Consider the following 60,433-nt stretch of genomic DNA (forward strand, 5'->3'; position numbering starts at 1 on the left):
ACGCTTTATACAACAATTTCTTGCGATCAGGGGCGCAGCTGCCTATACGCCAGCACGCCATGGCGTGCACATCTTTTAGTCCAAAAAAAAAAAATTACTGCGCATTTTTATAAAATTTATTATTAAAAAAATGATTATATCGTCATATAAAAAATTAAATTCCTAAAAGGTTCCGTACTTTGCAGTACATTAGATTCTATTAATTCAGCGCTATATCCAACAACATTTTATTCATATTGCTAACCATGCCGGTAGCAAGCGCAACTGCAGAGAGGTCCTTCAGCGTTAATTTTGCGGCGACTGAAAACGTACGTCCGTTCCACTATGAGAAATGACAGATTGTCATGGCTTGGACTTCTCCATATTCACAGAGATTTTAAAATTGATATAGAAAAAGCAATGGAACTATTTGTTAATGCTAAATCCAGAAAAATGGATTTTGGAGAATTTTAGGTAAAGGCTAAACGATAAGACACGAAACATGATGCCGCACGTTTTGGGGAAATTAAATTTGCTGGATTGAAATTGTTTTGTTTTATTTTCATTATTTAAAAATTAGACAAAAAATGTAACTAAAAATACCTTTTTAAAGTAATCACAAAAATTCAGACAATGCACTTGATTTTATATTTAAAAAAAAAAAACATAAATATTTTTAGCTCTACTGGTCAGAGACCAGAAGAACTTATGCGATAGTAATGCGTCCGGCGTCCGTCCGTCTGTCCGTCTGTCTGTCTGTAAACAATTTTTCAAAATGCTACTCCTCCTACAGTTTTGATCTGATTTCATTACAACTTGGCATATTTAAGTAGACTACACTAAGATACATAATTCTGTGTATCGGTTTTTGATTTCGACGAACGGTGTTGGCGTTGTTACTAAAAATAGAAATTTCTGTGAAATTCTTTCAAAATGCTACTCCTCGTACAGTTTTGGTATGATTTCAATATAACTTGGCACATAAGTAGACTTCACTAAGGTACATAATTCTTAATATCCGTTTTTGACTTCAATGAACATTATTACCTTAGTTAATAAAAATAGCAATTTCTGTTACTCGCAAAATGCTACTTCAAATACAGTTTTAGTCTGATTATAATATAATGTGGCATGCAAGTAGACTACACTAAGAACATAAAGAGACTTATTCAGGGGCGCAGCTGCCTATACGCCAGCACGCCATGGCGTGCACATCTTTTAGTCCAAAAAAAAAAAATTACTGCGCATTTTTATAAAATTTATTATTAAAAAAATGATTATATCGTCATATAAAAAATTAAATTCCTAAAAGGTTCCGTACTTTGCAGTACATTAGATTCTATTAATTCAGCGCTATATCCAACAACATTTTATTCATATTGCTAACCATGCCGGTAGCAAGCGCAACTGCAGAGAGGTCCTTCAGCGTTAATTTTGCGGCGACTGAAAACGTACGTCCGTTCCACTATGAGAAATGACAGATTGTCATGGCTTGGACTTCTCCATATTCACAGAGATTTTAAAATTGATATAGAAAAAGCAATGGAACTATTTGTTAATGCTAAATCCAGAAAAATGGATTTTGGAGAATTTTAGGTAAAGGCTAAACGATAAGACACGAAACATGATGCCGCACGTTTTGGGGAAATTAAATTTGCTGGATTGAAATTGTTTTGTTTTATTTTCATTATTTAAAAATTAGACAAAAAATGTAACTAAAAATACCTTTTTAAAGTAATCACAAAAATTCAGACAATGCACTTGATTTTATATTTAAAAAAAAAAAACATAAATATTTTTAGCTCTACTGGTCAGAGACCAGAAGAACTTATGCGATAGTAATGCGTCCGGCGTCCGTCCGTCTGTCCGTCTGTCTGTCTGTAAACAATTTTTCAAAATGCTACTCCTCCTACAGTTTTGATCTGATTTCATTACAACTTGGCATATTTAAGTAGACTACACTAAGATACATAATTCTGTGTATCGGTTTTTGATTTCGACGAACGGTGTTGGCGTTGTTACTAAAAATAGAAATTTCTGTGAAATTCTTTCAAAATGCTACTCCTCGTACAGTTTTGGTATGATTTCAATATAACTTGGCACATAAGTAGACTTCACTAAGGTACATAATTCTTAATATCCGTTTTTGACTTCAATGAACATTATTACCTTAGTTAATAAAAATAGCAATTTCTGTTACTCGCAAAATGCTACTTCAAATACAGTTTTAGTCTGATTATAATATAATGTGGCATGCAAGTAGACTACACTAAGAACATAAAGAGACTTATTCAAGGCTCATTATTCTCTTTTTTGCTAGTGTAAAGTTTCAATTCCCAACTGCTTAAGTACTTTCCTCTTCCTTTGCTATAAGTACAAACCAGTAGAGCTTCAGTCTCGACAGAGACTTCTGGTTTAAATATTAATAGATCTATTATTTTTTGGTGTCATAAATCAAAATATCGCGAAGTTGACTTCATCTCGTAGCATACGTTATATATCTAAAAATACCGTAAATTTTGTTCAGTCTAAACGTGAAAACCCAGGAGCTTCCTGGGGCTTCGCCCCCTGGGCCCCAACCAGGGCTTCGCCATGGACCCACTGGGGGCCTCAAGGCGGCCCCCAGACCCCCTGCCTTTTTTGGCGTGCACATCATTTTCGTCTAGCTACGCCCCTGTTATTCAAGGCTCATTATTCTCTTTTTTGCTAGTGTAAAGTTTCAATTCCCAACTGCTTAAGTACTTTCCTCTTCCTTTGCTATAAGTACAAACCAGTAGAGCTTCAGTCTCGACAGAGACTTCTGGTTTAAATATTAATAGATCTATTATTTTTTGGTGTCATAAATCAAAATATCGCGAAGTTGACTTCATCTCGTAGCATACGTTATATATCTAAAAATACCGTAAATTTTGTTCAGTCTAAACGTGAAAACCCAGGAGCTTCCTGGGGCTTCGCCCCCTGGGCCCCAACCAGGGCTTCGCCATGGACCCACTGGGGGCCTCAAGGCGGCCCCCAGACCCCCTGCCTTTTTTGGCGTGCACATCATTTTCGTCTAGCTACGCCCCTGGCGATAAATTATTTTAATATAGAACCTAGACTTTTTGATATAGAACCGCATTATAACTTCTTATATGATTGGTCCCAGCGATCTAAATCATTGTTAAAAATCACTTTGATTCTAAAAACAAATACTCTGAAGTTTGATTTAAACATATTTTATTGAAACATAATCAATGGGATCAGATACAAGCTACACCAACTTAGAATGTCCTCTCCAACACAAAGAAAAAACAAATTAATATACATGTGATGAACAACAAACAAATCTACAATACAAAAAAGAATAAAAGGGTGCAGAGGGATAAGAAAGGAGGGGAATAGGAGTGCAAGGAAAGATTGATTGATTGATTGATTGATTGTATACAGTTTAACGTCCCTCTCCAGAATATTTCACTGATATGGAGACGTCACCATTGCCGGTGAAGGGCTGCAAATCTGGGCCCATGCTCGGCACTTAGGGCCATTGAGCAGGGAGGGATCTTTATCGCGCCACACCTGCTGTGACACGGGGCTTCGGTTTATACGGTCTCATCCGAAGGACCGCCCCATTTATTTGCCTTTTACGACAAGAAAGGGGGTACTGAGGACCTATTCTAACCCGGATGAAAGATGAGAGAAGAAGTTAATATATTAGAAAAAATGCTGGTTTCTTCACTGACAGTATTTATGTAAAGTCTTTAAAGACCATGTTTCCAAAGAAAACTGATGGAATCCCTATGGGCATTACCTGCTATCCTTTATTAGCCGACTTTTTTATTAAATATTCCTAGTAAGTTGAATCCATCCGAAATCTTCTAAATGAGAAACAAACACTGGCCGTTGCCATGAACTCGACTTTTACATATTTTGACGGTGATTACCCCCATTGAAGTTCAAAAAAGAACACCACAAAGTCTAGATCTGCCACACATCTGATTCAAAGGTACACGTAGACAGCCCCCCCCCCCCGATTTTCACCCCGGGGTTTTTTGGGCATTGTTTTTTAAAACAACATTGACATAGTTCAAATTGCTTCTCTCGAGATATCATGTGGAAACCAATCGACTTGTCACATGAAATTTTAACATTTTTTTAATTTATTGGATTCCTGTGCAACAGGAAAGGAAAATATTTTCCCGAAATTGAGCTTTGATTTGCTAAAAAATAACTTGAAAATTGGCCAGAGCAGACATTTGGTACAAAATAGTACATTTTTAAACACGTTTTTCTAAAAAATTAATTCAAAGAAACGAATATATACACTTTTTTTTAAAAAAATGGAGAGAAGACTCAGAGACCACGAAAAACGAACTTTTCCCCCAAAAATTCAAATGTGTGAATGTGGTGCTTCTTTGTCCTTTTAAAATCATCTGTGTATGTTTAGCGGTGATAGCTCAGTAGGGCATAGGCGTAGTCACAGGGGGGGCAGCGGGGGCACTAGCCCCCCCACTTTCAGATCTGGGGGGGCAAGAGTATGTCTGTGCCCCCCCACTTTTTAATGAAGAACAAAATCACAGCTATTTTTCCTCAACATTACCTTTACTATAGGAAATATTCATTGAATTGCCTCCCCCCCTTTTGACCCTTGTATAGTTATATCGAAGAAATGTGGAAAAAAATTGGATTTGAAAGTAACTTGCCTTTGAAAAAGTTGGCTTTTACCCCCCCCCCCCCCCCCCCACTTGCCCCTGAAACTCCCACGAAATAGGATTTTCGAGTTTCCATTTTTTTTTTTTTTTTTTTTTTTTTTTTTTTTTTTTTTTTTTTGCTTGTCAAAGAATTTCTGGAGTTGAGCCCCCCCACTTTTAAGTTTGTGACTACGCCTCTGTAGGGTGCGCTATATGTTCAGTGCACTGAACTCGAAAAGTCTTCTGGTTTGAGCCTGGCATCGGGGGTTAATTTTTTTTTCATGAAACCATTTATTATGTCAGTTTCGTTTTATGTACTGAATGATATATTAAAATTTTGAGTTAAATTAATTTTGGTTCTCGAGCGAAATCAATTCTAATCTTCTATTCTAAATAATGTACATCATGTACACGTATCATGCATCTATATTCATTAAATATTTTAGGTGTTTATTTTTTTGTGAAACATTACTATGTTATAGTACCCCTAGGAAAAACGGACAAAAATGTTACAATATCACACTTTCAAATTAATTGAAAAAAAACCATGGACGTCTTTGTAAACTCTGACAAGCTATGTACAGCCAACCAAATCATGGACATTTATAAACCATAAATGTTTCGTACAAATGATTCCTGCAGATCACACGCCAAATGCGCCCATCTTCTTTGATACCTCAGGATAAAATTTCTATAAATAATTTTCCCTCACTTTAATTTTCCGAAAATAATGAGTCCCTTCGTTTGCCTCTTTCATGCAGCTGGAGACAAAAGAAGAACTGCTGCTGAAGACGAAAGACATTAATTTGTAGACCTGCACCGGCAAGTGGTGGCGTCTCCATATGTAGAAAATTCTCGAGAGTAACGTTGAGCAACAAACATACAAACCATTTACAATCATAGTTACTTCCATTCATATACCGGCAGCAATTTGAAAAATTTAAAAGTGAATTTGAAATAAGAGATACCACTGAGTCTGGCTCATCTTTTTCTTACTTGGATATTTTACTAGAAAAAGACATTTATGGTAACCTAACAACAAAATTAAGTTTGTGATAAACGTTATCACTTCTACTTTTTATCACCAACTTTCCTTACTTATGTATCAATGTTAACTATTGAAAAACAAGTTGATGAAACAAGAATATAAATAGTCTCGTGCGGGCGGTCGCATGCAATGAGTGAAATATAAATCCCTAACTTTTATATTTTGTATTTAATGCTTTGATTCTCAGAATATATTAGTAACGTATACAGGAATATATGGTATTCATGCACATACATGCAAGTGTACGCGTGTGCAATGCTAAAGTGACCAATATACTTGATTAGGCCGTAAATTACATATTTTAATAAATGTTTTGAAACGCGAAACATAATATATACTAGATGTAACAGCATAGACAAGAAAATACGGTACCATTACCTAGATGCATATGCACACGCATGCAATGCATTAAACGACCAATTTTAAAAGGAATAACTGTCTCATTTTTTTTTGTTTCATGATGTGATCAATTCATCGAGTGGCTTGCGTGATAATTTGGCGCTTAATTATGCATAAAATTATCACGCAAGCCAATCCATCATCACGAAACTAAAAAATCTGACAGTTATTCCTTATTTTTACATTCTCTTGATTCCGTAAATCCACATGCTACAAGCCCGCTTCTGTGTCTATTTGCCCCGCCTTGCATGTGATATGACATTGTAAACATGCATGCACAAGCATGCAAGTATACTTGATAACTTTTTTACTTATATATATTTTCTACCGGAATATTGATTAATTTTGACATAATCAGCGCATTTATAATTATATATATTGATTTTGACATGCTAGGTACCGGGATCGATACCCGGATTCTCCACCACTTATTATAACCGGGTCAACCTCATTCCGGACTCCAGCCTATGATGACTGTTTATCACACCTCAACCATCGAAGTTTGAGGAGGCAGAGTCCCGAATGACATTGGGCCGATCATAATTTTGTTCATTTACACCCGGGATCTTGTTTATTTCTGTGAGAGGACACACCAAGTGGAATAACTCTTCTAATCCTTGAGCTGGGTCGGAATAACTCAATTCAGCTTTTGAATTTTATTAGATCATTCTTTTGTGTTTTGATAGGCAATTCCTTTTACCCAGAGGACCTTTCCTGACCAGAGCGGCTCACAGGCTGTAGTTCACAACCTGTATAAAATGAAGCAGAGACATACACAGTCCAGCTCTTGTCTTTTATTTAACGAAACAATCCGTTTATTTTATAACTACAATAAATAATTTTACACACAATACTAAATATTATAATAAGGATTACTGTGTTACAATATAAACTATCTAAACCTGAAAATAAAATTAACCATCTGAAAACTTAATAATTTTACAAAATCGCGCAAGTCTACCAAATAATCTTCCCTGTATAAAATGAAGCAGAGACAAACATGACAGACACAATCCAGCTCTTGTCTGGCGTATGTCCTTCGTCCGCTCATTTTATACCTCAACTCTTACTCCGATTTTCATCTCCATATTTGGATCGCCTTCAAAATTTCCAATAATTACTTTAACTTCAAATTTGAATTTTTAACTATCATTACTCTGTCCTCCAACACTCTTAGTTTACTTATGCGTTTTAAAAATTACTTTCTGTCTCTTGCAAATTCTTTTAATTTCACTTGGTGTATTTAATTTAACCAACTGACCCCTGGCTACTCAAATGTTATTGGTCACTCCTTCCTCCTAACCAAATACATCTTTTCATAAACAAGAAAAACTGCATTCCAATGATTCATTTCTTGGAACCGTCCGGGTTAAAGTTCAATTCTTAGTGGTTCGCATCTTTAATTGCTTTTATCTTTTAGAGCCCGCATGTGCTATCTCTGTAAGCGGAATGGTGCAAATCCATCAAATATGTTACATTCTTATTTTTACTGCAATTTTTGTTATGATAGTAATCAGCACATGCGCACAAGTACATGTGCATGACTGAGTGCATGGACAATGAGTGTCAATTTTCTTTCTTAGTCCAAATTTTATATGCATAATTTTTGAATGAAATGTCTTGAAGCTAAAAATAAAATTAAAACACAGCTGATCATATAGCTTTAAAGTCAAGACGCATTTGCATGCCCTAATGTCCGGTTCGTGGTGTGTGAAATAACGAATAAACTAGATATTAGTCCAACTTTAATGATGTTGTTTGATAAATTAAATCTTTAAAAAAGGAAGTATATTTATAATCTTGGGAACATGAGATGGTACTTGTGTATATACAGTGCGCTTTGCTGTATTTGGTAGAATCAAAATTCTCAATAACTTTCCTGTTTTCTGACGAAAAATAAACAATTTGAATAAAAATTTTATTGTAAAAGGTTCTACAAAGTGTTTTACATACAAAATACAAAAGTTCCTGAGCACGCATACGTATGAGTGATGCAAATGGCTTTTTAAAGAATATCTAACGAGTTATTGACCCAATTTTCTGACTTTTTGACAGAGCAGGAAGAAATGTTGAATAGTAATACATGTAAGTATATTTTTTCCTATATTGTATGAATTTCTAAATTCAATTTAATTTTATGTATGCATGTACCTGTACTCCTACATGAATGTTAGCCACTGTGCATTTTGTTATACGAAGGGTGATCAAAAAGTTCGCGAACTAATTGATTAACTTTCGTAAAAGAAATTATATATGGTTTCAGTGTTGAAAATTTTTAAACCCGTTAAAAGATTGTGAAAGCAGACATTCGACTTGAGAATGAGCCTTATTTCAACATTATTAATTGATCTATTGCAAATTTGTGAAATACTACTTATAAAGACAACATTTCTGTTACTTGTATTATTAACACTGGAAAGTTTGAGTAAAATGTTATGTACAAATAGAATATACATGTGCATAGAGCCGGAATGGAAAATTCACATGTGAATTTCCTAGACTTTTAAGTTTTCTTAAGCGATAACGTACGTATAATTCAATTTTTACAAAAAATCAACAGAATTTTTCAAATGGGTCGTAGAATAATCAAGATGTGTTTGTGAAACACTGCTGCCCCCGTATAGCAACATAGCAAAGATTACATTTTTCTTAAATGGAAAATTAATATATGTACCAAAGTAGGGTATTCTCACTGGAAATACAAATTTTGTGAAATATGAAAGTAGGCGAAGGTAAAAGTTTTTTTCATAAGTACGGAAATCTTCAAGGTCAAGATAATTAGTATCCATTGAAAAGCCATGCCATAAAAAATACATATGTAAAGTAAGGAAACCCTAGCCCCAACCTTTCAGAAGTTATGGCCAAGGATAAAACTTATAATAAATAGGTCAAACTCCAAGGTCAAGATCAAAGGTCTTGCTATCAACTGAAAGGTCTAGTCCAAAGAATTGAATATGTAAAGTATGAAAGCACTAGCTCTATCCCTTTAAAAGTAATGGTCAAGGTTTAATTTTTTAAAGTAGGTCAAACGCCAAGCTCAAAAGGTCAAAGTTCTCGGTATCCTATGAAGGGTCTTCTCACAAGGATTACATGTACATACTTAGTAAGTGAAGTGTGAGTTCACTAGCCCTTAGCAAAATTAAATTTTTTCATAAGTACCCCCCCCCCCCCCCCGAACTTCAAGGTCTAAAAGTCAAGGTAATTGGTATTCACTGAAAGGTCTTGCCACATAAATTACAAAAACTCCAAGGTCAAGGTCTAAAATTCAAGGTAATTGGTATCCAATGAAAGGTCTTGCCACATAAATTACATATGTAGAGTATGGAAGTTATAGTCAAGGTTAAAAAGAAATTTAAAAGTAGTTCAAACTCCAAGGTCAGGGTCAAAGGTTCAAAGGCCTTGCTATCAAATGAAAGGTCCTGTCACAAGGATAAATATGCAAAGTATGAAAGCACCTGCTTGACCCTTTGAAAGTAATGGTCAAGGTTTACTTTTTAAAAGTAGGTCAAACTCCAAGATCAAGATTAAAGAGTCAATATTCTTGGTATTTTATGAAGGGTCTTCTCACAAGGGTTACATTATGAAGTATGAGAGCTCTATCCCTTACTGTTCAAAAGTTATGACCAATATTGAAGTCTTTTCATAACTACGGAAATCTTCAAGGACAAGGTCAAAAGGTTAAGGTTGTTGGTATCCAATGAAAGTAGTTTTAACAAAGAAAAAATGTATGAAGTACAAATGTTCCGGTATATGTACTGTTCAAAAGATATGGCTAAAGTAAAAGTTTGGAAGTTTTGTGTAAAAGTGGGTCAGACTCCAGGGTCAAAAGGTCAAATTTGGTGTTACCCATAGAAAGGTCTTGTCACATTAAATACACATGTGAAATATGAAAGTCATAGCTCCACTAAATCAAAAGTTATGGGCAAGGTTAAAGTTTTTGTGGACAAACAGACAGACAGACAGAGAGACAGACAGACGGACGGACACGACAAAAACTACATATCTCCAAAACTTCGTTTGTTAAGGGGATCAAACTCCAAGGTCATTTTGATATCATTTTTTTAATATATAAATTACAATATTTCACTGGTAAAAATGTAATATCAAATAGAATTCTCTGAATTTTTTTCACATATATATATGAAAAAAAAAACATGCCACATCTTATTTTTTTCTTACAAAGATAATTATTTTCAATATATTAATATTCTTCTTTTTTTTCTCCTGTACCCTTTAAAAAATGAGTTAAAATAGAATTCATGCGTGCTTTGTACTGCGCACAAAGATCTGCAACGTTTTGCTCATGTGTGAATCACGTGATCTAGGCGGTCACAAGACATTCTCTGTACATAGCGTTCTGTTACTGAAGCTAACGATTAAATTCCATCACAACCCAAGGACTTTGTTTTGGGAGCGTCGTTTAGGATTCAATGTGGATAAACACAGGAATCTGAATTTTTTGTCGTCAAAAAATATAATAATCCGGAAAATAATTTTCCTACCCTCAACTAAAAAACACGTGTATTTTTTTAGTGGAGGGTAGAAAAATGATTTTTCGGATTCTTTTTTTTTTTTTTTTTGAAAATAAAAACTTCAGACTCCCGTGGGATACATAATGGGTGCCTTCAATTTATCATATCTGATATGTTTAACATATTTTAAAATAATTTTTAATTTTGAAATATTTTTAATTATGAAAGATAATTTTTAAATAATAATGTTATTGTTTAGATATTCAACCATTTTTCTAAGTATAAGTTGACGATCATCCATAATTATAACAAATTGCTTAACAAAGGACACATTTCGATCTTCCCCATCATCTCAAGCCACGGTCCGGAGTCTGCATTAACCTCTCTCCTACCAGAATGTGAGAGGGTCGTACATTTTGGCCCTGGTTTGCGACGATGAATCTTCCCCAGCTTGGTTTCACTAGTCAACAGAATAAACATTTTTTAACATCTCCCTTCCTTCGCAATGGATAAACTTCTGGGAAGTCCTTAGTCTTCATAAACCGTGTGCAAATTATCATATCCTACTACAATTGATTAATTTTTCAGATATACTCGTACGTTTAAGTTTACAGCCGTTCGTTGCTCGAGCACGTCTGAGTCAACCATTTTTGTCACAAGTGGTCTAAATATTTACGTCACTTTCACATTGTTACGTCACAAACATCAAGCAAATGATCAGTCTGATTAAAATCAAACCTTCACTGGCTCCTTTTTATTGTTACGGGGTTCTTTTGGTTTCTTATTCCTTGGAAATAAAAGATGTATTTTTTATGCAATTTATTGTAAGTCTATTATTTATCAAACATGGGGTTTTTTGGCCTTCGGATTTGAAAAAAAAACCGTACACTTATTTTAAAAAAATCTGGTTCTAGTATTTCAGTAAATTTTCCATTTTTAGCCTAATAGCAATAACTTTTTTTATTTGGCTGTTGAATTCTAACATTACGTGCTCTGTACACTAGGAAGTAAAATTGAAGTAATTTTAAAAGCGCACTAAGAATAGTTTTGAAGTAGGCCTTTAAAGTTATTTGTGTTATAAAAGGGAAAGTGTAGTATTAATCCTGTGTCAGAACAAAATTGTCGGAAGAAAAACAAAACAATGTGTGCAAAACATTAAAACGACGTAAGTGCTTATACGATAATATTTTTTTAATGTAAATTTCATAAACTGTTTTGTTTTAAAAAGTTCTGGCTATGAACGCATAGAATATAGACTTATATTCTAGTAAGCGTCATTTTGTATAATTTGAATGAATGCATGAGAAATGCAAAAATAAAAAAAAATGTATTTTTATAAGGGTTAGCACTAGGAGTAACAATTTCAGATACGTTCTCGCAAAAATAAGGAATCTATTACAAATCATCGAATAGGACTTTTAACTGCAAAACAGGTTATCTTAAAATTGGTTTTCCCCCTCGAGAATAACGTCTATTACGAGTTAAAAAATAGTTACAAACTGCGTTGCAGTTGTGAGGGTAAGTATTATTCTAAATTACGGAATAAAAAATAAACTTGTCTAAAGTTATATTAAAATTTAAACTTATTTTTAAACTAATGCATGAAAAACAATAAGTGCTTTTACCTACAAAAAAAAAGGCAGGCTTTCAAAATTTAGTTAATTCTTATATTTCTAAGTCTAGATTAGTTTAATCATATATATACGGCTTTTAAGGTTTTGTTCAAGAAAAAAACAATCTTAGATCTACAGAAAACTGTTATTATTTAATGGAATAACGTGACTAAGAAGTTCATGTATTTTTTAAAGTTGTAGGGCATGTGTTGATCATTCAACTCACTTAAACTTCCGGGAAAGAGAAACGTGGGAATGAATAGAACTTTTTTTAATTCATTAACACTAGGCAATGAAAGGAAAAAAATGAAATCCACCTTATTTTTTGCTTTTTTATGCTTTCTTTACAATTTTGTTTCTGAATCACTTAATTATCTTCAATCCTCTACCTTAAAGCTGAACACGACTCGTAAATAGGCATACGCCAGTTTTGATATTATATCATATACTTGGTTTGTTCCCGTTTTGCACACATTTGAATTTCAGGAATAGAGAAAATGTGTGCAAAATGGGAATTTGTCCAGGTAAGATGATTACTTAATTAGTATAGTCTATAGAACTTACGACTAAGACCAAAAACTTTCAGATTATTGTACAATTTTGTAAAATTAATAATTTTCTTTGAAATTGTCAATTTAAAAATATCTTAGCACAGTCTTTTAAAAAAGTTTAAAGTAATTTTCAATATAATGTTAATTAAAAAGTTATATAAATAATTAAACTTGGTCTTAAGTCGTAAGTCCTTTTGTAAAACTGGCCTCTGTCCTTTATATAGGGGTCTGCAGGTAAAGGAAATGGCGGACACATTTCTTTAAAAATTTACGAATCGTGTTCAGCTTTAAGTAATGCTGATTAAATGCTTTATAATGGGAAAAATTATATAAATATAGCTCTTTCATTTTAGTTCATCAAGTTCAAAATGCTGCAAGCTACTGGTCATTCAACAAAAAATTCCACAAAGATGGTCTATTTCAGCAAGTTATCAATGATATTGATTCTTAAATTATCTATTGTTGTGCACTCTGTACCGGAATCAGCATACCAAGTAAACACATTGTTTTCTGTGTCTATTGATAATTTTCCTCTGAGGAATATTGAGTTTGACGATCAAAGCGGCTCATTCCTTGTTAGTGGGAAAAATGTCCTTTATAAATTCGATACGGGAAAGTCTAGTCCGACAGTGACAAAAGTAACTGGCCCAAACTATACTTGCTTTTCCGAATCGGAACTGAACAAAAAGTACTGTGGAGACGATGAGAATATAGTTATGATTGCGACTTCTGATAGTCTTATAACGTGTGGTACTCTCTATGGTGGAATATGTGTAAAGAGGGAAAAATCGACTTTAAATGAGGAGTATTTAAGCTATGTATATCTTGTGTCTAATACAACAGTATCTGCTCTGGGAAAATTAGTTAACATTACGTTGCGAAATGAGAAACAACAAAAACAGTTGCTTTTATTTGCAAAAGCTCAAACCGACCTACCACCATATTCACCAGTTGATCTAGACCGAGTCCTTATATATACTGTTTCTACAAACCTAAAAGGAGGTTATTCTTACAGTAGTAATAATCTGAGAAGTGCCAACATTTTTGACTTGTTATTGAAATGGGATTTTAAAAGTAACACAACCGTTTCCCACAGAGCAATATTTGAAAATGACAAATTTGTCTTCCTTTTGTCCAACCAAAATTTAGAGGGTAAATTAGCCAAATTGTGTAAAACGATTGATGAAAGGAAACCTAAAAAGGTATATGAAAACATTCCAATTTACTGCAAAGATGACAATGAAAATTTTACAAGAGCTGTCTATGGAAAGTTTGTCATTTTATCAAGACAGCGTTATCTCGTCACTGCATTCTCAAATTCTGCAGAAAATTATGCTCTCTGTATATTTTCGGAGTCTGAGCTTTACGATGCCTTCTTAAGGTCAAGGCGACACAGATTTGGATGCCCAAAACACGATCTTAAACCCGCTGATATGATTTTTGGCACAACTTTAAATTTGGGTGGGTGTGTAAACATGTCTTTGGGACAAAATGAGGTAATTTTTGATTTTTGTGTTCTTTTTTTATATAATTTGAATATCTGCTTTTCATTTTCTATAAATTAGCATTAAGGAGAACACTAGCATTTGAGATCAAAATACATGTACTAAACTAACAGAGAAACAACAACAACAAACACTTCTGAATAAGCATTTCTTGAAAGATAAGGAAGCTCTAAACACTGCATATTAAAGAGCTACACTTATAGGGTATTTTTATACAGTTAGAGCGATCTGTCCCTAGAAGAAAGGTTTTAAATTTCGTAATTTACATATAATGGCATTATTTGTAATGAATCAAAATATTTCTTACATTATATAAGATGAAGAATAAGTAATTGAATTCATTCTTTTCAAAAATTTTCCCATTGTTAGTAAACAGCAGTGATTTCTGCTCACGAAATGCCTATTGTCTTTTAACATTTTGGAAATAAGGCAAGTACTCTGTTATAAGTAAATGAAAAAAAGTCTAAATATGCACACCTTTATATGATATATTTTTTTCTCCAAGTACAAAAAGCAGTTTTTGTTAGTGTTTATAGAGTTTCCTTATTATATATGACGTCTTCTTAGAACTGTCTTGCTTCAATACTATATATTTAAGGAATCACTGTCTAGTTAGTATAGTGTGCAAGAGCATCAACGATAGTGGGAAACATGGAATAATTTGCATAACGGGCGAAGACAGTGATTAATTATATTTTCATTTCATTATGAAATGAAATTGAAGATTTAGACTTTAAAAATGTAGACATATCATTTAAATAACACGAGGACTCGCATACCAGTCTCAATAGTCGCCGCTCACTGACGTCAAACACAAAGGTAGCCGTACGAGATTTACATGCATATTTGGCCCCCTTAGCTTCAGACACAGAGACAGATGCGCGCGAGATTTGCATGGATATTAGGCCTTCTTAATTCCTGACCTATTGACCTGCCTAATTTACATTCCGGTAGAATTATCAAGAAATAAACTCCGCTAACTTTCACAGAATTATCATAGAAAAATTAATTAATCATGAAAATATTCAGGCATGCCTCTCTTTTTCCTTCCAATATATTCAGAAATCTTTTAAGTTTTCATGTTTTTTTTTGTTTTTTGTTTGTTTGTTTGTTTTTTTTTGCAGTCTTCCTAAATAAAATTCTATTATATTTTAAAATCTATAGTAGAAATTTCTTCGAAATTCTCATTATAAATTATAATTTTCTTCCAATAAATAACTTCATTACAGTTATTTACAGATATACTTGGTTCCTATTTTCATGAATTTTGAGATGAAAAAAGTATTAAAATTGTTTTTTTTTCTATGTACAGGAACCTTTACCTGGCATATATGATGCCATCAACATGGGGGAATTTTGTAATGATGTAGCGAATGGGATACCGCAATTTGGGACAATAATTGGATTATTACGGAATAGATTAATCCACTCTTCCGTTTCCCTACTCTGCGCGTCCAGTGCGTCTTTGACGTCATAGTGGATCTCTTAGTTCAGTAAGATCATACACGGTAAAAACGGGTAGTATAAAATCATAAAAACGGGCCATAATATGTACATGGTAGGGTATTTTGTAAATTTCAGAACGCAAAAAATATTTTTACATGGTTGTTGACGGAAAAGTTCTGTGGGTTTGTCTTATTTCGCTTATTTCAGGAATGTGTGACGTCATAGTTGGGTTTTCCCATACTCGAGAAATGTGAACATGACACGTTTTTCTCATGATCATGACTCGTTTAACTTTGCCCCGTGCACTATTGAGCTCAGCTTCACCAATCGATATTTTTACAGTTAATCAATACAATGACGACCTTGAACTTCGACGTAAATTTTCAAATATTGAATGATAGGATTTTTTGCAAATTAATTTTTTTTATGGTTTAAGTTGTCCTAAAAAAGTCGTAAATTTCCGTCTCCAGATGTGGTGTTACAAAAGAATCTTGCTTTTTCGAATTTTTAATCCTATTCGTACTCTAAAATATTTTAAAAGACACATTTCCGCTGGTATATTTTTTATCTATGGTGAAAAATTTCAATTATCGACCGAGTAATGGACCAAGAAACACGGAGAATAAAAACTCCGCTCACACACTGTGGGGTATAGTATTTGTCACTCAATATCTCAGAAATAAGTCTAGAAACCTATTGATATGTCTGCTGTATAGTATGTAGGACATACTAAATATGATATATACAAAATATGACAAAAATTAAATGACAGGTATTTTTTCAGCTACAAGGTCCTTCATCCCCTTAAACAATAAAATGTTTTCTTTGTTTGTTATTACTGGGATTAACGGAAGCAGCTGTTGCAGAAAAAAAATACACCGTAATAACAAACAAAGAAAGAAATGTTATTGTTTATATTTATATCTGTTCAAATAATCATTAAATCTAGGATTAAAAAGATTAATTATTGTATTAATGATGCAAACATCTTTACACGTTTCATTGATGGAACAGCCACTGATCAAAAAATCTGTACAGCCGACATGCCGATTGTAGTTCATGCAGTGATTAACGCAATGAGTTTTCTTAAGAAATAAAGGAGGAAATATTCAGCGGATGTAAATATAAGATAGTGTTGGATAGCACATTTTATACAAAGCCTGTATTGAAAAAGCTTTGTTGTGCAAATTGGTGTCGTCAGGCAATCATATTACAGGAAGTTAAAATTTGCACCATACCCTCCCCATAAAAGAACAAAATTTTAGGGGTTGAAAAGCACAATCTATAACCTGGGATATAGTTTTGCTATTTGTGGAAAAAAAAATTATGGGATACATTTTAAAAGGAGTTTTTCTTTTCAGACATATTTGGACGAGGCACTTCAAGTCCACTACATAGAAGACATAAAGATTGACAATACCAGGATAAAATCTATATCTAATGTGAATGGAATACCTATAGTGCTGACAGAAAATAAGGTTAGTTTCAGATTGAGCATGATTGCAACACATTAATATCAGACGATATGTGTCGTCTTAACAGCAAATTATTAATTGATAACTGTTTCTTTATTATGTTGAAAATCCAATGAAATGCCTCATTTTTTGGTTATTAGCATGTTCATTTTGAAAGGAAACTTACTTTTGAATAAAATTCAAAATATTATTGCCCTCAATTTATTTTTATATTTTATACTATGAATTTTATCATCATTGTTTTAAGGATATGAAATTAATTGTCATCAGAATTTGACATACAATTATTAGTAAAGATATTCATTCCCAGTATAGTAACTTCATAAAAATACTTATACAAACAGGAGAATCATTTATTACCTGTTTCCTAAAAACAGGCATTTCATTTAGATGAATTTCTAGACTTGTGCAGAATTTGCATCACATATCTGAAATTTCTAAATCTTTGCATTATTTCTTTCGTTGATTTTCTTATCAACCGCCTAAGTTAACTGTAATGAAATTGATTTTTCTTGTAAAAATAAGCACGTTAAGCAAATTAAACATCATCAACTATATTTGTTATTGTAGATCGTCAACATAACTTCAGCAGGGTGTGAAAAGTTTGTTGGAAGCTGTAAGGATTGTATGCGAGCTAAATCTGCTCAATGTGGATGGTGTATATCAACAGAAAGGTATAATATATATATATATATATATATATATATATATATATATATATATATATATATATATATATATATATATATATATATATATATATATATATATATATATATATATATATATATATATATATATATAGATAGATAGATAGATAGATAGATAGATACAAGATATTTAAAAATGCATCCCGAATTGAATTGGTTAACCTCTTAAATACGCCATACCATGCACTTCATCACATAAAATCACTGATGGTATCTGTAGAAAATATAACAAGGCTCCATGAAATGTTTTTTTATTATTAACATGTGATAGAAATGAATAGATTTCTAATGTTTGCTTCATATATCGTAAATAAAGGTAAGGAAAAAAAGATGCTCGATTATTAAATTTGATGCATGACAGATAATTTGGTTAACGATGTGTCAGACAGATTGTTGTTTGTATCTTTATTTTTTTTTAATGAAGTGATTTCTATATTCCATTTTTACTATGACGTGTAATTGTAGCGTTTGAAACAATATGTTCCGATGACTTCTTTTTAAATATTTTAAATATATTGATAGATATATTTAATACTAATTCAATACACAGAATAACAATTAAAACAGTTCACATATTTCTTTTTAAATCTTCGGTTAACAAAAATATTTACATCATAATCGGTCTCTTGCCTAGGGATGAAAAATCTCACAAAAAAACAAACAAAAACAAAAAGAGTCAAATAGAAGCTGTGTTTGAAATGACAAAAGTTTACTTTACTTTACAAGAAAGGAGATAAAGATAAACTGTATCCGTATAAAACTACATGTAAATCCGAATTATATTTTCAATTATCGTGAAATACAATGAAATATTTATTCAAAGGTCAATGTCAGTGCATTTCAAACGATGGATGGTTTTAATATATGTATATACTATTGAATGTGAAGAATTTATTTTTATTTTTGTGAATTGTTGGATTCCTTTACATGACCTTTGTATAAACATACTGGCTACTTTATATATTAAGTATGATTGCAAAAAAAAAAAAATAAATAAATAAAAAAAAATAAATAATTTCTTTTTTTAAAAATAGAAAAAATCTAAATTAAATTAAAGAGTTCAATATATTTTTAGTTGCAGTGAAAGAATGGCGTGTAAAAATTACCCAAATTTTTGGCTTCCTTCTTTAAAGAACCAATGTTTGGCGATTGACTTAAATAGAAGTGCAATTGAAGTTGATTTATATCAAGTAAGACATTTTTAATTTTATACTTGTTAGATTTTAAGCATTTATGTCAAAATTGGAATATAGATAACGTAATAAAGGTTTTCTTATCATTCTTAAAAAAACAAATTAATATGTTTGTTCTTATATTTTTATATGTATGTAAAAATGGATGTTAATTAAGGTTTTCTGCCTGTCAGTCCACTGGGTTTCCGTTCATTGTCTTCGCAGTAGTTGCACATACTGAATGAAGCATATGGAGATAACGGAAAGTATTCAACATCAAAAGTTCATAAAACAATACAAAATAAGAGCAGAGGAAACAATTGCATAATTATATCATAATAACATTATATGTATATAATATACAATATATATAATATATCTTTTAGCTATTGTTACAGAAGAATACATTTTATTTCAATTTAGAGCCCATAACAGACAAGTTTGAGATTATTAGATTGATTCGTTATGTATGTTCTATTTAAAATTTACTTTTCATTCAGGGAAGTACATGTAGCATCGTTTTTGAAAAATCAACTCACCTCAATAAGCTTGAAAAGCGAAAAAAAAGGAAAGAAAAAAGAGAAAGTATTCAAACTCGGAAAAATACTTTTCGTATTTTTTTTTGGAGGGGGTCTAAATTCTTCGGTATAATCTTTTTTTTACTCACACATACTTCTGTCTGGGAAAGGTTGGGGACCCCCTCCATTGACTTACCCTGATTTTACATGTACGTGCCTGCAATTGAATACTTTTGAGTGATAAAGATATAAAACTTTTTTTAAAGATTTATGAGTTTAATATATAATGTGGGGGGGGGGGTGCTTTGAGATGGAAGGGGTCTGTAGAAATCGCAAATGCTAAATCGCCGATTAATGAAAGAATTATATCATTAAGCGGATTAGCATGTACACTATAATTGCAATGATTTGTGACATAAAGCGTTTCATAACAATGCTAAATGGTATTTGTAGCGGTTGCAACAGGGCTTCCGGGGGACAGGGGGAGGGGGTGTGTTGAATTCTCCCAGGAATATTTTGACGCCCGAATGGCTCTTAGTTTACTTCATCTCACCAACGGCAGCAGGGTAGTGGGTATGTGTGCGCATGACACGAGTGTTGTTTGGTTTCCGGCATTTTTGCGCCACGAGGATGTTCCTCGGACAGGAGTACAAAACTGGGAAATCTCTGTATGTGGTTGTAAACGACAGCGACGTCACTAAAGAGTTATGATTCCGGAGATTCTTAATTGTTCAAAAATATTTACAATAAAATTTGAATACCCATACTTCATGCACATGGTAACTTCTCGGGTCTAACTTAACGACAATGAGAACTTAGTAGATATTCCAAGATTGATATCACTGACAAAATTCATACAATATACATTATGTGGACAAATCATGATTCTATCGCCTTAATTTGCTTGATGCGTTCATTACAAATTCTTTCCAATCTTATTTGATCAATATTTGAAAGATATGAATCTAACTACGAGTATTTACATGTAATATTCAATAAAAGAGTTATACAACCATGTGCCCTAGTCTCTGCATGGGGGGACTTTTGAAAAGATGTGATTGTTTTTGCTTTACATATATTGTTTATGGTATTGTTTACGAATCTCTGTGTACCTTTACTTCGTGAAATTGTTATCTTATTGAAATGATTATAATTTGTTAGAGATAAAATTGTTTCGTGTTAATTAATACTGCATATGAACATGTATATTAAGAATATTTTTTGTGTTCGTTATTGTTATAGAGAATTTTAATTCATAAATATATAAATATAATAAAGAAAATAAACTCTTCACAGATATTTTTTCCAAAACGTTTTATGCAATTATCGATTTAGCAAAGACTTATGTATCGTAAAAAAAAAAATCAAAATCGCTATTTTAAAAGTACAGGAATTAAATCTAAAAGATGGTTTATTTAGTTAACACATACAAGAAAAGAAATATAGAAAAAAAAACTTAATATATATCTGAAAATTAACATATTTTGAAACATATAAATTTTGAAAGTTGCCGATAAAAAAATGATAACGTTATGTTTACATCGCGATGTCATGCCGTCAAGCACGACTTTTGCGGAATATCATGCCATTTTTAAGAGGCTCCTGACTAAAAACTAAAAGAGGTATTGGAGAAATTTAACCTGTTTTGGAAAATATGCATTATAGACATCTTTAGAAAAATCCCTTATTAGATTCAATCACAGGGCCTATTATAAACCATAACGACTCTTCTTCTTTGTTATACAGATTTATCATAAGAATATCTAAGTCATGTTCTGTTTTTTGTTACGATCGAGCAATACGAGGGACGTTCAATAAATAATGTCATCGGGGCTCGGAAAGAAGCAAAAGACGCTTTTTAATGATTTAGTCTTCATGATTTTACTTATTAATCTCTTTTGATTAAAATAGATGTCCGTTAAAGTTTTTATTTAATTTCTGATTGTATTTAGAACACATTTTTGGGTATGACCCTTAGTATACTGGAAAATAGCAGATCCAATGATTTCCTAGACTTGTTTTTTTTCTTTCTGAAAGGTGGTTTTTCAAGTTTGGAAATAGAAACAAGTCAAAAAGGTAAAAGATCTAGCGAATATTGTTAATGTGAAAAAATATCAACTTTCTTTTTATCCCCAGAACTCCTTTACTCTTCAGGGGTGCAGGGTTTGGACGCTGTCATGAAGAAATTTACTGTAGTGGATTCCTGATTCTAGGTCCTTCCTCTAATAAACCTTTCAATTTTTTTGCAAAAAGATTGCTTTCTAGACTCCTCCAAAAATTAAACTGTCTCCCCAGATACGAAGTTGAACAACAGTACGACTAATATTTAAGAAAGTTGCATATAATGAGAGAAAGTCTAGCTTAATGTCATATGATTTCCATGTTGTATGTCATCGAGCTAATGACATTATTTATTCAACGTCCCTCGTATCTGACAGAATTATGCAAAAATATTACTCCCTCTTAAAAAACACAAATAATATCATAGTAACTTGTAACTATTGCATAAGAAAATATAGCCATTTCATTATGTTGAAAATATTTTTTTAATGTAAGCCTCATCTTGTAAAAAGGGTTGTCGCCTTCTTATCTTCAATCAAATTTTTCCTTCAGAAATCGAACGTGACTGTGAATTTTATCCCTTCAATTACATCTACAAGAGATATGAAGTGTCTCATGGAAGAAATGTATCTTCTGTCATTTCAAGAGAAAGACATTTTGAAATGTTTGATTGATTTTAGTGTGATTAACCCAGGTGAGCCTTGAAAAATAGATAACGGTTATCAAAATGATAAAATGAAATATGATGCGATTATAAATTTGATTAAATATTGCTATTAAAAATGAAATTATAATAAATATATTTTTATTGTAGTTGATACTGGAGAAAAACAAATAAAAATTTCATTGGGGGAAAATATTATTGCCGTTACTAATATTTTGCTTTATCGATGCTCAGATAGGAAAAGGTATGTTTTATAATTCTTAAGCAAAAGGCTAGTTTTTGTGAATTTGTTCATTTCTTCAGAAAATTCAGAAAATGCCGCAAGACGGTTGTGGATAGATGGGGATATTCTATGGTATTTTTTTCTGTTAAGTCTTTTGAAAAAGCACCCTTGATTTTCATGTATTGTTTAGTTGAAAAAATCACTGGATTTTTTGAATAATTGGAAACCAAATTTTCTTATACATGAAACATAGGTATCTCGATGATTTTTGAAATGTATCTTCTTCGCACATAATTACTATAGTACTGCGTTAAACATAATTTATGGAGATAGCGAACAGTATTCAAGAACAGAGGTCCATAAAACAATACAAAATAGGAGCAGAGCAAACACGGACATCCAAAGTATCAGAGATGGGAACAGGTGCCATGGAGGAGTGAGCATCCCCAGCACACTAAATACAGGAATACACCTTGAATTTAACTTTAAAGAAATACATTAGTTCAGAAGGGGTGTATAAGACTGACTATATCTGGGATTAAATTAAGTTTAATGGTTGTTTTTGAGTTACAGCTGCTGGGATTGTACGAAAAATAAGAATACTAGATGTTATTGGTGTCCTTCTGATGCAAGGTGTTCAAATACTACAGCCAAATGTAGTAATATGGTAAAATAAGGCGAATTTTATTCAGATTTTCATTTTACGTATAATGCAATATAGGTATTATACCTGCATACAGGTAATTTTTTTCTGTTTTTAAGGTTGGTGTATCTAGAATAGAGGTAAGAATATATCATGCTTTTCATAATAAATTAAGCTTTAAACAATGTACACATTTTTTATTTAAAAGTTAAAGTATGGATAAAATGTCAAAAATAATTTCTTGAGCGAGAAAATTATTGTTTTAACTTATTTTAAATGGATAATAAATTGATGATGATTTCATAAGATTTCTTTTTACCTTATGAAGTCGTGCCCAGTGATCCTTAACAGTACACAGCAGATTCCATCTGGAAGCATCCTCAACATTTCTTTTCAAGGAAATGCTTTACAGGTAAAAATCCTCGAATTTTCTCATTATTTCACATTTTCAAATTTTAAGAACTGGAAAAAAAGGTTTTTAAAATACATTAATACTTGCTTTAGTTTTTCATACTAATTACATAATCCTATTACTCTTGGTATAGTTTCTCATAACAAATACTTAAGGTATGAAAATATATTTTATGATTTCTAATTTTCCTTAGAGTGATTTAGCATACCAGTGCTTAATCGACGAGAAAACCTTCAAATCATCATGGGACATTATAAGTAATTCACTCATTTGTGAGAATATACAGGTATTGAAATCTACACCTTCTTTCATTTGCATGTAAATTTTGAGTTCGATATTACAAAAATTATTTGTTTTAATTTTTAGAATTTTCAATAAGGGTGTTATATTAAAGAACACTTTGAAAATATCTCGTTTATTACCCCTTGAAAAAGATTCAATGTGTTAAATTAGATTAAATACTCTTCAGAGGGACTTTAGATAACAAACAAACAACCAAAAGAAAAAAAATCAAATTAATAGTTGATTGTAAATGTTTTATCCCATTCGATATTTTTTCTCTCGTATAGAGACGTCGCCATATACGATATTTCTAATTTAGACCTTAAAGAGGGTCACTTAGCAGAAGAATCTTTATCAGGTAAATACCTGCCGTTCCTAGGGACTGTTGCTTGACAATTCTCCTTCGAAAGGTTCGCAACTTTCACATTAGTGGGCTGATTATTTAGCGAAGAAACATAATATCTATTTTTATTGACCCAGGTCAGTCGAGGCCGGATATGAACTCACACTCTTACGAACATATAGCAAATACTTTAACAAATGAGATGCCGTCACGGTCTTCTTAATAATTAATGTACGTTTTGATACATGCTTTGTTAGAAGTGAACTCTATAATAAAATGTGGTGAGATGAAAAATATCTAAATGGGGATAATTTAAAATTATCTATGGAAATAAATAAGAGGATCATTTTCTTTGACTGAATGAACTGGTCACGGCAGTCAAGTCATGGGGAGCTCCTGGAATGCCTGGAATTTATTCTTGTTCACCGCGTTCCCTCAAATACCGGAAGACTCAAAAAGATATCAAATGTCTATTTTCTAGAACGGAGGTTCAAATCAATGTTCCATCGAAAAGACCTTTACACTCCGAGTTATGTTAAACGGTATGCGTTGGCACTATTAAAAGCTCCAACTACTCAATATCCTCGAGGGCCAAGTGCAGGTGTAACGTTGAAGTCCTTCAACTTCATGCAGTGACGTCTGTATATGAGTTCTATAATTTTAAATACACTTCTTGAAGGGGACTACTAAACAGTAAACAATCTATAATTCCAGCTCAAGGTTAGATAAAAATATCTCTCATGGATAAAAACCGTGATTCCGTTGAAAGTCCTTTCCGGCCAGTATGAGTGAAATATTCTCAAGAGGGACGTAAAGCATAAAGTTAATTTAGTAATAAAATAACCTTACTTATTCATCTCTATGCTTATGAATCAATGAATTCGAATAAGAATCACTTTTTAACAAGGAGAGTAAACCCCCCCCCAAAAAAAAAAATACAGACTTTTTTTACTTTGATGTTTCTCTAGCTGTTTGTTTTGAATAGATAATAATTATTTTGCCCTCAGATATCTTACATTGAAAAGACACCAACAAAAGAATTCAAAGTTCTTTTCAAATATGGTTCCAGTCTCCCATTGGTTACGCTAAATTCATTTGAAAAGGCAACAGTGCTATCAGGTATAATACATATGTAAAGAAATAAATTGGCAAAATACGGGGAGCTTAAGGATAGATGACACAAACAAATCTTGTCAAAAATTGTCAAAATAACAACTTGGGTCATGTTTTAAAGAATAAAATGAATAATTTTCACCGCGTAGTTTTTATTTTTTTTTTTATTCAAAATTGCACAAAAATGGAATTTGAAGAGAAAAAAGTATTTGTATAGAATAATATTGATGGTTTAAGAAGGGCAGCATTACAATTTTTGCAGAAGGTTTTCAGTTTCTTTATATTCTAGAAATTTATCATGTGCATCATTTGCAATGAAATTAGATTAAAAATTTTTTATACCAATCCAGGCTTCCATTTTTTGTTGATATCATCTGTCCTTAAGCATTATAATGATAAGAAGATTTCTGTGTAAACTTTTGTTATTTTGAATAATTTGTCTTTCAAACAAAATATTTTGCTGAGACAATGCAAAGTATCTAGATGCGTTTTAATAATTATTAGTTTTTTTTCTTCTTCCAACCTAGCTTATAAGTGTGAATACCTTTCTCCTGATGCGTCAGACTGTAGTAAATGCCAGTACTTAAAGTTTTTCAATGGATATAACTGTGTTTGGTGTGGGGAAACCAATGGTTGTGTGAATAATGAGAAATGTACAAAACCACAAATCTGCCCAGCACCCGTAATAACAAAGGTTTTTAATAAATTAAATAATAATTCGCTACAGCATCAAATCTAAATCAAGATACTCAGTAATAATTTCACATGCCAAGCTGCTGAAATTCTTGAAGAAATACTAATTTGTCAATTCGATTGGAACATTCATCTAGATAATTTTTAAGTCTTTCATAGCTTTTTGAATAATTCATCAAACTGCTTTTCACACTAATATTAATTCAAAAATTACAGATTCACCCTAGAAATGGTCCCATAAATGGAGGAACAGTAATTAGAATTGAAGGGAAGAATCTAGGATTATCAATATTAGATATCCAAAGCGTTTTTGTCGTCGGACGAAACTGTTCTAACATCAAATTTATAAATCAAAGGTAGGGCTTAGAGTTACTTTAAAGTGATTGATTATCAACCATTACGCATTTTTTTCAATATTGTGAAGACGTATTATTCGTAAATAGTTGTTTTATATGCTCAAAAGATATCAAAAGAAGTGTTAAGAAGAAAATATTTGCCTAATGTATCAAGGAAAAGAATGTCTTCTTGTCTTACAAAAATGTAGTTTAAAAATAACGTTCTTGAATAGAATTAAAATCTGAAAAAAAATGAAATTGTTCTTATGAACGAAAGAGAAATTAAGAATTGAACCCTAAAACGTTCACTCATGTACACAGATAGTAAGTATTCTTTGCTTTTCCTTTCAAACACAAATACGTTTTATACATGTCACATTAAGTTGTTGTATATTGCCATATACGATCAATGTGTTAATATATTTGTTTCATTATATAAATAAAGTATTTGGTGTACAACTGGTGATGTAAATGATACAATTAGTGGTGATGTGATGGTAAAAGTTTCTGGACTTTGGTCCGTAACAACTGTGAAGTTTGCCTATAAGGTAAGCCTTTATTTCAGTTTCACTTGTAGTACTATGGCGATCACACGAGAAACCTTACCATCATCTGAAGTTGTAACGTGCTTACGTCACCGTCACGGTTGGTTGGAAACCGTTCTTGTTTCTCTCTTAGAATGAAAAAAATGGTATTTGGTGGAAACTTAATATCAAAATGCACATAAAAATTTAGGCATTTCAAAAACCTAGACTTAATGTCACTTCCGCTAGCAGTACTATGAAAACAAGAAATTCAAATCAACTGTGGATATAAAGAAAAAACGATGTGCATCAAGTTGAAGTAAAATCTTTTATCAAGCCTGACATCATTGATAAGTGTTTTCGGCTTTTTACAAATTTTCCATTGTGACGTCAAACATTTCATGGTTGAATTAATTGTTTGAATGGTCGGTTTTAGTGCACCATACGTGTTTTCAGTTCCTAAGTAATAAATACTTTGCAGATGTTTTCTTGACTTTTTTCCCTTTAGTATATACAGGACTTTAAAGAAACCATGAAAAAGCCATTGTTTCTTATAATATGCAGATAATTAACTTAAACGTTGTGTGTAGCCAATATAAATTATTGCATGCACAATGCACGAAAAATTTTCATAATTTCAATATTCAAAACTCTTACTCTCCTTTTAAGAAAGCCTATCACTAAAACATAAAGTTAACGATACAGTTAAATCACATTTTCCCAAGGATAATTATAGATAAATATAAGTCCAATTTTTACAGTATACGTTTAAATGTTTTACTACCAAACTGGCATTTGTTTTCTATTATCGATTCTATCATCTGAAAACTTATTTTACAATGCAAAACGATTATTTTTGTTATATTAAATTCAATGCAGGAACCGAAGTTAACTGGCATCTCTCCTACGTCTGTAATAAAATCTGGTGGAAGTTCCATACAAATACATGGCCAGGACCTTGATATTGGAAACAGAAATTATGAAGTTACCTTATCACACTCACGAGAATCTGTATCATGTACCATGTAAGCATATACTCTACAAATACAAACCTTATATTCTTTATAAACATTTTATTCGTGAAGTTTACTTTTTGAAAATATGCTAACTTTTTTAGAGACGTAAAAGCCTCCGCCAATGGAACGATTGCTTGTGAGCCAGGAAAATTTTTCAGTTTAGGACAGCATTTCGTCAAAGTTGTGTTCGATTTAAATACTACGAAGACATTAGAAGGAAAGTTTTTATATGTACTTCCTGATCCTTCTATATATGGAACGATTCCTCCATTAAAGGATCTGAGAAGTATTGAAAGGTAGTATGTGTTATTATTATGTAAAATTTTCCGAGCCAGGATCAGAAAATTTAAAAATTAATTTAAATAAAACTTAACTGCATACTCTACACAAAGGTTAATACGTGCAATAATTAATTATTAGCAATAATTAAGTTTCCTTCTCAGCTTTTGATATTTTGTACTTTTATATAGAAATTCACAACAACGAAATTTCACTAAAGTGTTGTAGACAGGAACATTTATCGCTTAAGGTTCTTTTTGAACCATAATGAACATCAAATGATCTTGCAATGACTTTGTAAGAACTGGATATATTGGTAAAAACAACGAGCTTTACGATCAATTTAACAATACATAAACAAGTCCATGATTATAAACTTTGAAAAAATTACCTTTCAGAAGATTAATGTTGTTTAGATTTTTATATATGGAAATATGTTTTTGAGCTAGAACAAAAAAAAAAACTTTATTTTTTGGTCACCTGTGTAAGCTCAAATTTCTTGTTTTGTTGAGTAAGGCTTCCTCTTCCCAAATTGAGAATTTCATGGCCCCTCGGTCAGGGGCTCAGGTGTTAGGGCAGGGCTCTATTGATTATACATGTATATTGAAAATATATTAAATCTTTATAAATCTTTTTCTTAACTCTGGGCACAAAACAAATAAATTACATAAAAATAATGAGGGAGGATGCCACTCAAATTATTGTGAATTTCATGGGCCCAGGCTCTGGGGTTCTGGTGTTGGGAGGGGCTCTATTGATTTAAACAGGGTGTTCCATGAGCTGTTTTACTGTGTTGCTCCCGACATAGTAAAATTTTCTCCGACACAGTAACGATTAAATTTTATGCTTGCGACACAGTTAAAAATTTGCCGACACAGTAAAGATTTGTCGACACAGTAAGATATGTGAAAATCAGAAAATCCAAACTTATGAGTTCTCTTTAACTTAAACTTTAATCAAACAATTATACCGTCTTTCAATTCTAACAGGTAGAGCACTTACTAAGGGATTCACCTTGCGTAATCAATTATCTCCTAGACCTTCGTAGGACGTTACGCATGAAGGAACAAAGACAAATAATTTGTTTCAAACGTCTATGTAACGGTTAATTGGTAGCTGCATTAAAAATACATTGTTTTATTAAAAAAAAAAAATTAGATATGTCTTTTCTATAGAGCCACGACTCTAGAAATGTTGGTACTGTAAGTCAAACATAACATAGTACCAAAATCATGTAATAGATAAATTGTTTTTAATTTTCAAGGAACTCTAAAAAGTATTATACTGTTCGATAAAAAAAAAAGACAAAAAATCACAACAAATGACTTTCAAAAGTGGTAATTAGTTCGTGTTTTAAGGGTCCTCCACACCATGTGACCTGTGAGGTATATAGAGAAAAAAATCTTTTACTTCCGGTTTTATCGATGTTTTGCATGAACGATTTGGCCTAACACCGTTTGTAAACAATGAACACATGGCATGATCACGAAGTGACCGATGGAAATGGATGTGCAGGTTTTTTTAATAAAAGAACAACAGACGTCTTGGATTATGTTACATAATAATTCGTAAACAACAGGTATCGGTGGGTATGACCGGGGACCTAGTATGACGAGAAACGTTCAGCAGGAATGTTTACGAAACTTTCCTAAGATTGTTCATAAGAAATTTCCTAAGATATATCTAAGAAAATCATCGTAAGATTATCCTAAGGTGTTTTTCAAAGTTATCTTATGATTATCCTACGCTAAGACGTCTTAAATCATTATGACATAGAAATACTCCAAGCTTTTAACCATTGTCATGGATCAGAGAGTTGTATTTTTTTGCTATATATAATGCTACACGTCATGTCATCATAATGAAAATATTTAAAAGAGTGAAAATAAAAAAAAAGAATTTGATTTTGTTAAATTTATAAATATAAATCATATATTCTTAATTATTAATTATCTAAATTCGACGATACAGTAATATTGATTACATTTAAAATTAAATAGAGCGCCATTTGATCATTCAGAATACTTGAACGATGAAAAGATGAAAAGTGAAAAGTGCGTCAATTTACATGAGTGAATCGGAATGCAGCGCAAAATCGAAAGAACTGGAGGAACCCATTCCCCTCAAAGACTAAATCATTCGCAAGAAAAAAATGTGGTAATAAGTGGTTATACTCCAATCTCACCTATCAACACCTGTGAGGTCACCCGGTAAAACCCATATAATCTCTCTCTCTCTCTCTCTCTCTCTCTCGATCGATCGATTTTCCTAAGTTAAGACTTCTCAAAATCATTATGACAGAGAAAAAGAATTCTATTTCTCTTTCTCTCTGTCATAGGTAAAATTTGACTCATTGTATAATATTTAATGTCCCTCTCGAAAATCTTTCACTCATATGAAGACGCCACCACTTGCTTGTGGAGAGCTACAAATTTTGTCCTATTCTCGACACTTTTGGCCATTGGGCATGAAGGGATCTTTATCGTGCCTCCACCAACTGCGACACGGGGCCTCGGTTTACTAGTATATGATCTCATCCGAAGGACCTGTCTCCATGTCCCACAGTGTGATTCGAACGTACACGACTGAGACGTAAGGATCAACTCCTTACTCCGCGACTCTCTCAGGTTAAGTGAGATTAAATTTTATTCTGTTAACTATGAACGTAATTTAACATAGGGGAGGTCCAAACATACTATTTACATTTTACCATTGCAAATGTTCATTGAAAGATCGCCCCTTCCCCCTTTTTGTGTTGTATATAGTAAAATAAGGGTAATGTAGTAGTGTATGAGTAAAATTTGGCACTGAAAGAAGTTGGAACCTAGCCCCCTTCCTCCCCAGCACGAAATAAGATTTTCGTACAGGCACCTGACGATACTTGTTTTTCTTTATATAAAAAATTATACCCCTACCTAATTTTTTTTTTTTTTTTTTTTTTAATATTTAATACTTTATTCATGAAAATATGACAACAAAGATTTGGGGCAATGACATCCGCAGATGTCGCCCTATAATAACCCTCACTAGGGGTGCCAGGGGCTCCCTAGATTAGATAGCAAGATAATATATGTATGAAAGATGTAAAAGGTATTTAAATCAATAGAGTATAATATAATCAAATGGTATGTTGACAAAGTACGATAGCAAAATAATATATGTTTGAAAGATGTAACAGGTATCTAAATCAATAGACTGAGTATAATAAAATCAAAGTATTTATACAGATACAGATAGGAACATGATGTTGCTATGGGGAACACATAAAAAAACACTGTCCAACACACCCCTTAGCAACATGTATAGAGGGCCAGGTCACCCTCATATACACCAAATATAGATTATACATGTATAAATGTATACGTACAATAATTACAAGTTTATTGCCAAAGATTTTAAAATATGAAAATTGTATGTGATGCTTAGGGATCGTTTAGTGACAAAATAGAATTTCATAAGAGCATTTTTCAAAAAGATTAACATGTCTTCACTTGTAATATTATTTTTCATAATTCTACATTTCATTTTATATTTAAATATTTTACAAGCAATAAATGATAAGACATTATTCAAAACAAAAGTATTGTAGTTGATACCATGACTAAAACCCACAACAATATTTCTCCAACTAATATCTATACCTATGATTTCAGAGACTTTGTTCCATATTAATTTAACTTGAATGCAATCAAAAATCAAATGCTTAGAATTCTCTTCACTGCGACATACTGGACAATATTTATCAATATCTTTATTCCATTTACTAAGATAGAGATTATTCGGTAATAAATTATGTATTAGTTTATAATTAAATTCAGCAACATTTTTATCAAGAATTTTTCTAATTTTTTCCTCATATACGTATTGCCATTGATTTGAGTAGTTGATATTAAACTCTTTTGACCATATAGTTTCCATAATCGGCTTTTGAGACTTTTGTTGCAACAAAATTTTATAGAAAAATTTTGATGTTTTGTCTTCAATGTTTTCTTTTTTATCATGAAATTTAAAGGAAAGTGAATTACATGTGTCGTTAATATTGATGAAAGAAGTATTACTCGAATTTATACCGTGCCATTTACTAAAGATTGTTTTAATTACTAAGTATTCACAAAGATAGTTTTGTTTTTTAATAAGTTTTTTCTGAATTTCTGTCAGTGATTTGAGTCCGTTTTCATCAAAAAGATCTTTTACATATTTAAAACCACTTTCGATCCAATTTTTGAAATAAATAATTTTTCCTTTATATTTCAAATCCTTGTTAAACCATATATTTTCACGTAAAAGTTGGTTTGATGCGCTTTATTTCAATATGTGCTTTACACTGATTAAACAAAAAACTTCCTTACAAAAGCGAGGTAACTTATAGAGTATGTTGAAGTCTGTAATATCAGTAATATTTGATCGTACAATGTAGGGTAAACTAAGCCCGTCTTGCACTAAACATGCATTTAAAAGATCTTTTAGACTACTTTCAGTATTTATTATTTTGGAAACCCAAGCCGCTTTAGATGCCTTTACTTTCGTTTCAAAATCAATAATTCCTATTCCTCCATTATTAATTTCGCGAATGAGTGTATTTCGTTTAATGCGTTCACGATTTCCCCAAATAAATGAATATATTAATCTATTTAGATTTTTAATAAAATTTCCATCTGGATTATCTAAAACATTAGCCGTGCATATGAGTTTTGATAAGATTAATGAATTGATTATTTGACATTTTCCAAAGATAGTAAGTTTCCGTTTTCTCCAAGAGTCCAGTATTTTTTCAAACTCTTTGAGTTTATTAAGCCATTTTTTTTTCATTACATGCAGTTTTATCGTTTCCGATGTATATGCCTAAGCATCTTATTGCTTGACTGTTAATTTTGGTTTTACAAATGTATGATTCCTGTTTAAATCTATCTTTTAGTTGTCCTAAAAGGATACATTCAGTTTTTGATATGTTTAGTTTTGTACCAGAAACTTTACCAAAGTTTTCGATTATTTTTAATGCATTTTCTAGTGATGCTTTATCTTGTAACGGAAAAGTGCTGTCATCAGCGTGTTGAATACATTTAATTTCATTTTCAAGTGGGTCAATGCTAAAACCTTTTATTTCTGCCGAAGCATTTATTTTCAAAGAAAGCACTTCCATAACAAAAAGGAATAAGAGCGCTGAAACAGGACATCCCTGTCTAATTCCCCTTTTCATTGAACATTGTCTGGAGAGCCATCCATTGTTTTTTATGTAAAAATATGGGTTTTTATATAATATTTTTATCCATGTTATAAAATTGCATCCGAAGTTATATTTATGAAGAGTATTAATTAAAAAATTCCATTCCACTGAATCAAAAGCCTTTTGGAAGTCTGCAAAAAGTAGAATCCCTTCCTTACTATTATTTTCACAATATTCTAAAATATCTAATATCAATCTAGCATTAGCGCCGATGAACCGACCTTTAATGTACCCTGTCTGATTTTTATTTATCAGGTTATCTATAACACGTTTTAATCTTTCCGCTAACACGAAAGCTATAATTGTATAATCGGTATTAGTAAGACTAATCGGACGATAATTTTCAAGTTTATCTAAGGCATCTTTTTTATGTATAAGAGAAAGTACAGAGCATTTTTGTGTTTGTGATAATTCGCCTTTTTCGAACGACGCTATTAAAGCATTGTGAAAATATTTATTTACGTGTTTCCAAAACATTTTGTAAAACTTTACTGGTAAACCGTCGATTCCAGGAGATTTATTTTGTTTCATTCGATATACTGCTTCTGAACATTCTTTTAAAGACGGAAATTGATCGCAATTTATTTTTTCCTCCTCTGTAATTTTGTTAACGAAGTCAATATTATTTAAATAGTTTTCAATGTCATCGCTTGGAATCTGTACACTCGAGTACAAATTTTCATAAAATAAACAAAGCTGTTTTAATATGTCGTCAGTTTTATTATAGATCTGATCGTCTTTTCTTATTGTATTTATAACGTTATGTGATTGATGTTTGTTTTCAAGCCTTAGAAAATAAGAGGTATTCTTTTCACCTTCATCAATCCATTTAGCCCTCGATCGTATTTGAGCGCCTTTAGATTTATATTCATATAATTTATCTAATTCGTCTTCTAGATCTTTTTTTTGAATCATGTTGATTTGTGTATAGTGACTATTTTCTATCCTCTCGATATCTTTTTCAATATTTTGTATTCTGCTTTTCAAAGATTTATTTTTTGGGGTGCAGAATTTAATACTTATTTTCTTTATGTGATGTTTTATCAATTCCCATTTAGTGTGAGCGTTATTTTCATTTTCTATATCTTTGGGAAGTTGGGTAAAAAAATCATTTATCAAGGAACAATAATTGGGATCTTGTAGAACAGAGGTATTTAATTTCCAATAGCCTTTTCCCCTATCGTTAGCAGAAACGGAACATTTAAGAATTAATGAGAGATGATCACTCATTCTACATTTAGAAACACTTGGTGCTTTACGTAAAAATATATTCTCAGGAGTAAAGCAAAACTTTTTACTAAAAAATACATAATCTATTATACTTTTAGGCAAGTTGCTACCATCACACCACGTAAGACCTGCTTTATCAGATTTCAAATCCGACCACAAATCATACATATTGAATCTCTGTATTAAATCTTTAACAACTTTCACGCTTCTATCTTTTTCATTACAAATTTTACAGTGAAAGTCTCCAACAAGTATAATATTTTCATCATTTAATGTATACTGGGAAATCCACTTCATAACTTTTTTGAAAAATTGTTCTCTTTGATTTTCTGAATTCGGAGCATATACATTAACAAGAGAGATAACACTTTTCTCATATTCAATAATAAAATTCTACTATCCGCAGATCTATGAACATTAATAATTTTGAATGGAAAATTTTTACTAAATAATACTGAAACACCTTTACTATGTGGCGAATCAGAAAAGTTGTGGTAAGAGGAACCATGCCATCTTGAATCATAACTATTAATCCTATCTTGAATAAAATGTGTTTCTTGTAAAAATATAACATCACATTTAATATCATTTAGCCAATCATATACTATTAATCTTTTATCATAATTATTTAGACCTCTACAATTAAGTGAACAGAGTTTGATGTTTGCCATTGTCTGAAGATTTACCTCTTAAGGTAGTTGTCTAGGCCCTGCTGACTTTTTTTGTTGGTGGAGCCTGACCTCTTTGGACGAGACCATGCGCTGCCTGGAGCTTTACGTAGCTTTTCTGCGAGTTTATTGATGATCTTTCCCATAATATTTTGACCTGGCCACGCCACCGATTTTGTATGAAGGGTTTGAACGGCGTTTAATCCAGTACCCCAGTATTGATCATACACGGAATGGGCAAATAGCGCATCTGCAGTGGAGGAAGTTAGGAGATCTTTCATTTCATTACATTGTTGTAATTTTTCTGCTATAATTTCCTCCATGACGGATGGGGCATCCTGTAGCCATGAATCTGGTGCACGAATAGCTTTTCCAATAAACTTGCACTCAAGAGGGGATTTAGCCTGGCGAATACGTTCTACTGCCACAAGATCACCAGAGCGCATTGCCTTAGTGAGTTGAAAAGCCTGCTCCGCTGACTTGAAATGCTCACCAAAAACTTTCAGATCACAATGGTAGAAATTTGAAAGGATATTTTTCTCTCCGTCGAAGGCTACCACTTTGGGGTTGTCTTGAGTAAACTGAGGACAGATCTCATCGCCTGCTTTATGTCCCTCGTTTTTACAGGCTGAGCACCGGGGTGCATTTTTGCACGCCTTGAAGAAATGCCCGGTCTCCCAGCAGTTTGTACAGGTTGGGGGTGGTTTTTCCATGGTTTGCCCACGATGAAAAATTTTGCATTTGAGACCTGCACAGTAACTGAAGCGTGGGAGGGTTTTGATGGGCCCCAAAGGTTCAATATATACAAATCTGTTACCATTGAGGACACTTGTCATTTTATTATTATTAGGGTTCCTAATTTTTTCATATTTAAGGTCGCTTTTAGGATTGACCCCCAGCTTATGAAGCATCTCATAGATAGCAGAGTCGTCAACAGATAACGGGACACCACAGATCGTAACTTTTAAAGTCTCACTTTCGGGATCCTCTAGCCCTGTGGAATAAGGGTTCGAATCATATACTTGAATGTGCTGATTGTTTAAATCAAATCCGTCTATAAGGATTCTATCTCTGCTATCTTTATCGCTGACATATATCCTCCAGAGGTCACGGTCTAACTGCACGCATTTTACCATGTCACCTATACAATGCATCACTGCTTCTAATAACGCAAAGTTTGTAATCCTTTCATTTGGTAATTTTGGCAGCTCACTGTCTTTAAGATACACAGGTTTCAGTAATTGTGCCATTTTTTTTAACTCAAGGTACGACAATACTCCGAAAGCTCGGAGAAGTAAAGTGAATACGTACTCACTGATCAGCTGTTCACAGTGGTCACAGTGGTCAGAAATCAAAATCCGTATATTAATCCATACAAACACAAATAAATTGCAAAAAGCAAATGTCAAATATAGATATGAACATATATACACTATTTGATGCAAAAATTTTGCCTCAAAATCACCTAAAGGTGCACCTAAAGGTGCAAAATTTGCCAAGAATTAACGGAGCCCAAACAAAAGCGTCCGATCGTCTCCGTCACGTGACTTTCTTTATTATTAGGTAGGGGATAAATATTTTTTTTTATTTAAAGAAAAATAAAGTACAGTAAGGTGCTTGTGGATTTTCAAGCTAAAAAATTTTCAGGGATCTTTTTCGCATGTCAATTTTTTTAAATGTAAAATAGACTCTTTTTCTATGTTTGTTGAATTCTTTTTCCTACCCCCCCCCCCCCTTTAAAATCGATGCTACACCCGTGTCATGTGTAAATGCAGTAAATTTATAACTGTGTAATAATTCAACATCTGTAGAAACCACCTGATAGATACACAATACAAAAACATGGTTTTTTAAATAGCGTTGAGGCTTCGGGGGGGGGGGGGGGGGGGGGGGGGGCTAAGAGAAATAAATACCTCTTTTAAATGAAATAGTGCACAATAACATTAAACAATCAATATGTATTATATTTGTTTTGATAAACACATCAACAAAAATTAATAATATCATCAAACATTTTATTTAACGAAATCTCTATATTTCATTGGTATATAATTTTTACAGCTGTCGTTAACGCTCCCAACAGTAATCAGTCTTTCGAATTCTTCCTAGATCTTTAACAGTTTAGATACTCAATCACGTCTGATACGATGATTTCGTCGAGTCAGCAACAACATGGACGCAACTATTTCTATTTACGATAGACTTAAGATATGTCTAAAGCTGTCGTAACTTTAAGATAATTCTTAAAGCTGACATGAATTCTTAAATACGCAACATTTTCATCTATGTACGACTTGTTTCATACCAACTATAGCCGTATTCCGCCATATTTCTTTCAGATACCTTGTCTCATTGTAACGATGTATACCCCAATGCGCTCGTTACACTTGAATGATTTTTTGGATTGGGTATCGACTTGTGCACATCTCCGATGGTAAAGCATATGAGAACACATGAGGTGATCAAGACATTTCAAAAACAAAATAAACAACATAATAATCATATTTTTGAATGATTATTGATTTGAATCAAAAGAAAAAAAATGCAAGTTTGGAAGAGAAATTTAGATACATGAGTACGTATTTTTACAGTGCGCCAATTTATGCAGAATAAACTTGAAATGAAAAGCAGTAAAATTTGCAAACACATTTTAAAATCATATCATTTGAATGGAACAAAACAACCAACGTCTTTGATTTGCAGGTCCTATGCAATTGATGCATATCGAGAAAACGCCTCGAACGCTGTAAACGTACCCATACCTGGTAATAAGGTTACTGCATCGGTTCGAAGATGTGCACAAGTCAAGTGAAATACACCCTGAATTCCATTTATTGAAATATGCATCACAAAAATGAAATAAACTCCATAAAAGCGCAATAGTAAACACACTGTCATTTCTCCGTACACACTAGCACGACGATACACTTAGTCCGTGCTGATCAGATTTTGGTCAGGGAAAATATCAAAAGTGGAAAGAGAAGTTATTTGGTATTTGCGCGGCTGAAGGGGGGGGGGTATTATAACTGATGTTCATAAGCTATAATTGTGAATTGTTTATCTACATGTAGTTCTAATATACATTCTAGACAAAGTCATGTATATAGTCTTCAGTTGGTTTGCGTCGCAAAATTCATTTGTCAATTATAACTGATTATTTAAGTACTAATCTCAAATCTAAACAAAGTAATTTGATGTACGGCTATGATTTACTTCAAATCTTAAAAGCAATTAACCAGAATACAAATTTTTATGTGTACATCTATACATTCTTTAACACATACACACACGGAGAAAGGTCATCCCCTGTTCAGACTGACATTTAGGCATTTGATTTTTTGGACGGGGGGGGGGGGGCATACAAAAATAATTGACATGACCGTTATTTAAATATTCTTGGAAGACAGACATTTCTGCCGAATTCAGTTTTGAGATTTTTTTAAAATGTGTCACTCCGACCACAAAGTATGTGCATTTTGAGGAATGTAACTGTTTTATAATTATGTTGTTACAGGAAGTATTTCGAGATTTCAGTATCCCTGCCTGATAGTCTAGGTATTTTTTTTATACATATAAATAATTTCTGTAGGTGAATTAGGGAGATAATTTTAAAAGCTAGGGTAGGGATACTTGACACTGGTTGAATACGGATAATTATTATTTATTCTTTTGTATATTGAACGAACTCTCTCTCTCTCTCTCTCTCTCTCTCTCTCTGTCTGTCTGTCTGTAACCACCCGTTGGGGCAATGATAGGTATAAAATCCTACGCACTTTGTGCTGTACCATTTATTATGCCTTAGGACAGGTCAAGGATTTTTTTCAGGCGGGATGTCGAAACTTCATAAATTGAATAATAATTTTACTTTGGACAGGAAATTAACCCAAACGCCCAAATTGAAAGAGAAACTAGACGTACATGTATTATGAGCAATGAACTCACTAAATGATACCCCCTGCCTCCCATATGGTTATAATGGCCAAGTCCATATTTCGCTAAACCCATACGTGTCAGATCAAAAAGTAAAATAGGAGGTGCATAATGGTAATCTGTAATAAACTTAAGATTCTTTGAAAGTTTCATTAAATTTCTCTAAGTGGTGTAAGAGGATTTGCGGATAAGAGATGGGTACCCCAAAGCGTAACAGACAGACGAACGGACATAACGATTACCTCCCACTTTTCAGGCGGGGGATATAATAAACGTGAAATATAAATCACAGGAATGGGAACATTGGGAACTTTCTCGAATACCTTCTCAAACGTATGTGTCGAACTTGGACAACAGACAAGAGAATTTTTAAAAAGCTAGTTTTAGGTAGAATGTGGAATTCTCACGAGGAGTTTACTCTCTCTTCCTATATGCTTTTTCTAATAATCATTACTTATTTATGTCTAGAAATTCAATTCACATTAAATTCTATTTTCATTATCATTGTACCAAAGAATCAAACTCGTTTATTATACCCCACGCGTGAGGTATAATGTTTTGGACCCGTCAGTCAGTCTTTTTTTTTTTTTTTTTTTTGGTCAGCGCAACTTCTCATAAACCGCTGTACAGAGTTTTGTCGAACTTTGCAGATATTTATAGGAGACAATGTGTGTGTAGATTTGCACATCACCAGGAAATTCCGAATTCTTTATTTTTCGGGAATTTCCGCACTTTTACATTTAGATTTTGGCCATATCTTGAATATAGAGGTGAGCAGTTTGTCAGCGCTACTCCTCATAAACCGCTGCACACAATTTCGTCAAACTTTGCAGATATTTAGGACACAATGTGTATAGATGTGCATATTACAAGGAAATTACGATTCCTTTATTTTTTTTCTGGGAATTTCAGCACTACTTCGACTTTTGGGGGAGCGTGGGGTATGTGAACGTGCTCACTTTTTCTTTCATAGTGCATAAAATTATAAATAACTTTAAATCAAATTATATTAGGTTTAATAAAGCCAATACACAATATTTATTTGATAATAATTGATCATAAAGAAATCCAATCTGTTTCAGACGTTTTTCTTACATTATTTTTATGAGAGTGTTATGCATGTTTTATTAACCCCCCCCCCCCCCGTATCACGGAAAAATATCTTCAAAAGGTGAATGATTCGTAATAATGCCTGCTTTTTTTTTAATGAATTTGATGAAGTTAAACCATGTACTTAATTGTAAATTATATTTACAACATGTACAGACAAGAGTAATGTTTATTTTTGAAAAATTACGTCTTTTTTTTCAGTCAACCCCACTGAGCTTTCAACCTTTGATATTTTCCCTGACCAAATAAAATGATCGGCATGGGCCACGTGTGTCCAAGCATCTTTTACTGTTGAGTTAGCAATGGATTACATGACTTCTGAGATGCATTTTTCAATAAAAGTAAAATAGGATAATTCTTTCGACATGTGCACATCCCTGTAACGATAGCAGTACTCAGGTAAATGTTTTTGTCACTGCGTTTGACGCGTTTTCTCGACCTGCATGGGTGTTTGATGTACATGTATGTATTCCGTGTTAGTTTATTTTCTATATTGCAGCAAATACATTGAAAAATAATTTAATTCTCGGTATAGTTCTATTTTTTGTTGAATTTTTACTTTTCAAACATGTATTTGGTCAGTTTATGGACTTCTAAAAACTTTGTTATCGGAGATTAGTACATGTCGACAGTCAAGCTAGAAAATCACTCAAGTGAAGCAATCGTACAAGGCTATATATAGCAGGTACAGGTGACCAAATATTTTCAATTAAATATGGCGGAATCGAAGAAATATGGCGGACAAAGGCGTACAGGAATGTAGTAAGTCGTACAAAGATAAAAAATGATGGCTTTTTAAGAGTTCATGTCAGCTTTAAGAACCTTCTTATGTTACGATACTTTCGAAAAGCCAACTTAGTCTTAAGAATTGTCGTAAGTATGTCGTCAGACGTTTCTTAGTCCTAAGCTAGCTTCGTAAACATGCCTGCAGGTTATTTATGCTCTCAGGCTAATCAATGGAGTCTGTTTTGATATTTGAAATATCGGCACACTAATATTTGTGCGTTTCAATAATACAATGATATCCCATTGTGTGTTTATAAATAATGATAAAATAGTGTGCGTTTGTAGTTTTCCTCTTTTATATTTGTCCAGTTCAATGGCCAGTTATTACTAAATATAGTATGGTGACGTATGCGGAGACTTCCCAGAGTTTTTAAGTCCCGGGCAACAGGTGAGATAACTCCAAAAAAGAACTTTGATACCAAAGATTTTGAAAAATTTTTCTACACCAGTGCATTTAATTTTAATTCAATTTTTTATGTATTCTTAATTATTCCTTAATGTATCTTCCCCACAAAAGGAGTCCTCATTGATTTTTCTCAAGATGCCTTTCAGAGAAAATGAGTTTTATGTACTTTTTATAAATAAAATAAATTTCTTTAAAAAAAATATATGTTGATCGATAAAATTAAGTTTTTATGGTCATTCTGTGAGCTTAAAAACATACGAAAGGATGCGACAAAATTTATCGTGCTTGGTATAAAAACGCCTTTTGAAAAAATTCTTGAAACTTGTGAAATAATTATTTTAAAAGATCAGTTTAAATTACATTTTCATCCCTGGACAAATTTTAAAGGTTGATATGCTTGTTAAAAGTAATGCTCAATAATATGAGAACATAAGCTGTTGGTGTGTGGAGGACCCTTAAATTTGATCAATATATGCGACCAAACCATTTGTGTAACGAGTTAGTAATTTTTCAAAGAGTTTGCGCATATATTCTTTTCCAATTTTAATGAATAGTGATTTAGTTGCGAATTTGATCGCAAAAATAGCGCGAAATTTTAGTGTTTCACGTAAACTCTGCAACATGGTAAAATTTCAAATAATGGAGAACCCAGCGAAAATGCATAAATTCTTTAAAAATTCACTACCCTGGTACCGGGTATTAAACCAATGAACTGGGTATATAGTAATGATGAGGAAGAATGCTTCACGGATGGGATGCTTCTTCCCAATTTCTCAGGAGTTCTGGTGTTTAGACGGGGCTCTAATGATTATATTGTGAAAATGCATGAATTCTTTGGAAATATGTTCCTTTGCTATTTGGTATCATGCTAATGATCTAATTACATATTCATGATGAATAAAGGTGCCTCTTCCAAAATGGTTAATCGCTGGGACCCTAGAATAGTATCGCGGGGGGTGGTTACATAGTCTAAAAATAAAGTTATGCTTTGAAAACTGCTCTTTGATATTAATCAACCATTTATGATGAAATAAAATTTAAAATTAGTGATAAAATTTCCAAAACTTTGAATGTTGTGTCCCAAGGGTACTGGTTCCTATTGGTTGGGGTTTCACAACTCACAGTTGGTTATAAAGTGGAAAAGCATTTTCTCTGTATAAGAAGGAAATGGAGATAACAGACAGTATCTCATGGCAAAGTCCATCAAACAATGCATTATAAAAGCAGAGCAAACACGGACATCCGATACATCGGATTGGATCAGGTACCATTGAGGAGTGAGCATCCCTTGCTGACCGGTCACACCCGCCGTGAAATATCCGTCGTCAATTCAGTATATAAATAATGGACTAACAATTAGTATGAAAAAACGTCTCAGCATTTGACTCAATGATAAATGGTTTTTGCTGGCAAGGTCATTTATCGACCATAGATCTTACAAAACGATGACTTTAGAGGAGTCTGATGATATTCTTGTTTTATCAACTTGCTTGTGAATAATTTACCTCGTTTAGAAATTGTTCATACGTAGAGCATGCTCTCGCGTATCGAATCAACTGAGATGTATATTCAAGTGATGAAAGTATATTGCTGCATAAGTAAGGGAAGTTGGCGATAGAGAAAAGTTAAAGTCATCACGTTTATCCTTTAGCTTGGTTGTTAGATTACCATTAACGTCTTTTTCACGTAAAATATTCAAGTATGAAATAGATGTGTCAGACTGTGGTATCTCTTATCTCAAGCTCACCAGGATATACCGTATCGACATTGTTAATTGACAATACGTCGTCGATATATCTACATGTCGAGTTGAAGGCCACAGCAAGTGTTTTCTTCTTTTCAGGCATAAGATTTTGCACAAATTCCGCTTCATATGAATATAAAAATAGGTCTGCTAATAACTCTGATCCACCTCTGGGTATAAAGTAACCAAAGTAACCATGTTAAGTGTATAGTTATGGTAAACAATAGTACTTCTTTTATAATTGTGAATTTCATGGCTTTTGGTTTATAACTCGAACCAAATGCAAATGTTGGAATGTTGTTACACATGTACATGATACTCAGTGACCTATGAGACCCGTGGGCTTCTTGTTTCAATTTGCTAAGACTTTATGGATATTTACTAATTTGCAAAAATTTGTTAACCATGTTGATGGTCAAACACGCCAAAAAAAATTAATTTTAATTAATTTAAATTTAATAAATAATTTAAATTTAAATTTATTCGAGGTGTAACTTCTTATGCTTAATCTCTAAATATACATTTCTAGTGGAGGACTTGCTTTCCATGTTATTGGCCAGGGATTTGTTGATGTCATACAAAATATTTACACCAGTCTATCAGAGACTAGTATGGTATGATATAACCTTGCATTCAGGATACTTATGATTTATTTTGTAAACCTTGTTGGGATATAAACAGTTTTTGAATATAATATAAAACAAAAATGAAACAAAAGGAGTATTAAATTGAAATTGATTAATACAAAAAGGATTTAAAAGAAAATTGAAGTTTTATTGATTTTTGTGTAGAGCATTCTGTATGGATCTAATTCGATACATTTTTGTAGAATGGACAACAATGCATAAGAAATAATTCAGGAGTTTTGAAATGTGAATTTCCAGCCATGAAAGATCACAGAACGTCCCATCAAAGAAGTAAAAGAGACATATCACTTCAGACAATTGTTATATATTTAGATGGCTTTAAGGAAGTCATATCCAGAGAGATTTTTTATGTGAGCGATCCTGTTTTCTACCCACTGAATGAAAACCGCTCCTTTGAATATGAACCATCAACCGAAAACATCACGATAAAGGTTTGCATCTTCCGCAGATTGTTCAGTATTTGTTAGTAATTACACGTGTACCCATATATGATATCTCAAAGGTCATAAGAGACAAATATCTAAACATATTGAGTTACATACGGGAATTACTTTATCTGAGGTGATAAAATAAGACTGAAATGTTATTTAGCTTTTTAATGCAAGATACCGAAACCACAGCTGATCAAAATTACTTAGTCGGGAAAATAAGCTTTGACTTACGTTGCTTATCTCTCTTAGCATATGACGTCAGAAAGGCCCAGTCGCTGTTCAAGGCTATGCAATGTTAACTTGTGAACTGTCATGTCATTTTGCAGCTTAAATTTACGAAATATCACCATCATGACTGAAACCATGAAATCAAATGATCGTCAAACAGGCTGGTATTTCATTTTTATAAATTCCATCGCATATTTGCAAACTTTTTAGCATTCTTTCTTATTCAGTGATTATTCTCATCGTTTAACACTTCGACCGATTGAGAGAAAGGATAAAAGTGATCAAAAGGGAGAAAGATGGTAGAGTGGGAATTCAATCACTTTTATATGTGGGGCATTTATTTACAACATTGTTTTTATCTTCAACGTCAATAAAATGATTCATTTTTTCTAGACAATATAGACCTAGTGAATGCGCAGATCAGTAGAGCCTGTAACTTTTATGTTTTTTTTAAATGTGAAGTTCAGTATGAAATTTTTATTGTTAAATGTTTTATATAATTATTTCAATTCTACTTGTTATTACCAGGGCATTTGACAGCGTTTATTATTCTCTTGTTCATGTACAACACTACCCAACCTCCTGTCTCTCACTCTGCGACCCCCCCCCCCTCCCCCTGTTGATTTTCGATTTCCCATACTTTTTGTAAAGGATAATCTCGAAACTTAACATTTTCCGTGATTTTTTTTAATAAAGAAACTAGGACAAGAACTAAATGACTAAAACTTGAATAGTATGCGCTAGTTAGTACAAACCTATTTACAAAAAAATTCTCTGTTGCATTTCGCGATTTTCCTGGATTAAAAAATGACAATTAATATTGTTTCCTCAAAAGACGATGGAATCCTCTTGATTTTGTATTAAATACAGAAAATGGTATTAATTTGATTCTAAGTTTTGATTTATATTGAGTAAGAAATCATATTTGGTTAATAAAGGGGTATTGTTATAGGATATTCATCAAGGTCATTTTTTGAAGAAAGTAAGCCAATTTTTCAGTTGCCGGTATTTATTAACGACTTGTTCAAACTGAAATAAAGGAACTACGAAATCGTATTACTTATCTGAACACAGACACGCGTTTACATTTACAAAAATAAAATATATTAAATTGATTAAATAGAGTAGATTTAAATTATGTCCAATGATCCGTTTGCATCAGTGAGACTTTGTGACGTCATTAAACCACAAAATCAAGAACGATAAGCGGGAAAGAAAAGTAACAACTGGGATACTTTTTATCTTTATTTTACAGCAGAAATTAGGTCAGAAAAAAAATAATACTCGTAATTTAACATTCATTCATACTAGGTAGCTTTGAGTTTAAAAAGTGAAAATATGATGTTAGGAATTGTTTCCTATGACCTTTAAGCAAATAAAAATGTTTTGGGCAGCCAAAAGTTTTAATAACTGATTTTCTGCATTATAAGTTTTATGTTCAATAGGGTCGTGATATGAATATCGTTACAAGCTTACACCATTACTCTGTATATGTTGGAGGGAAAAAATGTTCAGTTCTTCAATTGGAAAGAGACTCATTGACATTTATACCTCCATCACAAGAACCGACTCCCCTTCTGCATGAGGACAGGACTTTTGTTAGGGTAATAAGTAATTTTTAGATACTGTCCACCTTCACTTCTGTACATAGTAAAACGAATACGATTCCGTGCAGTTAGAAGAAGCTGTACTATTCAACTTAATGTAGTAAGATTTCGGTTAAAAATTTTTCCTGAATATGTTACTTGAGTAAATGTATTTTGATTTTTTTGTTGAGAAAGTTTTTTTCAACGTGATTAAAATACATTTATTTTGGTTCTGTTGCTAATGTAGCCTTGCAAAGAAATTTCTTAAATATAGTCTTCTTTATACACTTGTAAAATGTCTGTATTTTGTTTTAAATAGGTTCGAGTGGGAAACATTAACACGGTAGTTGGTCATCTTCAGTATCCTGTCAGTGACCACGTGACTTCTTCTTCCGGTGCTGTTGTGTATATTATCTTAGCTAGTTTGGTGGTACTGTCCATTATAATCAGTCTCAGTATTGCACTTATTTTTTTCCGCCGTAGAAAAAAGAACAATTTGAAAAAGACACGCTCTAATGCAGCACCGATGGACAATATCGAAAGAATTCCAGGTAAATGTCTTTATTCTTCTCAGTAGAGTGGATGTACATGTTAATGCTCGACGGTGCCTGAAACATTTAAAAATGTGTTGTTGAGTTGTGTACATAATGAGTTATTTCCTATGTAGATTGTAAAATGAGATCTGATTGGTTAGTAAACCGTTTTTAATTTCAATACAGCCGTCTGAAGACAGGGTAAATAACGTGACGTCACAATGCATAGCTTCTCTATCATAAAAAATAAATTCAAATGATATTACAATGTATTGTAGTACGTAATTGATTTTTTTCGTACCACTAATTAGCCTTGAAATTTACAAAGCATTTATTTTATTGAATAGGAAATAGATTCTTTTTCTAGTCCCAAAAACGGGTTTACGGGGATTTATTATAGGTTTTATTCCGTGCACACTTTTGCCTTCGGCCTCAGGGTGCATAGAAAAAAAACCTTGGGTAAATCCCCGTACACCCTTGATAGACCCTGGATAACTAAAAACCTTAATAGCATGTTTTGATGTACAAATACCGACACTATTTATTTTTTCCATGCAATTCAAATTTTGTAAGAATAGTATTGTTGCAGTACACTTTTCTATAATTTTGAATCTCCTAGAAACTTTTTAATGTATTTTTTACGGAACATTTTTAAACATGTAAAAATGCTTTGTTGCAACCACTATTGAATAACGACCACTATTACATGTATAATAATTATTTTAATAATGGTTGAGAGTGCATTTCAATAGCAAAAATATGTTGCAACCACTTTTGAAATACGGCCAATATTGAAATAATTATTTTATTAGTGGTTAAGAGCCCATTTCAATAACAACCATAGGTTGCAACCACTGTTGAAATAATGTACTAAAATTGTTTATATATTTAGTTTCTGGTATTTCTTTTTTATGTACGTGATTTTCTTTGGTTTATACTAAAATACCAAAACCACATATTGCAGGCTTTATAGAAATATCCCAAATACTAGTATTAAAATAATTATTAGGTTGAATTACACATTTTGTTTTCAGACACAATAAACTAATTTATTGAGATTAAAAAATGATAACGTAAGTTGTTTTATGTTTTCTTTTATGTAGATATTTCAATTGATACACTGACATCTTTTTTTTTATTAAATTGGCTTACCTATAAAGCTTAACAAACTTTTTAAGCTCACATGGTTTTTCGCACAAATTAAGGTCACATTGTTATAAATGTAATATTGTGTGTTGAGACATCAAAATACATTTTAAAAGTATTTGTTTACATTATTTGAGGTTTATATCATTTACTAAAACATAATTCATACAAATCAATTGCCAGAACTTTGATATATTCTTGGCTGAAAAATAACAATTATTTCCAATTGATTTTTTGCATTTTCTTGCCAACTGCAGCTGTCTTTTTTTATCCGTTCTTTTGAAAGCAGTAGCCCTTTGCAGAAACATAGACACGGGCACAGTACTGCTACTGTAACTTGTATTTTCTGTACAATCTGACTCTTTAGCGCATGGTGATAATAGTATTTTTCATCTGTTTGACTGCTTTGTATGTTATAAGGTGGCATTTTTTAGAGTCACCTTCTAAAAATCTAGAATCATGAAAGATTCATCCCGCAGCAAAATTTAATTTTAACGTTTCAAACCGTTAATGCAGAAGAATTTGATTTAAACATGTATACAAATGTTATAAACAAGCTTCCACTGAATCTGACCGACTCGGCGAAAACCAAGTAAATAAGAAAGATACACCAGAAACTAATTACTGTAGATCACTTAATTTTTGCGACACCTTATTTTCGCGAGATAGTCATTGACTTTTTATTATCGAGACAAAATCTTTACGAATTGTGGACATTGCTCTATATAATCTTAAGGAATACTATTAAACGCGAGATTGTAATTACGTGAAAATAAAGTTCTTGCGAGTAAATAGCGATTTACAGTATATTAACAGTTTTAGTACATCATTTCAATAGTGATCGTATTTCATTACTGGTTGCAACCTATGGTTGCTATTGAAATGCACTCTCAACCACTATTGAATAGTTATTTCAATAGTGGTCGTATTTCAATGGTGGTTTCAACCTATGGTTGTTATAAAATGGATTCTCAACCACTAATGAAATAATTATTTCCAGCAGTGGTCGTATTTCAATGGTGGTTGCAACCTATGTTGAAATGCACTCTCAACCACTATTGAAATTATTATTTCAATAGTGGTCACTATTGAAATTATTATTTCAATAGTGGTCGTTATTTCAAAGTGGTTGCAACAATGATAATGCTGCTTTACACTTAAATAGATTATGTCTTTTATAGGTTATGACATATTGCTACCAAAAGATTCAGGCAATGAAACGGGAGTGTTTGAGACTCATGTCAATGAGAATACCTTATTCTTACTTCAAAATAATGGTCTTCTTATTTCAAAACAGAATCTTGACAAACAGTCTGAGATAGGAAGAGGTACATTTATATTTTTTATCACTTTCATCAAGCCTAAATTATAATGAAACTAATGAGCTGTTCGAAAATTATTTAGACATTGTGTATATTTTGCTTTCAAATGAACGTCTTTCGGTTAAAATGTGCATATACGTTTGACATACATTAAAAATTAATAAAATCAAAAAAATTCTTACAAATATTTAATATTTTCTGTACAATGGTATATAAATGCGTCATCAGTAGGGGTACCCGGAGCAGTCTCGAAATCAGATATTGAAAGGATGTAACACATACATTCTAACTCTTCATGGACCCATAATTAGAGCAAACTCTAATTAAACTCTGTTTAAGTATATAATTTTTCAGCTTTAATTCAAATTCATGTTGTGCAATTTTGATCAGGAATACAGAGATTATAAAAAATAAAGCGCGGAAGAGAAATCTGCTATGAACGAAAAAATGGATTTTGAGGTCAATGGCGGAGCAGCAAACATACGTAAAATTTTGTGTAGCGCAATGTACAACTTTTCCAGACACAACGACCTGCTAAAATAATAACTACGAGAAAAAAATGATTTTTTAGTGTTTGTTATTTCATTGGTATACTTTTTTTTTTTTTTTACAATTAATTCAACCAGAGTAAAATCAAAAGCTCCAGACCACCATCAGTTATTACGTACAGTATTAATACCGTTACGGAATCAATTATCATTGACCCCCGCTGCATAAATCGGCACTGCATGATTTTAAGTCATCTTTTCCCACAACTGAAAATTTTATACTCGGGTAGCAACAGCATACATTTTTAAGTGATAATTTAAGAATGATTTTTGTACTGTTATCTGTAATAACAAAGGAAAAAGATTAAACACTTCCCGATCGTTTTACATGCAAAACCATCTCTGGCTGACGTGACGTTTAAATGACGTATTGATGCTGCTCCGGGTCGATAGACACATATACATGGTTATCAATTCATTGAAACTTTTCTTATTATCATAGAAATTAGAACTTTTGCATAATTGTTTTATTCGTTGATTCTTTATAAAATGTTGATGAATTTTCAGGACGTCCTTTTTTGAGTTTATGTAATTGTCTCAATAATTCCCGAATATCCCTCGTATATCTCATGACAAATAAAAAAAATTAATATATTTTCAAAATATATTCTAAAGTTATATTGTATTTTGCAAATGTCTTTCCAAAAATTGCTATATTTGCATGTATTTCCAATGATTTGTTTTATATTTTCAATGTACAAATAGAAATACCGTAAATGTTATTTTCTAGGAAATTTTGGAATTGTATACGAGGGAACCTTAGTAGACACAGCTACAGATTCTCGTATCAAAGTTGCTATGAAGACATTACATCGTAAATGCTTTTCAATATATTCAATAAAATTTCATAAAATATAAATTTAAAAAAGAGATATGTTGTCTTAACGATATTATTTCTACATGTAGTTCTCAGCTATTGGCCTTTTAACCAGTAATACTGTAAATTCCTAAATACGCATGGAATTAATTATCATTTTATTTCGCAAGAAGCATAAATCGCGAAATGAAATTACTCATCTTTATTTTTTTTGTTGCTGTGAAATCTTTTGATCAATCGGCCATTCGAGTATTATTATTCTGACGATTTTGGGTTGAAGAGGCCTTTTGAGATAATAAGGAATCTACAGTAAATGAAAGAAATTTACGCATGATATGAAAAAATATATATAAATAATAAACGTTTTCCATCTGGTAATTACCAAAAAAAAAAAAACGTTCTTACCTGTAGGAATATTTCATAGATAACACTGCTAGTGAAGTAGACGTTGATAACTTCCTAGACGAGGCCATACGGATGCATGAATTCAACCACCCCAACGTCATGACATTGCTAGGGATTTGTCTTTCAATGGATGTTTGTCCTTTGGTTGTTTTACCCTTTATGAAGCATGGGGATCTTCTTCGATACTTACGTGATGACACAAATGTAAAAAAATAAATCTAGATAAAAAGCTTTTTCTTCAAAGTTAAATGATGCTGTTCATTTAATTCAAATGTCATCTTCAAAAATGAGGATACACAATTTATATACTGTATCTAAAAAAATGTTATTTTTCAAATGTTAAAAATATATTCATCAATAATGATCAGTTGTTGAAAAGAAAGAGATTAAAGGAGGCAAAAAGGGCGGAGAGAGACAGAGAGAGAAACAGAGAGAGAAAGAGAGAGGACATTAATCTACATGTACATTAAGAACGTTTATACAATTTGAAGAACCAATTCATTTAAAACAAAGAGTTCAAATATTTGTGGTATTGATAAGTACAAAATAAAATGATTTATCCTAGATTTTGACACTTAGAAAGTTGGTGGAATATGGTACTGATATCGCGAAGGGAATGGAATATCTATCCAACAAGAAAATTGTTCACCGAGATCTTGCAGCAAGGAATTGCATGTAAGACAAGTTTTAGTAGGAATTATAATAATTATACAATCATATTATGTTTTATTAACGTTTCTAATGTTTAAAAGTTCTTTAAAGGGTTGAAAGTTTTCATATAGTAGTAGCTGACTTTGGATTGTCACGCGACATATACGAGAAAAATTACTACAGCAGTAAAAACCAAAAGGCAAGACTTCCGTTAAAATGGATGTCACCAGAGAGCCTTGAAAAAGGGATTTGTAGTTCCCAGTCTGATGTGGTAAGAGAAAAATATGGAGATAATGAAAAATATACATGTTTTATTTCATCTTTCAAATAGATGATTGATTGACAGTGTTTCTTTTTTAACGTCCCTTGTGAATTTTTCACTCATATGGAAACGCCAAAACTTACCGAAGGAGAGTTGTTGTAAATTTTGACCTATGTTCGTCACGTAGAGCCATTGAGCAGTGAGGGTTCTTTTTCATGCCATACCCACTGCGAAACGGGTCCTCATTTTATATATACGATCTCCGATGAAGGACTGGACTCCACGTCCCACAGTGGGATTCGAAACCGCGACGTACATTTAAGGATCAACTCCTTGCCTCGCGATTCTAGAGCAGACGATCTAATCACTGCGTCACACAATAGACCCTTTCAAATAGATCTGAGGATTATATTTATACCAAATGGTGTATGTTTAAATATTTACATTTGCAAATGTATTCGTTTATATAACACTACTGAAAGCAAGCGTTTTATAACTGTATAAATACAGGTACGGGGTCAAGAGGTCATAGATGTGCGTTTGGATAAACGTTCGACGTAATCTCTTTGTGACGTAATAAAGGGTCGACGCGCGTTGAGTGGATTACATACATGCCGTTGGGTTTGAAAAATAACGCATTTCGCACGTTAAAAGTAACAATCAGGCAAATATAAAGTATGAGTAAGTCACAAATGTAAATGTTAGTAATAAGGTATCATTTTTTTAGTTTTTTTGAGATGTAAAACGGGTTGACACATGATCAAATCTTCCATAAAGCCCTTATGGGATGAAGGGCTTTATGGGATTTGATCAAGTGACCAACCCGTTTTACATCTCAATAAAACTCAAAAAATGAAACCTTATTTCTTAATTACACCGCTTTTTTCTGTATTTGAAAGAAACTAACTCATTGAAATCATAAAACATATTGGGATGAAAATATAATATAACCTTAAAGTCTTCTTAAAATAGTTCTTTACTAAAACCAAAAATTAATATGGTTTACATTAAGAAGTAAAACATTGCTAATTTGTTAAGATTCGTGTTAAGTTAAATCCCTTTGACTCAAATTTTGCTGCAAAAGGAGGTAAATAATGTTCAAGTGAAAATAGAAGGCGGAATTTAAAAAAAAAACCTGACTTGGGGAAGTATCGTCAGCATAACTTCAGTAATTCTGCTGGTACTTGAATCCCTCTTTTAAAAAAAAAAAATAGAATTCATCCATTCTTACTCTCACACTACGTCTATATCGTTGATATAACCTGTCGCAAGGTAGTAGGAGTGGTTATATTAGCGCGCTTGTGTGTGTCAAAGTTTGTCCTGTGCGAAACGGAATACACGAAATTTTCATAGAGATTGATGTCGAATGATGTCCTGAATTATTTACATATATTTTTTGCGAGGGAATGATGTTCGTTGCGCTAATACTGTTTGATTATGATGTCTAAGGTGCTACTTGATGTGAAAAGATTTTTTTCAGTGGATGCTATGTCTTTAATATTTTTTTTACACACAGTGGTCTTTTGGAGTTGTTTTGTGGGAGCTCGTAACAAGAGGATGGAGGCCGTACCCAGAAGTGGACGGGTGGGACATGCTAAAATATTTGAAAAATGAACGCAGGTTGACCAAACCAACGCAATGTCCAGATGTTCTGTAAGAATGCTAGTTTAATATTGGCGAGATTTGATATATACCAGAAAAAAAGTTATTTTTCCATTGTTCCTTATTGTTTCTTCCTGAGAGAGCCTCTGCGTCCAAAAAACCTTTGTTATGTTTTCTTCAATTCTTGTCAAACTATCGATGGTTAGAGAAAATTCAATCTAATTTATAATTTCATGTATATAATCTAAAAATAGACTCACCTCTTTGTATTCGCAGATACACAATAATGCAAGATTGCTGGAATCTTGAACCCGACCAAAGACCAAAATTTTCAGACCTTGTTAGAAGCCTGACACAGATTCTGTCTCCCTCAGATGACTATTCCGAAATACATTCGGATTACGAGACTCTGCAGCACATTTACATTAATGCAGATACTGATGCTGGATATAATCAGATAAAACACTAAACGACAGCATATTAAATGTTCTTCGCTTTTGAAATTTTTAAATGTGATGCTGACTGAGTAAATTGTACTGTAAGACTTGTCTTTTTGTTTGATTATTGTTTAACAAATCCCTATCGAGAATATTTCACTTATATAAACACGCCACAACGTGTAGGTGTAAAAGGGATATAGATCACTTTTAAAAATAATAGGTTTGTCATTTTGAAATTTTTAGATAATTAATTTGATAATTTTTGCGTGGTATTTAAAAGGATGTTTTAACCCGTGTGCTTAATTTATGTTACAACTATGTCTCTTCTACGATTTTTGTTACAGATCTGTTTTAATATCTTATAAGCATAATAAAAGCTTATCAGTACCAGGAATGGACTCTGTAAATATGACTTATCACAAACTGCAGATATCTTCCCATCGTATTTCTTTTCGAAAATTAAAGAAAAATGCGAGTTGAACTTTCTTATCACCATTTATATATGTCAAAAAACCTTACCTCCAATAATGTTCTTCAACAGCCAATATGGAACAATTGTAAATTTGTTTATAGAGGAAATACATTATATTAATTAAGAAAACTGGATAACCAGTGGGATTTCACATGCTGAAGATTTAATTGACGATGATCGTAATTTCAATTCACTATTAAATGTTTTGGATATATAAAAACAATTCAAACTTAGTGTGTAAATTTAAATTTCTTCTGCGTTTCTGTTTTCAGACCTTTACCACTAAATTGTAAGTTTGTAAACATAAGTTACAGAAAATATTTTCTCGTTTACACAGTATATGTGGATGTCTTTGCTCAAATATGCACCTTTTTCAATGAAAATCTTGTAAACAAAACTGTTGTTAACCATATAATCAATCATGCAGTTTTAAACAAAGAGGTCAGTGCTGAACCCTCAGAATGTAAGATTCCACTTCATTTATCTGATGAAATTTAAACTAGCTACAACATACTTAATCATTTTAATAATAATGCATATATTGTATTTGCTGACATGGTCATTGTCCCGATCATAGAACTTTTATCAATAGCTTGTCTTGTTAAAGAAATCTTTATACGTTGTTTGTGTTCATGCATATCAAATCAAATAGAAACTTAAACTCCATATGTAGAAATTAATACTATATGATTGTATGTTGCCAAATAAAGAAGGAAAGTTGTTGATAGAAACAAAATAAAGAAATCACGTTGAAAGTGATGTTTTGTCAAAAGGCTACTATTAACGCCTTTTCCTGTAAAATATCCAAATTTAAAACAGTTTCATCAGACTACATTATGTGGTGTCTTTTATTTCCAGTTCAAATGGATACATGAAATCAAACTTAAGGCAGGAATAAAAACTAAAGATACTGTGAGTAAAAAAACACACTAAATTATACCCCCACACACACACAACCTCCCATATGAATATAATTGCAGAGTCATGTTTTGCTATAAAAAAACCAAAATCTGAGTCGGATCAAAATGTAAAATAGGAAATCATACAGGCATTATGTAATAAAGATTCTGTGAAAGACTCGATAAATTTTATTAGGTGGCATGAGAGGAGTTGCGGGTAAGGGATAGGGTAACTCAATGACGTATAACCAATAAAATATATTCATTATACTCGTACCCTCGGCTTGAAAAGCCTGAAGGTACATAGTATATATACTGAAACGCAAAAGAAGCGCAACAAACAGCAATCTACAAATGTTTGAATTTCTTAACTAAGGATTTTTAAAAAAGAAACAGTAAGGTAAACTCACTTTTCAGGAACATCAGAGTTTTGATAAAAATGTGAAATGTTTATCTTTTAACTTTACTTAGTAACATATGATTTTTAAAACACCCCCTCTCAGCCATTCAATTACAACATGCAAGACTGTCCTAAACAATATTAGAAGCTTTTCTACGATACAGTAGGTTAATCAATATCGAGATTTGAGCGAAGGAATTATTCTTTGTCAATTTTAAATGCCTGTTTTTTCAGATGAATAGGTCGATTTTTCTCTAACATAGTACATTGTAGTAACCCTCGGACCTCCGGTCCAAGGACTGTCATTTATGAATATGATACGTAAGACCCCCTTTAGGCGTAATGTAGTGTATTTTTGCATCATCAACTTTCCATCACCTTTTCTTTGAGATTTTCCAGCTAAAGCAATGGAAATGCGTACTTGAGGACACATGATACAAAAACACTTTTGTCAAAAAATTTTAAAATAACAACTTGGGTCATGTTTTAATGAATAAAATGAATAAATTCACAGCATAGTTTTCAATCCTTTATTCAAATTTTCACAAAAATGGACTTTGAAGTGAAAAATATTTGTATAGATTAATAAGGATGTTTTCAGAAGGGCAGACTTTTGAATATCACAGAAGGTTTACAATTTCTTTATATTTTAGAAATTTATTATTTGCATCATTTGCAATGAAATTAGAGCAAAATATATATACCAATCCAGCCATCCATTTTTGTTTGTATCATCTGTCCTTAAGCCTTTTTCAAGAAGCCTTAGCATTGTTACGGGAAACGAAAGGGGATTTTATTTTTTGAAATATTGCTGCATTACTGAAGATGACCAGTATGAACCCTTAAAACTCCATAATATTGCCAACTGTTTGTTAAGCATGCAATTTTTGATTTCCGTTAATCAACTCAAAATTTACTCCCAGTTATGGTATTTAAATCGTTCAACATTTAAATTACCGATATTTACCAAATTGAAGATATCCATAATTTTATGATACAAATTTTTTACTTTACATAATTATTACACCCTGAATGGTGTTGCATTTCTTTTGCGTGTCAGTATAGTAATCTATATAGGGTATATAGTAATGGTGAAAGAGATGTCCGTCGACAGGCAATTGCTTCGTTTTCGGGGTAACATCTACTTATTTTTACCACAAATAAAGCGAAAGATGTGATTTCAAAGTAAGTTGATGATTAAGATATCAACAAAATATTAGCTTGAAGTGGGGGTGCCTGAATATGAGATAGGTACTTTGTGGTTAAAATAAGTAGATATGGTACCCCGTATATGAAACAATTGTCTGTGGACAGACATCCCCATTACCATGATTTACCATATACCCTATATAGATTACTGTATACGATATTCCCTCCCGCTTTTCAAACCGTGGTACAAAGAACATTGTTTAATGATAATACTTCAATGTTTTTTATGATAAATTGAAGGCGCAGTTAGTACCGAATTGTAATCCATTCTCTTCACAAAGTTATGTTTTGTTCTAACTAAGCCAAATGATTTCACTGTAAGGGATATGAATGGAACGTTTCAAAGTTTTATTAATATATATATTTCAAAACTTAGTCTAGTTGTCCTCGATCAATAAATAATACAGTCAATGACAACGTTTTTCTTAACATCAAACAACGAAATGAAGCCAGTGAAAGTAAAAGGTAATAAAACGTTCGTAAAAACGACGGATTTTATAAACGGATATTAATTTACAATGTACGTTTATCTAGTTGCCTGGAGATGTCGTGAACTGGTAATCCTGTTACCATAGAACACTAGACTCTGTTCAGCGTCTGTTGTGTCGTGTGCAGAGACTCGCTCTCTTTCCAGCATCTTACAGAAGAGACGTTCTTCATCAGTAAGTGCTGTGTATTGTAAGAATAACCTAAAATAAGTAAAGTGCAGAATCTTACATCATACTTTTCCTGTTGATCATAACAGCGGCTTGTGAGTTTTAAAACTTCCATAAATTGCTAAGAATACGCATAATTTTCATCTATGCGCGATTTTTAAATACTAACTACATGTTAAGCTGATTTACACGACTTCTTTAACAACGCATGTACTAAGAGCTTATCCAGATTTTGGTATTTCTTCTTGAGAATCTATATAAAAAAATCCTGTATGCTTTGACTTTTAGTTATTATATGTCAAGAAATAATTAAAAAATAATTTAATCCTTCTTGTTACGCAGAAATCAAACTTGTTTATTGCATATAATTACTTTAATTCAGCTAAATTAGTTTATATCTAAAGTTATTCGAGTTAGTAAATTGTATTATTATACAGTTTATTTATAGTTCCTATCTAATCTATAGACGCACAAAAATCATAAATCTACATTTCACTGGATGTAAGGCCGTATTCTCCGTAGGGTCATAAATAAATAAATTATGCAATAAAAACAACAGAATTTCCGAACGATCTCATAAAAATGCTTTTAACAATTAAATAGTAGAATATTTAAAGTGGCAAAGTCCTTTTAATTTGAGTATTTACAAATACAATTAAATATGTGATCTTCTGAAAGAATCGTCTATTTTTTCACAAAGTTCAATATTTTTAAATATCTAAGTTGATAATGAATAAAAATACTGAAGAGAAATGTATGTTTACCATACCATGCCATGCCATGTTTCTTGGTCGCTTTGAAAAAAAAATGTTTAAAATAATGATTAAAAATGTGTTATTGATGAGTTCAAACTTGAATTGTTAATGTTATGCTCCTTATTTCGAAATTTGGATAAAGATACAACTTTTGGTATGCAGTCTTATGTTGTTGTTCATGCAGCGTTATACGATATACTATAGTGATCTTGTGTCTTAAAGATTACTGAAACATATGATGTTCATTTTTTCCTAGAGCATAATACAACATTTTAATCTTGATAATTATGAGAATGCAAAATACATGTATTATTTACAATTCTCTTCTCTGTCTTAAGGTGATCCAACAATCCAAGAGGTGCGCAATGGTAAATGGTCTTTTTTTTCTTTATCTCAAGCAATTACATCTAGGCTTAAAAAATTACAGTAAACTTTTCCTTTTGGAGTGTTTAGAAATTCATAATACATCTTTCAAATTCAGGAATGCGTAATAAAAAAAATAATTCAAAATTCAAGAGTTAGATTTGTTTTGAATGTTCGAAAGCTAATCAGCATGGATTCTTTTAAATAAAAAGCTGATGATGTTTTAATAATATCAAAAAGTAATATGTAAGATTTCTAGCAACAATGATCTTAGATATAACACTGTTGTGCGTAAAATGGAAAAAAAAATTTGTTCATGCTTTATCGAATGTCGGCAGTGCAGAAATCAAAGTTTTCCCCGAATCGAAAATATTTTCGCCATATATGATGTAACGTGAAGTGTGTACATAAAAGTCACACTGTAAATAAAAGGTTGATATGCTGTATATATGCTACTGCACGCAATGAGTTGGCTCAGTCAAAAAAGTTAACAGTATAAAATTAGTGTTTTAGACAGTTAAACTTGAATGGCCTTTAACTTGTAGAGTTATCGATAGATAATTATTTTATTGAGATAAGAAAAGAAGTTGTGTTTGTGAAAAATATTTCCGGAAAAAAGGAAATGAATGTAACCCCAATATTTCTCGAAAATCTGTTAAAAAAGAAGATATCTATTTGATGTCCTTCCGTATTCATCGAGATATGATTTGAGTGGATTTACAGCAAGAGGTAAATAAAATCTTTTCAAAGAGAAAAAAGAAACAAACGTTGCATATAGATTGTGTTTTATTTACTGCTTTTTATATAAAAAAAGTTAGATCATATAAATAGTCCTTTTTCGTAAAGATTCTTACTCGGGTATATTTATGGACATACGACGGACTGTTTGTTCAAGTCTATATTTTTAGTTAAAACATTTCTGTGACATCATCTTTTGTTAAACCTGGTTCAATAAATTTGTTATTGTCCTGCACCCCGTCCAATAAGTAACCTGTAGGTGTCCAATAAGTTTCAACTTATTGGACAGGTGCAGATAACGTTAAAATGAGAACAAAGAGCGAGGCAAATACGTAAAAACAGCACTTAAAAGGCAATGACAAATCAAACAATTTAATATATGAACAATGTAGGAAATTAGTAGCGTTAAATGTTAATATCTCACAAAAAATCTTATTGAAAATGGCACAAAAAATCCAGTGAATTTAATATCTCTGATTCATTGTAGACGCATCCGTGGCTCCGATCATAAAGTTCCTGAATTCACCGTTAATTGCTATATAATAGATTCATTTCCCAATGCTTCATTCACGGAACATAATATAGAATCCAATGGACACAATTGCAAAGAATGAATGAGAAGAATGCTCTTTCTTACACACAACCTTGGGCTTTTTGTTTATTGTAATATCCATTTTTCCGCATTTTGCACTAAATTTCGCTCACGAAATTCCAACAGAATCTAAAATTTCGTTCAGTGATTTATTACAATTTTTCCACCTAGTCCTGCGTCGTTTGAGCGAGTGCCTGTCGTTGTTTTAAGGAGTGGCTGTATTAAAATCCTTCCGAGTTCGGAACCTGCACACAAAAGAGAAAGTGTTGCATTTTAAAAAAAATACATCAGAAATAATCTCCAAATTTCAAAGAAAATGCTTAAACAGTTGTAGGAGTAAAATCCTTCAAATCCTTTTTTTTTTTTTTAAATTACCTGTTAACGGGAAACTCCGAAACATAAGAATATGAATCCGGATTTCATAGTATGATAGTAAAAACTTGAACTGAGGCATCTTGGAGTAATTGATAAATGGCATCGTCAAAGCACC

The 60,433-nt window shown here is 32.2% G+C and overlaps 2 protein-coding genes across 2 annotated transcripts; both read left to right on the forward strand.

Annotated features, from left to right (window-relative positions):
* Positions 1–8,084: 8,084 nt before the first annotated feature.
* LOC134250689 (plexin-B2-like) lies at positions 8,085–51,614 on the forward strand. The gene is made up of 25 exons (XM_062733059.1): positions 8,085–8,178; positions 13,083–14,225; positions 15,547–15,669; positions 17,042–17,158; positions 17,726–17,829; positions 18,941–19,055; positions 22,169–22,310; positions 22,431–22,524; positions 23,077–23,170; positions 23,454–23,558; positions 23,752–23,844; positions 25,191–25,302; positions 25,824–25,990; positions 26,206–26,345; positions 26,770–26,872; positions 27,728–27,873; positions 27,966–28,160; positions 43,771–43,855; positions 44,071–44,319; positions 45,993–46,151; positions 46,453–46,684; positions 48,994–49,140; positions 50,413–50,496; positions 50,924–51,108; positions 51,470–51,614. Exons 2-25 carry the CDS (start codon positions 13,098–13,100, stop codon positions 51,581–51,583), a joined length of 4,233 nt encoding a protein of 1,410 aa, XP_062589043.1. The 5' UTR covers positions 8,085–8,178; positions 13,083–13,097; the 3' UTR covers positions 51,584–51,614.
* A 33-nt stretch (positions 51,615–51,647) lies between these two features.
* LOC134250716 (tyrosine-protein kinase RYK-like) lies at positions 51,648–54,451 on the forward strand. The gene is made up of 3 exons (XM_062733086.1): positions 51,648–51,826; positions 53,334–53,470; positions 53,696–54,451. Exons 1-3 carry the CDS (start codon positions 51,776–51,778, stop codon positions 53,886–53,888), a joined length of 381 nt encoding a protein of 126 aa, XP_062589070.1. The 5' UTR covers positions 51,648–51,775; the 3' UTR covers positions 53,889–54,451.
* The last annotated feature ends 5,982 nt before the right edge of the window (positions 54,452–60,433 follow it).

The sequence above is a fragment of the Saccostrea cucullata genome, unplaced genomic scaffold (genome assembly GCF_032062105.1).
Source record: "Saccostrea cucullata isolate Sc308-1 unplaced genomic scaffold, CSIRO_AGI_Scuc_v1 ctg1587, whole genome shotgun sequence".
Taxonomy (NCBI): Eukaryota; Metazoa; Mollusca; class Bivalvia; order Ostreida; family Ostreidae; genus Saccostrea; species Saccostrea cuccullata.

Bases quoted from the DNA above. Each gene is read 5' to 3' on its own strand.
- LOC134250689 (XM_062733059.1), top strand. From the start codon at position 13,098: ATGCTGCAAGCTACTGGTCATTCAACAAAAAATTCCACAAAGATGGTC. The intron at 22,311-22,430 runs GTGAGCCTTGAA...TTTTTATTGTAG, and splicing joins TTTTAGTGTGATTAACCCAG to TTGATACTGGAGAAAAACAA. The intron at 25,991-26,205 runs GTTTTTAATAAA...CAAAAATTACAG, and splicing joins CAGCACCCGTAATAACAAAG to ATTCACCCTAGAAATGGTCC.
- LOC134250716 (XM_062733086.1), top strand. From the start codon at position 51,776: ATGTCACCAGAGAGCCTTGAAAAAGGGATTTGTAGTTCCCAGTCTGAT. The intron at 51,827-53,333 runs GTAAGAGAAAAA...TTTTACACACAG, and splicing joins GTAGTTCCCAGTCTGATGTG to TGGTCTTTTGGAGTTGTTTT. The intron at 53,471-53,695 runs GTAAGAATGCTA...TTGTATTCGCAG, and splicing joins ACGCAATGTCCAGATGTTCT to ATACACAATAATGCAAGATT.